The 72089-nt window shown below is 35.7% G+C and overlaps 1 pseudogene; it reads left to right on the top strand.

Annotated features, from left to right (window-relative positions):
- Window positions 1–24570: 24570 nt before the first annotated feature.
- On the top strand, window positions 24571–53196 carry LOC114027601 (annotated as a pseudogene).
- Window positions 53197–72089: the final 18893 nt, after the last annotated feature.

Below are 72089 nucleotides of genomic sequence, written 5' to 3'. Positions count from 1 at the left end.
ATGCTATACACTTTGGTGCATATATGTTTAGTAATGATATTACTTCTTTGTCTATTGTGCCTTTTAGCAAGATGTAGTTTCCTTCTTTATCTCTTTTGATAAGATCTGCTTTTGCTTTGTCTGAGATCAGGATTACCACCCCTGCTCTTTTTTACTTCAGCTGAAGCATAATCTACTCTGCTCCAGCCTTTTACCTTTGCCCTGTGTGTTTCAAATTTGTTTCCTGGAAACAACATATAGCAGTATTATGGTTTTTAATCCATTCTGCTATCCACTTCCATTTTATGGGAAAGTTCATCCCATTCACATTCACAGTTATGATTATTACATGTATCTTTCTCTCCATCCTTTTCCCCTCCTGTTTATGCTTTTCTTTCTCCTTTCTCCTTTTCCCACCTCACAAGTGTTTTGCTTTTGATCACAGCCTCCCTCAGTTCCACCTTGCTTTTATTAACCTCCTCCCTTTTCTTCCCCTTTACCTTTACTACTTCTTCCCTCCTTTCTATCCTCCCTTCATTTTCTTTCCCCCTTTCCCTCCTACTGTCTATAGGGCAAGGTAGATTTCTATACCTAACTGATTACGTTATTCCCTTCTTGAGCCAAATCTATTGAGACTAAGGTTCAAACAATGCTCATCTCCTTCCCTTCTTTCCCTCTGCTGTAATTTTTGTGCCTTTTCCTGTAATGTAATTTATCCTTGTATGTCTCCTCCCTTCCTTTTCTCACAGTACATTTTCTTAGATCAGATTAATCCACTTACTTGGATACAATTAACCCACTTGATTAGATTTTTTTATCATTACATCAAAGTCAAATTATACCCACCCCCTTTACGTATATCCCTTTAACATGGTGTAATAACAATACTGTTCTCAAGAGTTACAAGTGTCATCTTCCCTTGTAGGGATGCAAACAGTTTGCCCTAATTAATAACTGTCTGGTTTACCTTTTTACATCTCTCTTGAGTCTTATATTTGAAGATCAAATTTTCTATTGAACTCTGGTCTTTTTATCAGGAAGGTTTGGAAGTCCCCTATTTCATTGAATATCCATCTCCTCTCCTGAAAAATAATGCTCATTTTCACTGGCTAGTTGTAATTGTAATCCAAGCTCCTTTGCCTTATGGAATATCATATTCCACACCCTATGGTCTTTTAATGTAGAAGCTTCAAAGTCCTGTGTAATACTGACTGTGGTTCCATGATATTTAAATTGTTTCTTTCTGGCTGTTTGCAGTATTGTCTCTTTGATCTGGTAATTTTGGAATGTGGCTACTATATTCCTTGGCATTTTCAATTTGGTACCTCAGGAGGTGATTGGTGGATTCTTTCTATGGCTATTTTACTCTCTGGTTCTGGGACCTCAGGGCAGTTTTCCTTGATGATTTCCTGAAAGATACTGTCCAGGTTCTTTTTTTTTTTATTGTGATTTTCAGATAGACCAACAATTTTTAAATTGTCTCTCCTGAATCTATTTCCAGGTCAGTTGTTTTACCAATGAGGTATTTTGCATTTTCATCTATATCCTCACCCAGGCCTTTCCTTCCTTTTGTTTTCTTCAGCTCCTTTCAGATGGATGTTGCAGATGTTTATCCACCTGGAGGTCCTTGGAACGCTGCTTCCCAGAGTTTTGCTGAGGCACTGGGAGACCCAGTTGCTGTAGAATGCCGAGGCACCTGGTGATTTTCCAACCTGTTTTCCACCAGTTCCCTTGCCCTCACTGAGGCAGTCCTGGTGTTGTTTTTTGCCTGCTACACCACCTGGGTTTCAGGATCTCCACCTGCTATACTGAGCTAGCTTTCCGCTAGCTTGCTGAGATGCCTTCCATTCTGTATTTCTCCCCTTCCTCCAGGGCAAGAGAGGCCTTTCTTATTAATCCCTCTAGCTACCTGGGTTAATGGACTGCTGTACCCCATCTTTCTGCTGGTTTAGATGTTCCAGGGTTTTTTCCTGGGATGATATTTTCTGGGCTTTCAGAAGTTAATAAAGGAGGGTAAGAATGACTTACTTCTTACTCTGCCATCTTGACTCCTTTTTCCTTTGAGACTTAATCTTAAAGGGAAAAAAAAGTTCTACAAGATGAAGATTCGGAATTCTAATATAGCATACTAACCTGGGTGCTAAATCAATCAATTGTATCACTAGGACCTACTTCACCAGGGACTCAGGTACCCTTCCAGGCAGGTAGTGCTAGGACAAACAAAGTCCCTGCTGCACATCACACTGTCTTATATTCCCCCATGTGTCTATATTCCCCTAATCCCCATCCCCATCAGGATATGAATGGTTGGTTTGGTTTTGAGGTGAAGTATTATTATAACTGTTGCCATATTGCCATTGTTGTTATTAAGCTACATCAAGAAATAGTGATTTCTCTCTCCCTTGTTACCATTGAGTTACTATTATTCTTCATTTGTAGGGGTATGAAAGAAGGCACTCAGGTATTCCTAGAGGTATTGATTTGTTGCTGTTTCCTAGTCACAGACACAAAGCCTGCTTTAGAGGAGGCAGTGTCACTTGCATCAAGTTTTTAAAGGTTACTGGATTTGCAGGAGCTCTGAGGATCTACTAATAAGGCCAGACATTTTCAAGCCTTCAAACATGTAATGACAAGCAAATTGCTGGAATAGCAGGGTAGCTCAAGCATTATGATTGTAATCAATGCTTGAACCCTCCTAAAATATTGGATGCAGTGCAATAGATAGACAAGTAAAGCAAGGTGCAGTCAAAGTTTTTGAGGAACAGGTCCTTTAGTGTCCCCCTCCTCTCCCTTACTATGAATGGGATTGTATTCTTGTACATGCATGCACATATATGCATGCGATGCTAAACCAAAATCTATTTTTAGGGTCAGATTGCATAGTGTGTGTGTGTGTGTGTGTGTGTATGTGAGTGTGTATGTGTGTGTGTGTGTGTGTGTGTGTGTGTTCGTGCACGTACACTGGCTGCTTGACTGGGTAGCAAAGAGTTATTTGAACAAAGGGTTGGTGCCCACAGCAAACAGGGGAAATTTCCCTTTTCAACATTTTAGTGCCAAGCCAGATAATTTACTTCTCACCTGGGAACAATTTTCTCCTTGCAGCCATAATATGAATACTACCACAGATGTGAAGCTCAAAGTCAAAGTCAAAATAAAGACTGCTGAGTCATTTGACTGAAAATAACTTTTCCATCTTTCAGTCTCTGCCCTTGGAAATTTCATGGTATGTGTGTGTTTATGTGTGTGTGTGTGTGTGTATTTGTGTTTGTGTATGTGTCAATATGAAGTATGAATAAAGACAGAAAGAGAAAGAATCAGAAGACTGACAGGGAGAGAAAATGGTTGTATCTGTGTGTTTGAGAGAGATTGTGGGGTTAAGAGATAGAAACTGTTGTGTGTAGAGGGCATGTGTGTATGTGTTTGTATGTGTATGAGAGAAACTATGTATGTGCATGCAAGCACGCACATGCATGTGTATGTAAAGATGAGAAGAGGCTATTTGTGTGGGCAGGAGTCATAGACTGGTATCTTTGTGAAAGAGAGAGTCACTGAGAGAGAAAAGGAAGAAAGACAGGCAGAAGAGAACATGTGTATGAATATGTGTGAGGGAGAAATTTTGTCTGAGAGACAGAAAGTGAGAATTTGCCATACACTATTAGGTATACATGGGTGGTTGGATGGTTGTGCGCATCTGTTTCTTAGTATGTATGTGGAATATAAAAGGAAGTCCCCAACATTACTACACAGTTCTGGACTCTTTAGGTGTCCCAGTAGATGTATTTTTACTCCACCCCCACCTCCTAGCCAAGTAGAAGCAGCTGCATATTGATATATAAATTATTTATATCAAGTGAGAGTATTTAATAGTTAACTTGCTTCAGATTCCTTCTTTTTTCTTCTGATATACACCATTCTGAGGTACTTAGACCACTATAGGGCAGTATTTCTGACTTTCCTTTCTTTTCCTTCTCCCCAGAAGCCATTTCAATCATTACTACTATTATTGTGAACACCTCCTCCCCCAAGCCTCTCCACCATCATTCCACTTGGCACTCTTTCTCACTTGTATTGATGTCCAAAGTTACCCAGGTGGTCCCGGGCGTGCTGATTGGTGAGTTAGTATCCTAGCTACAATGACCAGGCCCACAATAGAGGTTTGTTGTAAGGGATAACTGTGGCCCCAGTACTAAGCTAGATGAAAGTCACAACCTCCTCCATCCCCATCCCCTGCCTCGAGGCAATGGAATATAATAAGACTATCAGGTATTTATGTGGGCAGATAAGAGGCTGGAGTGGGGTGGGATGACGACTTTCCTTGACATACATACTTGTTGAATGATCTCTGAGAGCTTATTTATCATAGAAAGAAAGTGTTGTGATTGAAAGTAGGTGGAATAGGCTGCATGGAGTCTGACTTAAAGGGTAAAAGAAAGGGAAGACTGAAATTATAGCATTCAAGATTCATTTCTTTTGGAATTAATGACTTTTCTGTCTCTAAGAGTGCCTCATTTAAAGACAAACACTCCTGGGAGGAGATATCTTATGAAGTTATTAGCTAATAATTTAGTATAGACTAGTTAAAGGCTTTCTGTGAACAAGAAGTAGTGGAAGATTGTCTAAGAGTAGATGTCTAAAGGTTTGAGTGCTCCAGAATGCAAGTGACTCAAGGAACTGAGCATATTTTTTTACCTGGAGAAAATAGATATTGGGCGTAAGGAGTGGGCATATGGGAGCTTAACTTCTGAGGGATAACTTGGTCTAATGTACAGATGCTATAAGGAGTCAAAGTTCAGTTTAATATAAGGAAAAACTTTCTTACAAAGATATGCAAAAAAAGGAATTTATTGTGAGGCAATGATTTCTCACTCACTGGGTGACCACCCACCAATTAAAGATATTATATTGAAGATTCATAGACCCAATATATAGGATCAGATCACTTCAACGGTATCTTCCAACTGAAAATGTATTATTCTCTAAGAAAGCTGATTGGCAGAGCATTGAAGCAAAAATCACAGCTAGTGTTTTTCCAAGTTTAGCTAAGTAATATTCTCTCTCTCTCTCTCTCTCTCTGTGTCTCTCTCTCTCCACACTCACACACACATATACACACACACACACACACACACTTAATCTACTTTATATATCTACAGATATATAGATAATGTGGTTCCATTATAACTTTGAACAAACTGATGAATCCTATAATATGAGAGATGAAAAGAAGTATAGAGATCATGTAGCTCTCTCTTCATTTTTACAGAAGAGGAAAAGTCAGAATCAGAATAGTTATGTGACTCAACCAATAACACAGCAAATTAATTATAGAACTGGGATTAAAATTCACATCTGATTCTCAGCATAGTATAAATAGAATCATCAAATAGAATATATCACATGCAGTAAATAGTATGTGACATCTGGAAGGGGCCTTAGAGATCATCTAATCCAAATAAAGACACACAGCCAAATATACCCTTAAATATACCAGCAGAACTGGAGCAACCAGCATTTCTAGGTCTCTCTCAATTATAACAAACTGGGAAAAACAAAACAAAACAAAACATACTGAAGCACAGTAGACAGATAATCTGGAACAGATCTTAGCTTCAATGGCAAAGACCTGAAGACCTCTAGTCATCTGTAATCACTAGAATAGAACTAAGTTTTCCATGGAGATTAGACTGAGCAAGATTGAGTTGATTTGGCAGCTGCCATGATATTTCTGACTGCTGACGAAATTGGGCAGGGAGCCAAATTGACCCAAACTGTTGTGTTTCTCCCATGTTTTCTCTGATTGCTTGCCAAGTTGATTATGGTTAGTTCCCTACCTACATTATATATTTTTTATTTCTTCATCCATATATACCAGTTGGGAGAAGGCATAGAAAGAAGGGAGTCACTTGATTAAAGCAGTTTCCTTACAATATTACTAAGATACAATTCATTTACAGTTTTTTGTTTTGTTTTGTTTTTGCCGTACTATGTCTTAGTGTGGCCATTTGTAAAGTCTTGTTAAGATCTATAAATTAAATTCGTCAGCCAAGTTTTCTTAATTGCAGGGTAAGAATTCAAAAGCAGGGATGACAGATTTTCTGTTTTGGCCATCTTGGAGTATATTCTTTATTCTGTAGTATGTTATCATTTGGGGTGGGGTGTAACACTATATAGAAAGTTGGTCTTGGAGCCAGGGAGAGTTGATTTAAAATCCTTCCTCTGCCACATGATAATTGTGTGGAAAAGTCATTTAACTTCTCAGTGTTTATAATAATTCTCTAAGCTTGCAAGTGGTAGAGAAGGCAGATGGATACCTGCTTTGGTAGAGGAATTTCCTCACTAGAATTTTCCTACAACATGGAAATAACAGATCCAGTCCCCAAATTCCATCTCATACTTTTAGATCTATGCTGTTCCATGGGGCCAGTTCCATGACACCATGAAAATATGAACTTTGGACAATTAAAGTAAGATTAGCCTAAGATCTTAAGTTCAGACAGGTGCCCTCTGGTTATGAATAAGGATATCCATCCACTGGAAAAATGTGAACTTGTACACTAGATACTATCTGACAAAACCACTTGGCCGCTGGCCTCAGGGTAGTGCCACATAGCAGTGGAAATCTAACACTCCCTACATGGTTAATCAATTAATTAATTGACAAACTACCTTTCTGTGGGTGACACCAAGCTGGGCAATAAGCCAAATGTAATACTTACTGTTTCTGCAACACCAGTGAATGTACACCTCGCTCATGCCACTTGTCACTCTTCAAAGGCATAGAATGGTACTGTAATTTGAAAACTGGAAGGGACCTTAGAGATTATCTAGTTACTCCAATGTCTGTGTGATAGGAACCATTTTTATTTTATATTGGTTGAGATGGTTTCCCTTTAGGAAGGCAAGGAAGCTGTCCTTGATATTTGGTACAAAAAAAATAGGGGATTTAAAAACCCAGCCTACTTTGATGCTCTAGAGGTTTATCAGGATTTATACTGCCTTGAAGGCATAGTGCTACCTTTCTGACCTAGTGCTGATATTGTGATGAATGTGGAGGCAAAGGAAATTATTTTTTCAATCAAGAATCATATCCTTTTTAATCTTGTTCTAAGTACAGTATTTTTAAAATTATATCTTTTTTTTTTTAGGCAATTGGGGGTTAAATGACTTGCCCAGGGTCACAAAGCTAGTAAGTGTCAAATGTTTGGTCTGAGGCCAGATTTGAACTCAGGTCCTCCTGACTTGAGGGTCAGTGCTCTATCCACTGCGCCACCTAGGTGCCCCTACAATTATATCTTAAGGTCTACGAATGTTGCATTGCATTCCGTGACCAAATCTGAATCATTGGATTGGCCCAATCTCATGCTGGCCCAGAGCAATCCTCATTTATAAAGGGAAAAAAAAAAAAAAACAAGCCCAGAGAAAGGAAATGGATTTTTTCTATTCTCCACAGTGAGTTACTACCAGTCAGGACTAGACCCAAGGACTCTTTGAACCCCATCTAACAGAATAGAACACGTAGCATAGACATAAAATGTCAGAGCTAAAAAGAGATTATAGAAACCATCTTGTACAGTCTTCTCATTATTTAGATGAAGAAAATGAGGCATGAAGGTATGACTTAGGTTACAAAGTGAATTAACGGCAGAGCTAGGACTAATGCCAGCGTCCTTCCTTTTTATCCAAAGTGCTCCTTTTGTGTTAAATGTTCCTTTTCCCAACCCCAGGTCATATGCCTTCCAGCAAAGGCTTGCTATTAAAATGATAAATAAACATTTTGATGCGTAGTATACCAAAAGTGCCCACTTGAAGATTTTCCCTTCAGAGTTTTGAAGAAGATGTCTTTTTTGGTAATTTTTCCTTGGCAATATTCTAAAGAATCTGGAAATATGTTTTTGCCCATATTCCTTCAAGGCTCCACTGTGGTCTCTCTGAAGACTTCAAATGGATTTAATTAGATATTCTTTGTTGGTAAACAGCTGCCTTCATCCCACTTTCTTCCCTTGGGTTGGGAGCTTGACAGTGGGTGAAATGATTCCAGTTGGTATCTCAAGCTCTCTAAACTAATTTTAGTCACTTCTTCCCAGGGTAATCAGAAGCCCACAGCTATGGGGCATATGCATTCTGCATGAAAAATATTTTGCTTGACTATGTGTGTGAGTGAGTGAGAGTGTGTGTGTGTGTGTGTGTGTGAGTGTGTATGTATGGAAATTCTTGATTTTAGATTAGTTTTTTAAAGTAGCATTTAAAAATTTAGTAACATAAAAAATATAGCTATCTTTTGATTATTTACCATCTACATTTCCCAGTACATTCCACAAAGAGCCATTCTTTATAACAAAGAATTAAAAAGAGAGGGGATGAAGAGAATAAAACTAATGAACATTTTGGAAATACCTGATATGTCCTGTAGTGTGCCATACCCATAGTCTCCTACCACTGCAAAGAAAGGAGAGCAGTACCTTATCTTATCTCCTCTTTAGGACCATGCTTGATCACTGTAATCTCAAAAAATTCAGGTAAATTGTTGCATTATTGTCATTTTTTTCCACTCAAATCATTGTAGTCATTGTATATATTGTTCTCTTGTCTCTGCTTACTTCATTTTTCATCAGTTCAAGTCTTTCTATAATTCTCATTATTCATTATATGTATTGTTTCTTATGGGACCATAATATTCTATTCATGTACTCTAATTTGTTAATCCATCCTTCAAATGGGCATTTACTTTGTTTCCAATTCTTCCCTACTACAAAAAGTGCTGCTAAAATATGTTGGTGTATAGAGGGCCTTAAAATATATCTGGGGCAAGGATTATATTCATTTTAGTCACTTTCTTTACATAATTTCAAAATCACAAAATCAACTATTACCAGAATTTTCCTGTCTTAAACCTATAAAAGTTCAGGTTTAGGGTTTTGTGTGTGTACAAAAACTTCAAAATGTACACAGATCTCTACTTGGTTCTCTATGGCATCATTCTTGTCCCCATGAAACCTGGATATTGCTAAATTTCTACACCTTCAGAAAACAAGATAACTGGTTTTATTTTAAGGCTCATTATACTCATTATTATTACAATCCAAGGGAGAAACTCCTCAAATTTACTGAGCAGAGTGTTTTTGTCAAGTTAAATAACACAGTATTTTAGAATATCTAAGTTATGTGAACATTATTCCATGGAGAGGCATTAACATGAAACAGGTACAAAGCCCATTATTTTTAAATGCCCAACTGGTTATAAGTCTTAATTAGGTTTTTAAAGTCTCTTTAGTATTTGTCTCTGACATGTGCATTGATTATGAGTGCCAGTTCAAAACTTTAGAGTGCCGGAACTGAAAATGACCTAGGAGATTATTTTACGGATGAGACGACTGAGGCCCAACTAGGAAGATTGACTTGACCTGGCTCACCCAAGTAGTTAACTAATGGAAGAACTGGAAGTAGAAGCCAATTCCTTTCCACTACTCCACAATGAATGTATAAACAATTATCCAAAAATAATGATTTAATGAATAAAACTAGGTGCAAGAGGCCAAGATTAATGAATAACTTGAAGCTTTCTTTTTGGAGAAAAATTGGCTCTTTTTCTTTACTAAGAGAATGATCTATGCAAAAAAGTCAACAATTATCTTTTCCTTATCAAAGATCTAAGTCAAGTTTGCCTCCCCACCCTTTTCAATTGAATTCACCTTTCTCAACTTCATTTTTAATTTGCTAGAACAATAAAGCGGCTGGAAGCTCTGTTTTAACAAGTCTTTGCCATCTGCCTGAATAGCAATGAGCCAGCAATATCATCTTACCTTTCTGACAACTCCTGCAGCTTAGTTTAGGCCATTTAGAAGTTGTTGCCTTGATGAAATAAATACTCAGTTTCTCATGAGCTGTCCACAGAAATGCCTTATATCATCTATAATTTACCTGACAGTGGTGCTGGGGGTGATTTACCACTGTACCACTACACCTATGAAGTCTTTATGACAGGATGGTGGCATATAACAGAGGCAGTCAGCGAAGTGACATTTGAATGAAGAGTTGAGGAGTAGGTTTCAACAATACTTCAACAGCTTAGGAAATGAAGAAAAAGAGAATATTCCCCACCACCCCCACTTCTTAATTTTACAGAGTTTGCATGTCCCCAGTCCTTAGCCACCACTGTCTCCCTCCCTAGTAAAGAATTTGAAAGCACTCATCATTCAAATCAGAGAATCCTATAATGCCAAAGGAGGAAAGGACCTTAAAAATCACTGAATCCAATCAGTTTTTTTTGTTTTTGTTTTTGTTTTTTTACAGAAAAGGAAACTGACTTATTCAAGATCATACAGAACATAAATGTATTGATAGAAGAATCCTTATTGGATAGACAATAATAATAGTAATAATGATGATGATGATGATGATGATGATGATGATGATATTTATATAGTACTTACTATGTGCCAGGCACTGAGTTAAGTGCTTTATAATTACTATCTCATTTGATGGGAAAAGAACAAATCAGGAAAGAAAAAATAAAAAGAAAGAAAAGTAAGGACTTTTAGAGCCAGGCCTTTGGAAGAATCAAATTAATTGCTTTTTAAGAAAGCACATTAATTGGGATAAAAATGGTTGTATATTATTGAGATCCTTTGCTCTGAAAAATTGTTGAGGTAAGAGGAATATTAATTGAGGTCCAGTGGTTCAGGAAGATAGAGGAATATAGAGTAGTATAGGGTTATGGTGGCAAGGTAGGTTGACTACACTAGAGGGGCAGAGGAGAGAGAGAAAACATGACATGTTGCTACTAGGCAACCAACTAGAGAATAAGAAGAAGAGATGATGCCCATAAAATCTTACATGTCAGCTTTGAACTTATCCAACACCATGAACCCTTCCAGGCAGCCCTCCTGCTAATGTAAATGTAAATGAGATTGAAGAATTGGTAACGCAAATTGAGCCGCATCTGAATTAACCCCCTCTTCCCAAGCATGGCATATCCTTCTCAAGCCTGTTGGCCCATTAACTGAGTGTATAAATGGAGTTTCACACTCTCAGAATCTGCTTTAAATGCAGTGCACAGATGCTCATCAAGTCCTTCCCACGTGTCCATACGTGTAAAATACTCCTGGCATTTTGGATCATCATCTCCCTCTAGCTTTCCTGCCAGAAAGAGAATGATCCTAAGTGAGATGCCGTGGATCAATGACTTGGTAAACCAGCTATGGAAACAGGGCGTTACAGCTCATCAGACCTCTGCAAATCTTCCACTTTGGAGACATAAAAAGCAGAAAGATGTGTCAGAATTAGGGCCTAGACAGTCTTGTAAAGTGTGGGAAAGCTCAGCTAAATCATTATTTTCTGATTATGATTATGAACCTATAGTCTGCTTACAAATCAAATCTCCAGATAGAAATTCTGATTTCTTTTGGAGGGTGTGTGTGTGTGTGTGTGTGTGTGTGTGTGTGAATCTGAATGGCATACTGCAGAGAGGAAGCAGTAGGGCTCTAGAGTTCTCTCTTACTGGATGTGATAATTTAACCTGGAAAAGCATTCCTGCCTCCCTCAATTATCTTTTAGTTGTTTTTGATATGCCAAGATGCATCATGGTGTTTTACAGGTGGTAGAGATCCAGCCCTGAAGTCAGAGAGACCTAGGTTCAATTTCTACCTTTGACACATCTAGCTGTTTGACCCTGAGTAAAATCCTTTCATCTCTTTGTATTCTAGGCAGCTCTCTATAGCTATAATGAGTCTTGCATCAAAGGTGCTAATCTGCATTGGTAGAGTTTCCTCATGGGAAGTTCCTTATACCAAAGAAATCAGAAATCTGGCCCTTATTCCTTTCTCTTGAAATGGTTATAGTCCAAGTGAACTATGAAGCTTAATTAACATTGCTAAGGGATTTTGATCTTTGGAAATGAAAGGTACTGAGAGAAATGCACCCCTTTGTTGAGTTACTGAAGAACTTAACAGCTATTAGGAAATATAGATTATTATCTTAGTATAGATGTCAAGCAAAGAGTTGTGAGAAGAAAATGTCCGGACATAATATTAAGTGGAATGATAAAGTGGAAAAGCACTACCTCCTCAACTTCACTACCTCCTATACAAGGCTTATCCTGTTCCCCACATTTGCTAGTGCACTTCATCCAAAAGATTACTTTATACTTACTTTTCATATGTTTTATGTTCACTTCTCTATGTTTTCTTTCTTCCTACATTATAATGGTATATAAGCTCCTTGAGGGCAAGGACTGTTCTAATTTTGTCATTCAATCTGTATCACCTGGTGCAGTGGCTGGTACATATTGGCATTTTAAAAGTGTTTCAAATAAATTAATGAGTTTTTGAATAAATTAAATTAATAGGGAAGTAAATTGGCACATGGTATTCATTCCAGACAATAATGGCTGGGATTCTATACTGTGAAACATGTATGCCTTTGCTTTCTGGTATGATTGCTGTGAGGATATCAATATGCTTTGAGCTATTCACTTATTATCTTTAGTGAAAGCTTGGTGTCATCTACCCATTTACAATGTCAGGGACAAAGAGCTTGTTCTACATGACAAGATTGCATGATGTGCCCATAGGGGGAAATACACACAAACACACACACACACACACACACACAGGGAGAGAGAGGGAGAGAGAGACAGAGAGACAGAGACAGAAAGAGACACAGAGAGAGTTAATCACATGAGTCTCTCTATCCATGGATGAGCTGGGATACAGCTCTGACTTTTCCCCTTGTTCTGTGGTCCTGAAAAGAAGGTCACACCTGCCTACTGGGAGAGGTTGAATGGACAAGAAAAACACTTGGTGAAGAAAAGGGAAAGAGGGAAATTTAAATACTGATTGTTTGAAGAAGTAGGAGGCATCTCTATGATAATATGCTGTTGCAATTAGGCTTTCTGAACATTGCTGTATACAGCATATTTTTAGAAGCCATAATTGACTTTTGAAAAGTGAATTTTATTCTTCAGCATAAAGTCCAGTGACAAGAAAATAGGTTATAAAAACTGATGGTTGGCCTAATCAAGTTTAAATGTTTGAAAAAGTATAATTCATGTGAATGCTTAACCTCCCTACATTGTACAAGGGCAAAACCTACGTTGATATTTACTTTTCTAATTAGGAAAGCATGAGTGATGTGAACAATTAAGATAATAAAATGCCTTTACAAGATAATTAATCTTTTCTTTGTGATTCATTCTGCCCCATCCCAAGCTGATAATGTTATTTACCTCAGAGTTAAGAGTATGCTAGAATGTAATTGGATCCATTTGCCTTGGCTGGCTAAGGAGAAAAGATCATGTAATTTGCATCTCATATATCCAGAAATTAAAAACCAAGGACTGACCACTTGACACCACTGAAGTTCTTGAAATAAAGCCTGCTGAGCTCATTTTGTTGTGGCTGCTAAATGATTCCTCTCTCCAATTTGAATATGTTATGAAACTCGTATTAGAACTTAGCCTTGTAATAATTGACAGCATAATGAAGTTGCCAGAATATGAATGCAAATACCTTTCAACTGCCTGTTCAGAAGTATGCTTGGTACCACAAAAGAAACCACTTGGCCAGATCAAGATCTTTTTCATGATTGAGGATTTTTTTTAAATTTCTGGATTTTTTTTCAATTTACATTTTAAATTATTGCTCCAGAAAGAACAATAAATCTGGAGTCAGAGTGCCTAAGATACAATCCTGACTGCCACTTCTTACCTGTATGACCTAAGAGAATTTACCTCACCTTGCCTCTATTTAGTACCCTGATGAATGACTGAGTTATGTTCGATAACCTCTCAAATCCCTTTTAGCTTTCAATGTGTAGTCCTAAAATGCTACTGATTTTATTATTATTTATAAAATATTCTACTTGCTTGCCAAAATATCACAAGTTGTGCATGAATTGGATCTACAAGGTAATGAGACTGGTTTCCAAGTGGCTATCGAAAGCCATCTTGATTTCTTTATAGTAAAAGATATACTTTTTGTGACTAGTGACCACTCATGTTGTGCAGTTCATCTGTTGGCATAGGTTCTTTGTGAAAATTCCCTTGTTGTTCCCCTACTATAAAAAGTAAATTATTTATATATAGTCAGTTTCCATATCTTCTCAGCAAAAGGTAAAGGCTCACTGAACAAAGATTCAAGTTTGACTACTGATGAACAGTACAAAAATTCATTTGTTCATTCATTCAATAAATATTTATTAAAGGCCTACTGTACAAAGTCCTACTACAAAATGTAAAGGCTCACTGAACAAAGATTCTAGCTTGACTATTGATGAACAGTACAAAAATTCATTTATTAATTTGTTTGATAAATATTTATTAAAGGCCTACTGTGTGCCAGGCATTGAGTTAAGTACTGGGGTACTGTGTTAAATTACTGTATTAAAGCACTTCATAAATCTGTTTGAAATGATCAAATTGTTTCTTTTTTAAATGAGCATATTTCATTAGCATATTGCATTCCCAAAATACTTTCTAGTTATAGGAAGATTATGAATCTGTTTTCACATGCAATCCACTCAGCATTTCATAGATGAGAATCAAAGAGTGGAAGTGACTTGCTCACCTAGCTATTAAAAGAGATGACTGAGACTTGAAGGTTTTCTGCTATTTGCACTATACCACATTGCCTTTATATACTGTTTTAAGATTTTCTTATGTCCTTGGGTAAGATAACTATAGGAAGATGAACAGTAAGTCAAATATTTCAAAAAAAAAATTATAATCTATACTGTGGTGTCATGTAAAATGATTGTCTGGCTGCAGTGAGGGCTCAATTGAGATTATGTGACATAAATTTGTTGTGGATCCAATAAGCATGGTTTCATGAGTTTCTCCAGCTTCCTTCAGTATCACATGACTAGGAGTAAAGGCAGCAGGTGGTGGAAATGAACCAAGACTGAAGCTTAGCAGAGCCAGATAGGTGATAGCATAAGGGTACAAAGGATTCAAGAGACTACTATAGCATAAAATTGAACTGCTTCACTAAGGAGTCAAAATAAGGAAGAGAGGAGAGTACAATCAGTGCTAGGATGATGGCCTGGAAAAGAAATGAAGGGTCAAAGGATTGGAAGTCACAGTGAGGAACAAGAACTGTGTTTTACTTTGCAAGGTAGAGGGAGAGGTGGAATAACAATGGATTGTTATTAGATAAGATGAATTTTAGAGTTCATGAATGTGAAAGTAGAATGTTTGTGGGTGATAGCAACATTAGGAGTATGACCATCACTGTATTTGACCTCATGACTTGGGTTAAAGCAAAGACCTGGGTAATGGAAATTTCAGAAAATTGGTACTGAGGAAGCTGATATAAATAAGAACTTTATTATTGTAAGTCACAACAAGCAGTCAAACAAAAGCATATATACATATACAATGTGTCAATATAAACAGAAGTTCATCCCTAAGGATGCATAAAACTCCCCCAGCATGAGAGAGGAGATGTATTAGGGAAGAAACAGGCTCCAAGTTGGTGTTTAGGTGATAAAATTATATGCCCTGAGAATGATCTAGGTTGAGGACAGGTAATCAGTTCCTGGGAGAGGACATTCCTAATTATATACAGTTATGGGGGACAAGTTTTTAGGGTCACATCAATATCAGGCTTGAATGAGGCTCATGTAGGGTAGTTTCTTTATCAGAACCATAAACCAAGTTAGCTATTTAAGGAATCAGAAAAAAAAATAATGACTCAGGACCACTACTACAGGTCAAGAACTTCATCCAACCAAAAACTCTGAGCATTTTCTGCCTAACAGAGTTAATGTAGATAAGAACAAGGAAGAAGTACAAACTTGTATGTCTGCCTATATGCTTTTATGAGTATTAGGACCACTTAGCCTAAGTGACTCCATATTGTAGTCCTATAATTATAACTATAACATCAAACAATATAAAGTTCATACTTATCCCAACCATCTTTGTGTGTAGCCATGGTGGAATGGAGAAGCAGGTTATTGGAACTGTGTAAGTTGAGGAAGTGGGATGTAGTGAGTGAGATTTTGTCAGAATGTTTGTAGAAGTCCCTTAACATGAGGGCATGAATTGAAGAGAGAAAGATTGTGAGCTAGTCACTGAACTAATTTAGGAAAGAAGGGGATAGTCTGGTAAAGAACAACTACCAGAATTTTGACTGGGTGGTAGTTATGGACTGACTGAAATCCAAAGCACAAGAGATTACTCACTAAAGGAGGGAGAGGGAGATGCTGGAAGTTTCAAGGGAGAGCAAGGATTATTCTAGTTCCCCCTGGCAGGACCAGTGAGGTGGGGGTGGGGAATTAATCAAAGTACACTCAGCATTAGAAAGGACTCCTAAGGAGGCTGTGTTCACAGGAAGGAGCCAGTTCTTGATGACAGAAAATGAAAGGAATGGGAAAGGAAAAGATTGAAGATTAAGACAATTTTTTACTTATGGAAAATGTATTACAAAGAGCACAATGGAATGGGTTCTGGGTGCAATATTTAAGTGTTTGGATTGAGTAGGATGGGAATAAGAAACTAGTAGTGGAGGTGTGGTGGAAAATAAGTTAGTAAAATCACAACAGGGGTACATGTCACTGGCATGGGTAAGGTATGATTACATAGGAGTTTGTTAATCATTGCTTAATCAAGTCAAGAGGATGATTAGCATTATTAAGGGTTTTACTCAGGATATTAGTTCAAGGGAGGGGACCAGTGAAGAGATCCAATAGAATTATATTTATCTTCTATCCCAGCAGCCAGGCTAGGATAGAAGATAGGTAGAAGAAGCAGGAATGTCCTCTGAATGTAACAAGAATCTCTTTTAAGTGGGAAGAAGTCAACCCAGGAGACCAGCACTGGATGGAACAGCATCTCTTTGATCCCTGCCAGTATGAAGGGGCCAAGTTAGGAAACTGCCACTTGATGGTTTCAGGAAGACGTTTTTTCAAGACTATTCTCTGACATACTAGCTTTGTAATCTTTAGAAGGTCACTTACTTTCTAAATGCCCTTAGGCAACTCCTTAAGGTTCAAAGTTATAGAGCAGTTGCTGATCTACATTAATAAAAATATTTTTCTTACCAGGAGTTCCAATGAAATTTAATTTGGCTGAAACAAAACAAAACAAAAAACAACCAACCATTCAACCATTTTTTAAGCCTATATAACACAATCTCCCATTGCTTCCCATCATGAATTTTTATTTTCCACAGAACATTATTTCCCAAAGCATGACTTGCCTACCTCCATACCTTTACTTATGCCTCCTTCTGGCATATTCTCTCCTCTCTGCCCATAGAAATTCTATTCCTTATTCAAATCCTACCTTCTTTACCAAGCTTTAACATTAAAAATGTCTCAGAGTTGGAAGGGACCTTAAATATAATCTAGTTGAATCCTCAACCTGCTATCTGCTTTGCATCACCAGTAATAAAATATTCACAATTTCTTATGAGCAGGATCTGTTTCATTCTTGGCTTTGCATCTTCTTTGTTTATCATGATGTCTAACACACAGTAGGAGTTTAAGAAATGTTTGTTGAATTGGAAATTTCTTCCTGCTTATTGAGCTGAAATCTTTGTGATTCCCATCCATTAGTCCTGTCTCTCCCTCTGTATGTCTGTAGGACAATTCTGTGCCTTCTTCCAAAATAATAGTCAGTTAATAAATATTTTGGTAAGCAGCTGCTATATACCAGGAACTATGCTAAATGCTAGGGACACAAAGAAAGTCAGAAGAAAGATTATGGTGCTTTCATGGGAAGGAATGCTGGATTTGAAAATAAAAGAATGGGATTAAAATCACAGATGTCTTATTTTTTACCTGTAAAACCAGTTCTCATCTTTGGAAGTTAATTTCCTCATCTGAACACTCTAGACTATGGTGATTTCTTTTTGCTCTGTGCAGTAAATATCTCCAGAATCATCTAACCAAGTTTGAGTATAGCAGACACTCAATAAATAGTTTTGTAAATTGTGGAGGAAGTCTAATGCCTCTCCTACTGATGGTAGAGTCTTTTTTGGTTCGGTTGCCCTCTTTCAGCTGGGGTCCAGTGCTGTTAAGAGTTGATGCCCTTTTTGGAAGCCATTCCACAAATATAAAGGTGATAGTTATTCTGACTGTTATATGAGAGCCCTGAATTTTTTGTTCTCACAAAAACAGCACTAAAAAGAGAAAAATGGTACTATTGAAGTGACTGTTTTTCTTTCCCTTGACATCAAAATCCAAATTCTGCTGTTCATCCTGAAGGTTACATGCTGTTTTCTGACCTTTCTGCAGCTTCCTTCTCTCATTCTGATGGGCTGTCTCTCAGGCTGTTTTCTCAGTTGTAGGCTTTTTAATTCTCCAAATTTTTCACTCTGCCCTGAGGGATATTTCAGGTGTCATTGCTGTTGAGGAAAGGAAACTTTTCATTGCCTTGGAGTGACAACAAATGCAAATGAAGAGCACAGTTTAGGCAATCATCTGACAGTCCGATTCATTAGCCACACAAATCACGAGTATTCAGTCTCTCCTCCCCACCAAGTTCTTAAAGGGAAATGCAAGAAAAGGGATCATAAATTCAATGATTTAGAGCTGGAAGGAACTAGAGAGGTTATTTATTCCTGCCCCCCTCATCTTACACTTGAGGACATGGGGGGCAAAGAGTTCTTTTTTTTTTCAGGCAATTGGGGTTAAGTGACCTGACCAGGGTCACACAGCTAGGAAGTGTCAAATGTTTGGTCTGAGGCCGGATTTGAACTCAGGTCCTCCTGACTTCAGGGCTGGTGCTCTATCCACTGTGTCACCTAGCTGCCCCCTACTATTTTTTGTTTTTTGGTTGGTGTTTTTGTTTTTTTGGTTTTTTTTTTTTTTTTTGGTGAGGCAATTGGGGTTAAGTGACTTACCCAAGGTCACACAGCTACTAAGCGTCAAGTGTCTGGTCTGAGACCGGATTTGAACTCAGGTCCTCCTGACTGCAGGCCCAGTGCTCTATCCACTGAACCACCTAGCTGCCCCCACTGCACCACCTAGCTTCCCACAAAGAGTTCTTAAGTGACTTGATCAAAGCCATAGTGGTAGCAAGTGTCTAAGACAAGATGGCTGTAGAATAATGAAAATGAGTGATGGGAGTAAGTTTCCAATCCAACTATTACTCCCTAAGTCAAACCTCAATCAAAAGGTAGATAGCTCACAAACTCCAGAATTTATCTTTCATGCTAGCCCTCCCTATGATTTGACCTTGGGTAACTCCCTTCATTTCTTGGGCCTTTTTATGAAATTGACAGAGGTAGAACAGAAGATCTCTAATGTTTATGGAAACTCTAAACCTATTATACTGTGAATGCTCTACCATGGGCCTTAGTTTCCATATATATAAAATGAGGGGTTCAACTATTTGACCTTTAAGTTCTTTGCCAGTGCTAAATTTTGTGATTTTGTTTTACTCTGACAGTGTGAAAAAAAATTGAACTGGGAGGCAGAAAGTGTATCTTGAAACCCACCTTTAACTCCTATTAGTTGTGTGATCCAACTGTTCTGTCCTTTGTAAAATAGGGACAATAATAGTTTCATTTTCTGCCTTATGTGGTTGTTATGAGAAAATGTTTTATGAGCCTTAGACTCTATAAAAATGTAAGCTACTAAAGTGAGTTTTTTTTTCTCCCTCAATGTTGAATCCTATCCTCTAAAGGGTTTACTTTTGAAGTCTACCTTACTTCATATGATTCTTTTTTTTGGGGGGGAGGAGGGAAACCAAACCTGTGATTTCATTGGAATAGGGAATTTTTAGTGATGAAGTTTCTTGAAATAACTCACAGAATCACTTTCCTAATCTTCTAGTGTAAGAAAGCTGTCCAGGGTCCTGAATTTGTTCAAGGTCACACAGCCAGCCCTTATCAGAAACAGGACTTAAACCTAGGACTTCCTGGTTTGAAGACTGGCCTCCTATTCATTTTATCACATTGACTCTCCTATTTGGCTAACACAGAAATTCATTTGGAATCTTTGGGGAAAAACATTTTCTGTATTATTCAAATAAGGGTTGGATTAGATGACTGCTAAAGTCTCCCCAAATTCTGATTATATGAAAGTTGGTCTTTTGGTTTCTCCCTTCTTCTGGTTTGAAGTATAGATATTTCTGGAAAAGTATAAAGGATATACACACACACACATATATATATATATATAAACATACACGCATGCATATGTACATATATGTATATATGTGTATATGTGCATGCATGCATGTGTATATTCCTGTTTCCCAAGAAAATAACTGGTATGAAAGCATTTTAGTATCTTTGAAAATATAAGACCTTTGAGGTAAGGGATTTTTACTTTACACAGCAAAAGGTTTATATGCTCAGACACAAAATAGATGTTAATTTAGCTTTCTAATGAGAAGGACACAGTCTCCTACATTGGATGGACAGTTTTAGTAGGCAAAATTTTAGTTGAGAAAAACTAGGGATGATTTCCTAAGTTCACTGAATGTTTTGAAGTCACGTCCTGTGGGTTACAGCATTTTGAGTATTTGTGGTTGAACTGTTGAAAATCTTGATTGATTCTGTTCTTTTTAATCTCTTCCCCTTCACTTATTCAGTGATAATGCTATTGTTTTAACTTTCATTTCTCTCAATGAAAAAATTCAGCTGCATTTATGGTATTTTCATATTGACATAACAGTATTTGAAGAATAGAACTTAAATGCTTGCAGAAAACAGCACTGTTCCAGGCTCAGCCTTTTATTTAATTGTGTATGGCTGGCGACAGAGCTGAGAGGTGCTCCACTCTATGTGAGAGGCAGACAGTTTCTCCTCTAGGCAGACACCCCCTGAGGCTCTTGGTGTGGAACCAACCACTAGTAATAAATCAATTTGTCCCCTTCTGAGAAATTGAGAGTAATTTGGAGGCAATGACACTCAGATATTTCACCCACAGGTGAAAATAAAGAAGACTGGACTTCCAGTCACAACTTGTAATCATTTCTTTGAGCTATAAGATAGAGAACCTAAAAAGATGGCTGAAAATTTACGGTTCTGGGTAAAATCATTTGGGGTTAGTGATGGGGCAGTCTGGCATGATGGATCACTGGATCATAGATTTAAAGCTGGAGGGGACCTTAGAGGTTATTGAGCACAAAAACTTTATTTTACACATGAGAAAACCAAGGCCAAAAAAGGTGAAATGACTTGCTCAAGGTCACCAAGTGGCAGAATTTGAATTGGAATCTCGTTTATATGACTCTGAATACAATGCTCTTTACTATATTTAGAATCATATGATGTGGGTTTGATTTCCAACTCTGCCTGTGTGATATTGGGCAAATCACTCCATCTTTCTCAAACTTAATTCATGCACGGTAAAATGAGAGGGTTTTACTACAGGATCTCTAAGGTAGCTTCCATCTTTATGTCATAAATCTTATAATGTTCTCTGATTTGATTTAAGATTTCCTTTTATTCAATAAGGGTAGCTTGTCAAAAGCATGTGAAAATTTTGAATGGAAAGGACAAAAATTTTGTCCAAGATCCTAGATAATGTCAATGTGAAATGTTTTGTAATTAATATGGATAGCATAGATTCAGAATGTTAGAAATAGAAGGACCATAAACACCTTAAAATCTAGTCCTCTGCATTTATGGAGGGAAAAAATAAATCTTGGGACACAGAGAAAAGGGAGACTACTTGTCTATAGTGATACAGTAGCAGTGCCAAACCAAAGACTCAGATCTTCTGGTCATGGCTCTTTCTAGTTCCAATAGTGTTATATTCTCACAACGTCTGGTCACCCGCCCCCCCCCAAAAAAAAATCCTATATTTTTGTTTAGGGAAACAGAACTTATTTTATAACTCCATAAATGACAAACATTTGCATCTTCTTTTCCAGTTGGAGATCTCAGCTTTCTTAGAATATTTACCCATCCCCACTCTAATTTCTCCACTTCCACCCCTTCCCAATAACTTGACTACTTTTCACTCTCCTTTGGTCTTACCATGGAAGTTATTAAGACTCTCTATTATATTGGTTGGTACTGGAAGAGGATAGCTTGAATAAGGATAGCTTGAATGGCATGCCTCCTCAATGAGATTAACATAAACCTTATGACCAAGATCAAACAGCTAGATATTGCACAAAGGACCCAACCTCAACCAATCAGTCTAATGCATTGGCTCTTCCCGTCCAAAGGAGACCAAGTTACTGGAGTGATTTTTAAAAACTCACCTGCTATGTTTGTCGTATCCTATGTGTCCCACAACCTGAAAAAAAATGAAGAGAAAAGTGATAAATGGAGTAGAGCTCTTCCTTTGAATTTTTTCAAATTAAAATGTAGTAAAAGAAGGGGGCAAAGATGAAGAGGTAGAGAGAACCATCAATTACCTCTAGTCCCTTACTCCTCTTCTCCTCCAAGTGTCCTAGGACATTTTAATACTAGTGTCAGAGAATATGACATTTAATGGCTACCATAATCAGAAATGATGAATCCATGTGTGCTGGGAATCTTAAACTCATGAGAGATCCCAAGGTTTGTAAACAATTCTAACCATGCCAACACATTGCCTCCTAGAATGGATCTAATTCACAGCCCTACAGATAAGGCAATAGTGTGGTCATCTTTCTATAATCGCTACCAAAGATTATTCACATTTTTTGTTATCTTTGCCAATGTTCTAAGGGTGAAGTGAAACCTCAGAGTTATGTTGATTTAAATTTTTTATTTATATTTTGGAGTAATCTATCACACAGTTTTTAATAGTTCAAAATTTTTTTGAGAACTATTTGTTCATATCTTTTGATTGTATATCACATCATAATAGTTATACCTTTCATATTTTCATAACCCACTGTCTACTTCCATGAAGAAGAATTCTGACATGCTCTCAGGCAGCCAAAATATCACATTATTCTACCTTTCCCTTTGTTTAAATTCTTCTAAACCTATTCTTTGTCCTAGCTGTGACCTCCAGTTCATCTACCCATTCTGCCAGGCCAATATCCCTGCTCTAGTTCCATTGTGCTCTTTTCCTAAACTTGATTTTGCATTTTATCAATACAAATTGTTATATTGTCTTCTACTCTTAGCATCTTTGTCCCATGCCTGGCCAAACTCCAATCTAAGATTATTCCCACCATCTTATCCCTTCAGTTCAACTTAGGTGCTATGGAATGCTATTGGAGTATCAAGAAATTATATTAACTCATTATACAACAAATCTATGTTAGATAATCTGGGCTCTCTCTAGTAACTTAATACTTTTAATTGCTTCTCTATCATGGATATCACAGAGATCATTCAAAATTTTCTCTTTCAATCTGGGGCCATCTACAACACTTTCACAAAAGGTCTTGCCTTATAGCTTACCAAGAAAATTAGGGCAATTTGACACATAAATTACTCTTCTGTACTGTACATCTGCCACTGGTGATTTTATTTTCCTGCTTTTCATCTTTAAAGGGCTGGCAAAAGATTTAACAGTTCTGTTAATGTTTTCAAAGAAATAACTTTTGCATTTATCAAATTATTTAATTTTTGTTTTCCATTTTATCTATTTCTTTTCTAACTTCAAATATTCCTTCTTTTGTACTTCTTTTGGGTTTGAGCAATATATATATGTATACATATATGTATGTATTTAAAAAGTAGAAAGCAGTTGATTAATCTATTTTTCCATTTTTGCTATTGATTATCTTCAGATATGTAAATCTGAGAAATGCAATATCTGCATTTCAGAAGTTTTAACATATAATCTAATTGCTATTTTTCTTGGGAAATATTTTTTATGATCTTTTTCTAATTGATCATTCAGTACATCATTTTTAAGTGTGCCTTTAATTGTATCTTTTGCTTGAGTGCCATGTTAATTAATATTTTTGGTTGTTATAGTTTGTAAAGGATTACTATTGCTGCTTTTCTATGTGTACTTATAATTTCTCTGCATACATGGTTTATTTCTTTTGTTTTGTTTTGTTTTGTTTTTTAGGTAATTGGGGTTAAGTGACTTTTCCAGGGTCACACAGCTGGTAAGTGTCAAGTGTTTGATCAGAGGCCAGATTTGAACTCAGTTCCTCTTGATTTCAGGGCTGGTGCTCTATCCACTGTGCCACCTACCTGCCCTTATATGGTTTATTTTTGTAAAGACACTATGTTATACTGAGAAATGTGTATATTTTTATTATTCTCATCAGAGATCAGAAGATGTCACATATACATTTTCAAGGTCTAAATTTAACTACTCTTTTTAAAGTTCTACATTTTCCTTTTAAGTTTTCTTTGTGAGACATAACATTAACATTTCAGGCAATTTTGTTACAGTGTATTATTTAAATTCTGTTCATTTTTGTTTTATGAATTGCTTATGCCATTAAGCACATGTATGTTTTGTATTGATAATGGTTCATTGTCTTTGCTTTTTGAAAATAACATACTTTTCTTTCTATTGCTCTTGAAATTGTGAATTTTTATTTTTCTCTTATTTATTATCATGACTTGAATGCTGTGCTTTTTTCCTTTGGTACTAGGATAAAATACTTGCTGATTATATATACACACACATACATACATATATACACCTACATACACACATGCATGCACACACATATATGCATAGATGTATGCATGTAAATATATATTATAAATATATATTGGAGGAGATGATGCTCCTTGGGCTGTCTTCCCTTCCATTGTTGAGCACCCCAGACATCAAGATAAGATGGTGGGTATGTTCCAGAAAGATAGCTATGAGGGGGTTGAGGTCCAGAGCAAAAGAGGTATTCTGACCCTGAAGTACCCCCATTTAACATGGTATTGTTACCAATTGGGATGACATGGATAAGATCTGGCATCATACTTTCTGCAATGAGCTCCATATGGTCTCTGAAGAGCACCCTGTGCTGCTCATAGAAGCCCCCCTGAACCCCAAAGCCAACAGAGAAAATACAACTCAGATTATGTTTGAGACCTTCAACACCCCAGCTCTGTATATTGTCACCCAGGCTGTGCTGTCTGTGTATACCTCTGGTTATACCACTGATATTCTGATGGACTCTGGTGATGGTGTGACCCACACTGTGACCATGTACGAAGTTAGGCCCTATCTTATGCCATCCTCCATCTGGATCTGGTTGATTGTTATCTGATGGGCTACCTCATGAAGATCCTGACCAAAAGAGGGTATAGTTTCACTGCAGTTTGTATATCATACACACACACACACACACACACACACACACGATTTAGTGCTTGTTCAGAAATATGATATTGAATATGTGACTAGGTATACATGGATATGGGACCATATACTTAATCATAAGTATAGTGTCTTGAAAAATATATATGGATGTAAAAATCACATTTATGGTAGAGAATCATAGATTTTAGAGATTAGAGGACTAAATCTTTTATTTCACAATTGAATAAAATGTATTGCAGAGAGGTAGAGTGATTTGCTAAAAACCATATGAATATAAAAGGATTGAATCAGTATTTAAACCAATGATTTCTATTATAAAATGTGTATTACACTCATAGGCTCATAGGATTATAGATCTAAAGCTTCAAGGTCATCACAAACTATTTCATTAAATGCCCTTGTGTAAGTGTATATATAATATTATATATAATTTAGATATAAATACTTATAGAACATATTTGTATATAATACATATATACCTGTGTACATATGTATATATGTGCATGTATATAGATCATAAATAAATAAAATTCACATAGTGCTTTAAGGTTAAAAATACTGTACATATTTTCTCATTTGATACAACAACCTCATTAAGTAGATGCTGTTATAATTCTCATTTGACAGATGAGGAAACTGAGGCAAATGTATTGATTTGATAGTGATTTGCCCAAGGTCACCTAGCTAGTAAGTATCTGAGGTTGGATTTGAACTCAGTTTTCTTCACTTCAAGTCTAGCACTCTTACCTACTACACAATAAATGATTGGCCTAAGATGTCTGGGCAGCAACTTAAAAGATAGAATTTCAGTCTCGGTCCATTGACTCCAGAACTGGTGTTTTTATTTTCCTGCCATTCCACTTTGATGGTATGCACATGATTTGAAGGGTATATGTGAATATAGCTATATCTAAATCTATGTCTATATCAATAACATATCCTTATTGATACTAATACAGCTAGAGGTATATCAGCATATGCATGTAGCTTTTTATGTCTGTAAGTATGTGCACATGTGATATTTTTAATATGTAGGTATATGTGGATAAGAATATACATCCACTTGATTAAATTTTGTGGACATGCATGTTATTGCAGAGGGAGTAAGTAGTAGTTGACCACTTGATTTGATAAGTCCTATGATTTAAAGAAGTTCATTTAAAATCTATTCATGATTAATTGGGTGGCTACTGTATTTGCCACTTGAGACACCAAGACAAAAATGAAAGTCTGATCTCTCCAGGAGCCTACTACATTCCACTCAGGAATACAGCTTCTATATAAACAAATATAGTGCAAAGAAAGCTGAGAAGGAAAGGAACAACTTGTGGGGTTCAAGGAATGCCTCACAGAGGAGGTAACACCTGATGTGTACATTCTGTGTTTACCTTTATTAAGCCTTTATTTGTGCAAAACACTTTTTTAGCTAAGAATTTAAGAGAACATAGTCAAAGTCATAGCAACAAAAAGGTTGAGATTATTCTCCATAATGACATTGCTGTCCTATTAGTAAAATATTAAATTGTACTTAAAAATAATTGCAGACAAATGACATGTAAATCAATAGATGATGAGGTGGCAGGTTGGGCACACTATTGATTTTCATTCATGTTTCTCTCTGGGCTGAAGGCTAAAGAAAATGTGATGCACACTATAATTATAATGTTTCTTATTCTTTGGTTTGTGAAAGATTTTCCATGTGGTTTGTAAAAGTTTTGTATAGGGACAGTTTTTTGCCAACTGGGAAAAAGTGAGTAAATCTACAAATTTGGAGCTAATGGGGAAAAATAAAAGGCAAAAATCACTTGGCATATGAGGAAATATTTATCAATTTATATGAAACATAACATGACTATATTTTAGAAGACAAACCATAAGAGTTATGGATTATTTCATAATGCTTTATAAGTGGTAAAACATTCTCATAAGTATGAAATGACATTATTTGGCTTTCACTATCCTGTGAGTTAAGCAAGGCAAGTCCTGTCATTCCCATTTGGACAGATGAGAAGACTGAGATTCATAAACCTTAAGTGACTTGTCTAAGTTTATGCAATATAAAATCAATATCTTGGCTAAGGCCTTAGGGAGACAATTATAATACTGTTTCTACTACTCCACAGCTGTCTCAATATGAGGGAGACTTCCTTTAACTTCATCAGAACTGAACTTTTTAAATTTTATTTTTGTTGATGAATACCATATTGTACAGAGAAGAAAGAGAAGACCAAATCAGGAGTGGAGAGTAGAAGTATGCATGGTTTGTATTGCCTTATAGCAACTATAGGAACTATAGGAAGCTAGTAATAAGAAAGATCTATAGTAAAGCCTGAAGTTTCTGCAAGAGTTGGAAAATCTGGACTGTTGGAGTGCTGATGGCTAGGAGCATTGAGTTGATGGGAGCTTTAGCTAAGTGATTGTTGATTAGCTGGAGAAAAAAATATTCAATGCCAAGAACTTCAGTGATAGCTGTTGTCCTTTTGGGCCACTTATAATTGGAGAGAGGTAAAATTCCTCATAAATTCCTGTTCTTCCTTACTACCATCTCTAGTTTCAGAATAAAAAGAAAATAAGAGAAGTTTAAGATGCTATATTTCCTGTGAGCTGACTAGCTTTGTTTGACTTGATTAAAGAGAACCTGAACTTTGCTTCTTACTATATAGCACTGTTTCTATTATATCCAGGTAAGTGAACAATAAGCCCAGCTGGTCCATATAGCCTGGAGATAACAGGATTGATAAGATTTGTATTACTCTGGTTTAAAGGGATCTGATATTCACATAAGAGGTAAGACCTCTAAACACCTTCTTAAATATGATTGGATATTGATTACATTGATTACAGTTTGTAATTTCTATGTTAGAGTATAGTAGAGAAGAGAATTTGCCTGGCTGAAGAGTGGTAAGGAACAATTGGGTAGTGGATAAAGAAGCAAGTTTGTGTGGTGCAGGTGTTCTTGAATGGACCAATGACCTCAAAGATTACAGTCCAGAGTTGTGTTGTCCTCAAAACTTGCATTTTCCCCCTTTGTGTGTTGCTATACCAGGTACCTATAAGTGTGTTCCCACTCTAGCTCAGATATACTGAGTGTGCTACTAGGGAAGTAAGTATGATATGGGTTTTTGTGTGGATTGTGATTTATTGTGTTCTTTGTCTTTGGTTGTTCATTTGTTCAGTGAGGTCTAACTTTTTGTGAACCCAGGCCCTTTTATCCTCCCCTACCTCCCAAAGTCTGTCCAAGTTCATATTTATTGTTTCCATGACAATATCTATCTCTCTCATCCTCTGTGCCCCCCTTTACTTTTGCCATTCTTTGCCTACTTGCTTTAATATATGAATATCTAGGATGCTATAGTTTCTTTTGCTTTATTATTGCATACTTGATAATTTAAAAATGATTTTAAAGTATCATTATTGTGACCAGGTTGTTGAATAAATAGAAATGTATTAGTGGGGGCTTAGGAGCTAGAATAGTGAGTATAGGTAGTATACTTCACCTCAACAGGGTAACCCAAAGAATTCTTGAGATAATTTGAGTGGCCTATCTCTCATCCTATCTATATACCTATGTGAGAGCCAGTTAGAGTGAACTAATACAGACAATCTATACATTTCTTTTGTCAAGTGGTGATGATGGAGTGACAGCGTTAAGGTACACACCCCAGACCGTAATATTACTACCCTACTGTAATTCTGTGTTCTAGTATACTTCAGTGAATTCCAGACTACATGAACTATTCCAAAGGTCTTAGTACAGTTTTTAGCTTGAATTACATTAAATTAAAATTAAAATTAAACTTAAAATTAAAATTTAATACTGAAAGCTACACTAAGACTTTCAGGACACTCTCTATTTATAAGATAATTATCTGGCTACTAGATCCAAAGACTATCAACTGCAAAATATTCCCTTTCCCATGAAAAAGCCTTAGAGTGCAGCAACATTTAGTGATTTAGTAGATTAGAAAAAGAAGATGATCCAGAAAAGGAGACTAAATAAAAGGTTAAGCAGGAAGGAAGAATTCCAAAAAGAAGAATGTCATGGAAACCAATGGTAGATACAGTATCCAGGAAGAAGTAATAGTTAAAAGTGTAAAACATTTGCAGAGAGATCAAGTCAAGTCAAAATGAGCCTACCAAAATTGGTGAAAGAACCAACTGACACACAACATTGTAAAGGTATTTAAAGATGTCCACATTAATGATGTTCAGTTCCTCCAGTAGTACATTTTCTTATTGGGTTTGGGACAAAGCTCACATATTGTCATTCTTAACACTGTCTTCTCTTTTTTTCTCATTCACTCTACTACCACCTTCCCTACAGGCTGCATAGTAGTGGAGACTATTGTATATTTTTCTTTATTTTGGAGGCTGCCTTATATTACCATGACCAAATTATTTATCAACTTAGGTAGCCAAACTGCTGGTAATGAACTTCTTTGTATTGAGCTAGACTAAATTTTAGACGGATACCTGGAGCAGTACATCACTGGGCCAAAATGAGATGCCTTTCCAAATTTGTAGAATTTATAAGAGCTCACATTCTACCGGCAAAACTTTAAATAACCCGAGGTTAGTCCGATACCATGTAAAGTCATTCTGATTTGTGTTTCTGGATAAGGAATACATAAATAGAAGCTAAATACATCGTAGTAGAGTCTTCTTCAATATGGCAAGGAGCCACTAATTCATATATTTGCTTACAAATTCATTAATGCTGATGACAACCCCTTTATGACTTGGTCAAGGGTTGCTGTGGCTGAAAATTTGATTACTTTACAGTCAAAATAGTGATGACCACTACAAAGATTTTAGATTGACCTTTGAATAACAAATCTATCATCAGGTAGGTACTCAAAGTCCTCATTAGAATAGGCTTCAAGAGCCAATATAAGAAGAGGCCTTTACATATAGCAAGAATATCAATATACCAAATTATTTACTTATTGTTATTTATCTTAATGCAGTGTGGACCTATGTCATATCTAAATGAATAGAATGGGTTCAACAAAAATAATCTTTTATTTTCTTTATGAAAAAAGCCTTTGGAAATAGATAAACTACCAAAGTTTTTCAGAACATAATATGTGATAAATGCTCATAAATATTCAGGTGAATCCTTTTTATCTACAAAACCACTATCAGTTTATATAAAATTTAGAGAACACACATGGTGCAATGCTTTATAATCACATGGCACAGAATTGAGTCTTCCACTGATCATGGACCTGTAAACTCTTCTAAACTTATTCTCAAAGATAGACATCCCCTTTTTTATTATTTTAGATAAACATTTAAGCCTTTCCCAACTTTTTTCCAGCCTATCCTTCCAGCTTTAATTTACATCTTTCCCCTTTAGATTTTCCACACTCCAGCCAAACTCACTTTCTTCTTGTTCTCACCTAGGACTCACCATGTTACATCTCCATGTCTTTGAATTGGCTGTCCCACATGCCTGGAATGGATTTCATCCTTACCCCCACCTCTTATAATCCCTACTTTCTTTTAAAGATCACCTTTTACGTGAAACTTTTTCTGACTCTTCCCCTGAATCTGCTAAGGACTGTCCCCTCAAATTTCACTGATATATACTTACATATTTGATACATCTTCCCTTGCCCCCACAGAAGGTAAGTCCCTTGAGATCCAGAACTGTTTTCAATTTTTGCTCTGTATCCCAAAATCTAGCATAGTACCTGGCACATAGCACTATGTCTTTGATTGATAGATGGGATATTACTAATTTATTGCTGGAAGGGAAGGCACTTTAGAAGTCATCTAGTTCAACCAGTCCAACTGCCTCATTTTACAACTGAGGAAACTAATTTTCAGGAAACTGAAATACTGAAACTCAAATACTGAAATTCTTGAATGAATCTGTCACTTTATCCATATGGACAAAGACTTCAGTGATAAAGATTACAACCCATCCAGCCCTGCCCATTTGGAGGACTGATTCTAGTTCAATTCCTCCTATCAGTTTCCCATAGGAGATTAACTCATTGTCCTAGGGTCATTCCTTAATTTCTCTTGACATTGGGAATATGCAAGCTCTTCAATCATTTATTTATCCTTTACTGATCATGGACCTGTAAACTCTTCTAAACTTATTCTCAAAGATAGACATCCCCTTTTTTATTATTTTAGATAAACATTTAAACCTTTCCCAACTTTTATCTCCATAAGATCAGCCTCCATAAGATCAGCCTATCTTTGTCAGAGGTCTTTACTCTAGTTTTTATTCATAGTTCCTCTTTTGTTATGTACTATATCCTGTTCACACCCTCTCGGTGTTGATGTCTCACCAAATGTCCTCTGGTGCTCTTCTTTTTCTTTCTTTCTTTCTTTCTTTCTTTCTTTCTTTCTTTCTTTCTTTCTTTCTTTCTTTCCCATAGTGTTCCCTAACTCATTGTTTATACAACAATGACTGTAATAATGTAAATTAAAATGCAACCAGACTCAAATCAATTTCACTGACCAATATTGAAAAAGAAAATGGAAAAAAAGTTACACCTTCTCATTAGAGGTGTGAATTACAGGTGTGGAACTTACAGATGATATATTAAATAAGAACACTTTTCCTTAAGTGTTTTTCTCTGTTATGAGGAAGAATTAAGGATAAGGGTGGGGTTGGGGAAAGAAACTGAGGAAATATGAATTGGGTAAACAAGAACACCAAAAAAGAAAAAAAAAGGGATTAGTGACTAGAACTATTATTTCCTTGATATAGGGAACTAACTACTGAGTGAGAAAACTCCTTCCACTAACATAGGTTGATACTCTCTGCAGTTATAATTTTGGAGATTTGTCTATAACAATAGTGTCAGACTCAAATAGAAATGGAGAGCCAAATATTGAGTTATAAAACCACAAATTAACATTGTCTGTGTTGTATTATATTTTTATTTATTTTGCTAAACATTTCCCAATTTCATTTTAATCTGATTCTGGCCATATTCAGGAGTTTGGGAGGCAAGAGGCTGGGAGGTTGTAATTTCTAGTCTGAAATACAGAGAGACTATTGCCAATTGGTAAAGCAGGTTAGGCTTGAAACTAGATCTTCCTGATTCCAAGGCTAGCTCTATCCACTACACTAAGTCTCTGAAAAAAAAGAAAAAAGAAAAAAGAAAAAAAAAACTAAAACTTTCAAAAAAGACAGAGGGAATTTACTCTTTGTTTTGTTATAAGTAGCTGAATGAGGATTCATACCAGGCCCTCTGATTTCAAACAGTGTTCCTTTCACTATCCCACTTTGCCCTTGTACAATATTGTATTAATTAGTGTTAAATGCAATAAAGCCCCCTTTGAATTAGTGGAAAGATTAAGTTTTAGAGTATTTAAAAAGAAATGCAGTTCTTGTTCTTTCAAATACAATTACTCAAATTAAGTTATCAGAGTTTTGACAGGTATGGCTACTGGGGACCTGTTTTCTGATTAAGAAGAATAATTTGTAATTAGCACAGCAATTATATGTAAATAGGCCCCTGAAGTTTGTTTTCTCTTGTAGGTTAAGCATGTCCTTTAGCACTTCCTCTTGCAAATTTGCTTGCATTTTTACTTGGCACACTCTTTTTTTTTGAACTAGAAACAAGACAAAATTTAGCCCAGACTCTGACTTATCTTAAACTACAAATTAATGCGATATGAATTAATAAAGGTTTCCTTTGTTGAACACATTAACTCTCCAGTTGTTTTCCATGAATTCCCCTCAAATGAATCATATATGTACTGAGCCAAGAGCAAAGCTAACTGCTGAGAAGAAATGCTTCCAATCATCAGTTAAGGATATTTATTAAGTATCTACCTGTTTGTGGTGCTAAGAATGAGGGTATTAAAATTCATAAATCATATTCACTCTCCAAGCCACTCTTTTTCAGAAAAGAAATTCATCCTTACCCATGACTCAGATAAGGTATACTAGACAAAATTTTATCATACTGCTTTCACAACTGCTCACTCTTTAGCCACATATGTTATTTGGTTACATAGAACACAAAGACTGTAGAAGAGGAAGAAACTTCACAGAAAACCCAAAGGCACCTATCCTCAGTACTCTCTTTCTCTCTTGTTCTTTTCTCTCAGGCCACTTCCCAAAACAAATTATCCTAGCATTAACTCCCAGCCTGCATATTAACCTGCACACTCTATAGCTACTCCAATGACAACTTCCTAAACTCATTAACATGAGGCTCTGCATCTATCCATAAATGATTGTCTCTCACAGGAAAACCACACTCAGTACACACATCACAACTCCTGCTTCTTCTTTCTATGTTCCTGCACACACACTACCCTGACTGGCTTCCAACCACTTTAGATCCACAAATACCAAGTATGTAGCTGTTGTGATGCCTGTAAGTACCCCCATAAGCCACAGAATTGCAATTGTGTGTTCCCGTTTCCAATGGCTTCTGCAAAAGTGAGAAGGAAATCTCCTTGTGAAATTGGCAACATCTATATTTCTGTTCAGCTGGCAACCCTATAGTGTTCCAGTCTCCTGACAAGGGGAAGGGGAGGGTTGAATGAGCAGAATAGACATACTGATCTTTACTCTTAATCAATCAATAAAGGAGGATAAAAGCTTTTTAAGAGGCTTTTTCACTTCTCCCCCCACACCCCCTTTTTCATTCAGTGATAAATCTAGGGCAATATCATTCACCAGAAGGCCTCCTGCTAGTGTTAAATTCTTGGAGACAATCTTTAGGTTTTATGATCCATTTTCTTCTTCCTTTTTGACTTACCTGATACCCTGGGATCACCACTATCAACTTTTCTTCTACCCTGGTCACTCTCTACCCAGGTCCCCTGGGAAACTATGCATATTTTAAATTTCTCCACAACTCTCCTCTCTCTTAAATAAGCGCTTCTGTGTCAACTGCTCTTCTACAGTTGCTAGAAATTTTAACTTTAGAGGTATAAACCAAAACTGAAAATTTACAAAATTATGAGAAATATTTAAAAGCCCCTAGAAGGTAAGCATATTCACTAAAATGTAAATGGAAGTAGGCGTTTACTTTCCAAACCACCTTCTCTACTAATCCATTTTTCAGTTCTTATCTCTGGAGTTAGATTAGCTTTTATTTGCATTATATGCTAGACTAAGCTTTCTGTCTACTAGTTGAAAGCAGATTCATGACTATGACTCCTAAGATCCTTAGGATTCTCACTCTATTGTATGCTTCCTGCTCTTATCTCTGAGTATGGGTCCTTTAATTAAGGAAGGCTCTTAGCTTCTTTATTTGTCTATTTGATCCCAATTAGTTATTTTATTTGTCTATTTGACCTCAAATAAAACTCTATTGGGATTCCAGGCTTTCTGTATTGACCTGAATAACCTCTATCCTTGGAAATCCTATCCTTGCCTTTGTACAATTGGTATTGGTTGTTATAACTACTTCTACCCTAGAGCAGCTAGGTGGCACAGTGGATTGAGATAGAGTGCCAGCCCTAGAGTCAGGAAAACTCATCTTCCTGAGTTTTGGTCTCAGACATTTACAGCTGTGTGATCCTGAGCAAGTCAATTAACCCTGTCTGCCTCAGTTTCTTATCATTACCATTGATATAATTCATCATTCTTTTCTCATTGTATTACTATACTGGCAGATCAAAGGAATTATATTGAAAGGGTATACATAGTTTTCATCAAAGCATTCAAGAAAGTTTCTCATGCTATTTTTGTAGATAGGATGAAGGCTAGACAAGAGTTGTACTGTTAAATGAGTTTGGAATTTATATGAATTATTAAACCCATGTTATGAATGTTCAAGTTTCATATGTACTTGGAAAGGGTTCTCTAGGATTATGTCCAAAGGATCTTCTATGTAGTTTAACATTTTTATTCTTGACCTGTTTAAAGAACTGCATATTATGCTTGCCTAATTTGCATGTTACCCAAAACTAAGAATTGCTAAAAACTTATGTGACCGAAACAAAAGCCATAGTATTTTAATAGAATGATGGGCTAGATAAAAAACAATGAAATTGTGTAGGAATAAATGTAAAGACAGACTTTTGTATTATAAAAACCACCTTCACAAATGCTATATGATGAGGTGTTGCTAGACAGAAATTTGTCTGGCGGTTATTGTGGATTGCAAACTCAATATGAGTCAGCAGTATAATTTTGTAGCTTTTGGAGCTAATCTGATCTAGGTCTACATGAATAGAACTAGAGGGCCCAGGAATAGGAAGATGATATAGTTTTATTGTACTCTGTCTTGGTCAGACCACATCTGTAGGATTATGTCAAGTTCTGAGTGTAGCATTTTGGGGAAGTAATTGATAAGCTAGAAAACTTCCAAAGCAGAGTGAGCAGGTTTATGTAAGGTCATGATATCTTTCTATAGGAAGATTAATTAAAAGAATTGGAAATTTTAACTTGAAGAAGAGATGACTTAGTTGGGACATGATAACAGTGTTCAAGAAAATGTAGGATCATCATGTCAGTGAGGTTTTAGATTTATTCTCCCTAGCTCCAGAATGTAGAACCACAACCAATGAGTAAAGTTGCAGAGAGGAAAATTGAGACTTCTTATAAGAAAACCTTCCCAACAATTCAATATTCTGTAAAATGGAATAGATTTCCTTGGAAGGTAGTGGGTTATCTTTCACCTCAGGTCCTCAGTCAAAGATTAGATGGACGCTTGTTGATATTTTAGAATGGATTCTTTTTCAAATATTTCTCAGACAGATGACTATCAGTTACCTTTCCAAATCTATGGATCAATGATTCCTTAAGACAGTTGAATTATATCAGCTTGGTATCTATCTAAAAATAGACATCATGCTCTTTGTTTTCTGGTTTAGAAAGTTTGCATTCCTTTTGGACTTTCCATTTTCTCTTTCAAGTCTGAAAGATGCTCCCAGTTAGTTCATTTATAGTGTAAAGGTGAATGACGTATCCTGAAGCACAATGGAGCTAATTCTGTACATTTGTTCAAATTCATTTTAATGATTCACTTGGTGCATCACCTGATCCATCATCAACATAATGATTTTTCCTGAATCCCATCAATATACTTCTAAAAATGCTTAAATGAATCTACCATCTCACTGAGGGGAGTGTTCCCTTCATCTGAGCTCATTCCAAATGATTCACGCACATGCAAAGCTTCCATAAAGGTCTTGCTCATTATGTTGGTGGTCTTCCTTTCATTATTTTAATATCCAGAAGTGCCACTTTAGCCTCTGAGGTATCTAGATATTGTCTCTCATTCTTGTTACAGGCCCATTTCAACTCTGTTTGCAGTCTTCTGTCCTTAATATCTCCTATACATTTTTATAGACAAGTCATCATGGATATTATGATCAAATTTTAGTTTAATGGCTGTGACATGCTATTACTAGTTTTACAACTAAAATAAATTTTTTTTCATCTGAGGCTAAGAACAGAGAATTTCTTCTAAGAATAATACCTAAAAATAGATAGTTGGGAGCCAAGAAAAAGGCTGCATTTCTAATAATGTACATTGCCCCAAAGGTTTTTTTTTGTTTATTTGTTTGTTTCAGAAATACAATTTAAATGATAGCATATTCCATGACAGATTGAAAGTTTGAAAAGGATGCTAACTTTTTAGGAAGACCCCAGTATCCACATCTCTCATTTCCTTCTCTGCTGAGGAGGCTACTGAACAGCAAAGTGGAGACTTCAAAAACTAATAAATCTGTATTGCAGAGTGAAAGAAAAGGATGCTTAGTTTAAGTATGGACATTCTTCCTATTTATTTAGGTCTCCTGAGACAGAAAATGAGCTCCATAAAGGTTAGCATCGCTCAGGAACATTTTTGAGTGCCCACTTTTCATTGAGGTCTGCACTAGGAGCTTGATTAAGAAAGAGAATGATGGTGGAAAAATGGGATAATTGCCCTCTTCCCTTCCTCCCAGTCTTGTAACAAATCATTTTCCATATTCTTCCCTAGGATTTGTTCAGTTTCTCATTGAGATTAATTGTCAAATATTCCATCTACCCATCACCTGGAGAAAAGTCTAACATTAAGAGCAGTTAGAGCGAAGAAAAAGCTGCAATACCAAAATGACCCTGCAAATTTACAAATAATCTTTACTACCATCAGAGATGCCACACTGTCATTTGATAATATGAGACAAGGTTTTCAGATGTTTTTCAAGGTCACTGGGTAAAGTTAATTAATTACATTCAGCCTGCTGTATCATGGCAATAAAAATGTTAAACTTTTCCAGTCCTCCTTCTAAATAATCATTGAGACCAACCATTTGCTAAGAATATTTAAAGGGATTTAGTCAGGCTATTTTGGGGCACTCTTATCTTAGAGTTCTTTGTGACAGCTGTGATTTAAGATTGCAGTCTTTTCAATTTCTTTGCTTTAGAACGAGTACACCATGATATGGAAAAAGACCTGCCTAACACCAGGGCTATAAATGTCGAGGATCACAATTCAGCCACTTCCCTTCTATATGGAATAATGTTGCAATATTCTGTCTTTCTGGCCAAAGCTGTCTATAAATTTATGAACAGAGTAAGCACTGAGCTTCATGTTTTGTGCTTTCTTGTTTCCACTTGTTTGGGAATTATTTGGGTTTTGTAGATTTTCAGTAAACTCATTACGATCAAGTAATTAGTGGTCTGGGTTCATTGAATTGAGTATAAGATCATAGATTTGGAGTTAGAAGGGGACATGGAAGCCATTTAGTCCAATCCCCCAATCCCAACTACATGATTTTACAGATGAAGAAATGGAGACCCAGAAAGATTAAATGACTTGATCAGAGTAAAAAAGCCAATCAGTATCTGTTGTGAGTTTTGAACCCAGATCTTCCTAACTCTAAGTCTAATGTTCTATCCCATTACACCATGAAGACTCTATAACACAGTACCTCTAATAAAATTATAGATTCAGACTGGCAAAGGGCTTTAGAGGTCAAATAGTTCAATGTCCTCCTTTTATAGATGTGGGAACTGAGGCCCAGAGACATTAGATTATATGCCTAGGACCCCAAGTATAGTAAGTAGCAGAGGCAGAATTGTTATTAAAATAATTATGCTAGGTGGCATTTACATAGCACCTACTAAGTGTGTATATACCTACCATGTTAAGTGCTTCATTTTGCCTTCACAACAACCTGGGACGCAGTTATTATGATCTATTTGCTATTATTATTATTATGTCATGCTATTACTGGTACTACTGTTATTATTATTGTTATGCTATTTTTATTTCCATTTTACAATCCATGAAACTGAAGTAAACAGAAGTTAAGTGATTTGCTCAAGGTCATATAGCTAGTTTATGTCTGCAGCTGGGCTTGACCTCAAGTCTTTCTGAGCATTTAGACCCATGATGTCTCATACCAATCTAGAGGTTTATTCTCTCCCAAGGCTTGATTATGGAAAAAAATAAAATCATGTGTCAGCATATAGAGAAGCTATAGGAGAGACTAGAACATAATTCATGGTACCAGAAAACTGAATCAATTTGGTAGTAGGAAAGATATTATAACAAATATTATTAAATCTACAACAGAGAACTAGACAGGTAATAAATAGAAAGCTAACAGGGTATTATAACATATTATAACACATTTTTAGATTTGTTGATCCAAGTCAAACTATATTTAATGAAAGTTATTTATTTTCTTCAGATTTTGGAAGATATTCCCATAGACTTCAAAGGCTTCTGTTGAAGGTTTATAGGAAAAATTTCTCTCTGCCAATCTCAAATTTGTATATGCTAGTGAGTCATCTGGATGCTACCCAAAGTGGCATGCCCTCCCAGCAAAATGGGCCTTGGCTCTGGCTTATGAAAAACACTGGACTTTGTTACAAGAGTACAGTAAATCATAAGTACCTAAGAATCTATTAGTTCAAATTATCTATCAAACATGTAGCATAGTTTAAGTCTGTGAGGGAATTGGGAGATAAAGCATATTAATGTGAAACTTGGGATTTCAACAAAGGAAAACCGTGGAGACTTGTTTAAGCTTGGAAATATGGAGTAATACCCAAGGAGGTAAAAACAAAACAAAACAAAACAAAACAAAAAATGGCTGGATTTCCATTATGGTGAATCTGGGCAACCATAGGGTAATATGAAAATATCAAGTACTCGGGCAGAAATAGGGAAGGATCAAATTTCCATAATTTGCCTACAATTGGCCCTACCTTTGTTAAATAATTAATTCTTATTTAGAGAAGAGTGTGGCTTAATGGATAAAGAACCGGACTCAGGAAAACCTGGATCCAAGGCTTGCCTTTGCTGCCTACTGGTTTTGTAACTCTGGGCAAGTCACTTAACCTCATACTGCTATCAAAAACTATCTATGTCTATAAGTTGCATCAACAAGGCTGATCTGCATTGCTGGAAAGAGTGAATCATTGGGGAGTTCACATACAGTCACAGGTCAATACCCACCTTTATTATTGATAATAATGCTGTTTTCCTACATATATTCTACAGTAAATTAAAAATAAATCTATAAACTGAATGTTAAAGTTCATGCCTTCCCAAAAAAATAGAAGAGAAATGGATCTTAAACTTTCCACAACTATGGGTAGGAGGTATTCTTAATCAAATAAGAGATAGAAGCAATTTCAAATGATAAAATAGATAATTCAGATATCATGATACTGAAAAGTTTCTGAACAAACAAAATTAATGAATCTTGGATGAGACTAGAAAAGGTCAAATAGATCAAATAGAAAAAATGTCAATATCAAATTTCTCAAATAAGAGTTTGATATCCACAAAATATGGACAAGTGACATATATGCATATCTATATCTCTTAATCATTTTTATATTTATCTCTTTGTGTATATCTGCATATTTACATGCATGCATACATATATACATCCTATACACAGATTGATATATGTATATGTGTATATGGATATATGAATATATATTTGTATATGTGTATATTGGGGAATGTTGACATAGATTTTGATATTGTTGTTTAGACTTTTCAAAATCCCATGGACCATTCTGTCCATAGGGTTTTCTTGGCAAAGATACTGGAGTGATTTACATTTCCTTCTCCAATGGATTAAGGCAAACAAAGGTTAAGTGACTTGCACTAGGTCACATAGCTAGCATTTGTTTGAGGTCACATTTGAACTCAGGTTTTCTTGACTTCAGGGTTAGCACTCTATCCACTGAGCTATCTAGCTTCCTCAGAGATAGATGTAAACCCATCTATATCTCCATTCTCAAATAGAGAAGAGATCAAATGATATGAACAAACAATTCTAAAAAAGAATTTCAAGCTATTCCAAAGTATAAAAAAGAATGTTCTAAATAACTAATAATAAAATACATTAAAATAATTCAGAGGTTTTGTTAGACACCCCTCAAACTGTCAGAGAGAAAATAGGACCCCTAGTGTGTTGCTACTCAAGCTATGGATTAGTATAACCATTTGGGAAAGAAATTTGGAATTAGGCATATAAAGTGGCTAAAATGTCAAAGCAACTATGACTATGATGTATATATCCCAAAGAGGTTATTGATACAAAGAAATTCCCCATACATGCCAAATTTTTACAGCAATTTTTTTTATGATAGTAAAGAACTGGAAACAAAGTAAATACCCACTGATTGGGGAATGGTTAAATGAATTGTAGTATCTAAATGTAATGGACTACTACCATTATAAGAAGTGACAAAATATGAAAAGAATTGGAACACTTATATGAACTGATTCAGAATGAAGCAAGCACAGACAAGAAAATGATACACACAATGACTACTTTAATGGAAATGAAAAGAACAAGAACCACAAAACCATCTAAAGCACTTGTTGCATAACTGCAATGAATAAGCAAAGCCTCAATAAAAGAGACATAAGAACACACTGCTCCCACTTGTTTGCAGAGGTGAAAACTCCAAATTGCATACATTTTCATATATTTCCACATATTGATAGGTTTTGCTGATTTTTCTTTTATTTCTCTTCCTTCTTTTTTTCTGATTTTACAAATATTCTTTGTAATGTAGGATGGATTTCTGGAAGAGGGATAGAGAGGAGTATAGAGGCAAATGTAGGTGATGCAATAAAGATAAAATTATTTGAAAATGAAAAAAGTAGTTATGTTAGCTAACATTAATATAATACTTTAAGAATTACAAAGCACTTTGCATACATTATCTCATTTGATACTTACAGAGACCTTGGATGTTACAAGGAAAACAACAATGTGTAATACACAGAAGAGAACTTTTGTTAAGATGGCAGAAAAAGTGTCAGTAAAATTCAATCTGCCAAAATGAACATTTCAAAAGTAAAAGAAATGATTCAAGTAAAAGAAGATATAGTTGAAATTTTGAGATAAGGTTAAATTGCATCACTTTAATAATTCTCATGAAAGAAAATGAAAGAAAATCTAATATTACACAATGTTGATGATGCCAATGTGCTCCATCCAGTTTTGGACAAAATAACAAAAAGATAAATAAAAAATAAGTAAATATATAAAAAGAATATTAGGAAAATTAGATGTCCTTCTTTCCATTAAATTGTTAAGGTACACATTTCTGATCAGTACTAAATGGGGATTTTAAGGAATATAAATATCTTTAGCTTTACATAAAAAAATCATATATGTTATAAATAACACAAAAATTATAGAAAGGCACAGCTACTAGAGACATCAAACCTTTTCCCCCCCTTTTTTATTAATTAATTTATTTTGAATTATCAACCATCACTTCCATAAGCTTTTGAGTTTTAAATTTTTCTCACCCTCCCTTTCTGCCTCCCTCCCCAAGATGGCACGCAATCTGATATAGGCTATACATATACATTCCTATTAAACACATTTTCACATTAGTGATGTTGTAAGAACCAATAGGAGGAGCCACCATAAAGAAGAAACAAAACAAAACAGAAGAAAAAAAAAACAAATCGTATGCTTCAATCTGCATTCAAATTCCATAGTTCTTTCTTCATATGTGGATAGCTTTTTCCATCTTGAGGCCTTTGTAGATGTCTTAGATCCTTGTATTGCTGAGAAGGGTCAAGTCTATCAATATTAGTCACTGCACAATGTGGCTGTTACTGTGTACAACATTCTCCTGGTTCTGCTCACTTCACTCAACATCAGACCATACAAGTCTTTCCAGGTTTTTCTGAAGTCAGCCTGTTTATCATTTCTTATAGCACAATAGTATTCTAATACATACATATACCAGAATTTGTTCTGCCATTCCCCAATTGATGGGCAACCTCTCAATTTCCAATTCTTTGTCACCACAAAAAGAGCTGCTATAAATATTTTTGTACATGTGAGTCTTTTTTTCTCATTTGTATGATCTCTTTGGGATATAGCCCTAGAAGTGCTATTGCTGGGTATGAACATTTTTATAGCCCTTTGCGTATGGTTCCAAATTGCTCTCCAAAATGGTTGGATCATTTCACAACTCCACCATCAATGCATTAGTGTTCCAATTTTCCCAGATCTTCTCCAACATTTATCATTTTCTTGTTTTGTCATCATGGCCAATCTGATAGGTGTGATGTAGTACCTCAGAGTTGTTTTGATGTGCATTTCTCTAATCAATAGTGATTTAGAGCATTTTTTCATATGACTATAGATGGCTTTAATTTCTTCATCTGAGAACTGCCTGTTCATATCTTTTGACCATTTATCAATTGGGGAATAACTTATATTCTTATAAATTTGACTTAATTCTTTATATTTTTTAGAAATAGGGCCCTTATCAGAGACACTGGTTATAAACATTCTTTCCCAATTTTCTACTTTCCTTCTAATCTTGGATGCATTGGCTTTGTTTGTGGAAAAACTTTTCAATTTAATGTAATCAAAGTCATGCATTTTGCTTTCTGTAATGTTCTCTATCTCCTATTTGGTCATGAATTCTTCTATTCTCCATAAATCTCATAGGTAAACTATTCTTTGCTCTCCCAGTTTGCTTACGGTATCAGCCTTTATATCTAAATCGTGAACACATTTTGACTTTATTTTGTTATAAGGTGTGAGATTTTGATCTATGCCTAGTTTCTGCCATACTCTTTTCCAGTTTTACCAGCAGTTTTTGTCAAAGAGTGAGTTTTTATCCCAGAAGCTGGAGACTTTGGGTTTTCAAATAATAAATTACCATAGTCGTTGACTACTGTGTCTTGCATACTTAAGCTATTCCACTGATCCACCACTCTATGTCTTAGCCAGTACCAAGCAGTTTTGATGATGGGTGCTATATAATACAATTTAAGGTCTGGAATGGCCAGGTCACCTTCCCCTACATTTTTTTTCATTAGTTCTCTTGATATTCTGGGCCTTTTGTTCCTCCAAATGAATCTTGTTATATTATTTCTAACTCTATAAAATAATATTTGGTAGTTTGATTGATATGGCACTGAATAAGTAAATTAGCTTAGGTAGAATTGTCATTTTTATTATATTAGCTCAGCCTACCCATGAGCAACTGACCTTTTCCCACTTATTTAGATCTGACTATTTGTGTGAAAAGTGTATTGTAATTATGTTCATCTAGTTCCTGGGTTTGTTTCAGGAGGTAGACTCTTAAATATTTTATGTCTACCATAACTTTAAATGGAATTAGAGACACTAAACCTTAACACAATAAAAATTACTATGAATCAGGTTTAAATGGAGACTAAATAACATAATTCTGAAAGGATAATTCATAACAAATGGATAAGAAAATTACTATAAATAGTTATGCAATAATATGCCAACAAAACCAAAAATTAAATAAAGTGGATATTTACAAAAGTATAAATTATCCAGTTTAATAGAATGGTAATAGAATATCTGAACAATCAGATCTCAGAAAGTAACAAGTTTTCCAAAATTGTTAATTCTCTTTGTTTCCTTATAGTTTATAAGTGAAGTGATGGCAATGCACTTTAAAAAATTACAAAAAAAAACTTACAGAAAAGCAAGAAAGAATTGTAATGTGGATAATCGGCACCCCCAGGTTTCCTTACTGCCTTAATTCCTTCCCTCTTATCAAAACACTCCCTTCTTTCTGACTTCCCTATTTCTGTTGAGGCCATCACCATCCTTCCATTCTCTCAAGATTTTTAACCTTGAAGTCATCCCCAGCTCTTCTTTCTTCCTCATTCGTCTTGTCCATTTAATTGCCAACTCTGGTAGATTCCACCTTCACAACATACTATCATCCATTACCTTCTCTTCCTGATGTGGGTGGCATGGTAGAGAAGTCAGAGAAAACTAAAATGAGAGCAAATAAAGCAAAAAGGTCCAAAATGAGTGCATTCAAGTCCAAAGTGACCCAAAAAATGTTTAGAAGGGTCAAATTGATGGTGACCCACTCTGAACAAAACTTATCTTCAAGAGGGAAGATATAAAGCCCATCACATTCTTTGTCAGTAAAATCTATAAAATAAGAGACTTGGTATAACTTAGGATCATGGATTTGGAGCTGGAGGGGACTATAGAAACCATCCAATCCTTGGATTTTTAATTTATTTTTATCACAAACCTCTTTGGACAATCAGGTGAAGTTTATGAACCATTTCTGAGAATATTTTTTAATGTATAAAATAAAATACATAGGATTACAAAGGAAACCAATGATACTGAGATAGTTATAAAAATGAAAAAAAAATCAGTGACTTCAGGTTAAGGATTCCTGAACTAATCTCTTATTTTACAGAAGCCAAATTAAACTCCTTAGTTTGTTAAAGTGGCTTATCTAAACTTACATAGGAAAGTAGCAAAAATATGATTCAAAACCATGTCCCTTGACTATGAATCATGCACTTTTATTTGACCAAATAAGATCATTTGCAGAGCCCTTTATTCAGTTCCTGATGCATAGTATGTACTTAATACATTCTTTTTCTCTTGCCTTCCCCTAAGTTGCCTTGATACACTAGGAATCTATGATATCTATGCCAAAGACCAAATATTAAGGATTCCTAACTCATAAATAATTTCTCTAAATAAGAAAACCTGTCTACCCAAACCTTTCCTTACGCTTGCATGAAAATCAAAATGAAGTAAAGGCAGTGAAACATTGATTAATTGAAATTTTTTAATTTGTTAGTTTGATTTGTCATAAAAATGTATTTTCAAATAAAATGACTTCCAATCCATTGTGAGGAAGACCAAAAAGTCCCCACTTACATTTTTTCTCTTACTCTCCCCTCTCTTTGACTCTACCTCCTTTGTACTCTCTTTCCCTTTCTTTTTTGTTCTCCTTCACTACTTGCTCTTATATTTACTTCAATATATTTCTTTTCCTAGGCTTTATTATGTCACAAAAGTGACCCTGGTGTCTCTAGGGCTATGCCAAAGATCTATTTGCTCTGTGTGGTCCTTACCAAGCTGGGAAGGTTTTTAATTCAGGCCTGACAATGTACTATATCTTCTGTTTTCTAAGAACCTATCTGCCTAATTTTTAGAGAAGATAAAGACTAGAAATTTGGCCAGCAGATAATGAATACTTTTGTCATAGAAACTTATGAAAACTATTTATTAAGATATGGTGAGAGGAATCACACTTTTGAAATCATTAAGCTTTTTGGAGTATTAATATATATATGTGTGATTTACATACATATTATATACATATATGCATGAGTATGTATATGTGTATGGTATGTATGTGTGCATATGTGTGTGTATTTGTATGCATGGTATGGTGGATTGAGAGCTTGCCTCAGAACAAAAAGACTTGGTTTCAAATCCCTCCTCTGTGATCCTGAATAATATTGATATCTCACTTGGGAGATATGAGTATCCATAAATCCTAGGTCCAACTCAGCAGAATTTAGGAGTTATTGAATCATTTAGCATCTTCAAAATCAAAGGTATACTCACATTAACACATATACATGCACCAACATACATTCTCATACATGTGTGTATATCCACATGCACATGTTTAGAAAAAAATAATAAAAACAGCTGTTATTAAGGGATTTAAATAAATATTCCTTCTGGGGAGAAGTCGGGTGCCAGAAGAGCATAGTTAGTTACATCTGTATAAATACTGAATGAAGAATGATTTTTCTAAAACTCAAGAAGATGAAGATTTTATTTTCACATAAAAGTGAAAAGGAGAGAGAAGAGGTATGAAAAAAATAACAACAATTCAGCAGCATTGGGAAAATTGTTCGATTACTAAGTAGCTATCAGGCTACTAAGGATCATGCTCAATGTGCTTCCCCAGGGGTTGAGAGAATCAATTTTTCCTCAATTATCATTAATATCAATTTCATTGCAGTGAATATAGGAAAGGAACATTCTGAAAGTAAAGGAGTTACACAGAAAGGTTACATACTCTCTTTAGTGGATGTCACTTAATTCACTATTGGTACTGACATTTCTTTCACAAAGACAAAAACTCTGTTTTGCATGCCGTTGCAAAAATAACCCTGCAATGTTATATCACTTTAGTGCAAACATTATGAGAGAAGTGAATTTAAGTATAATGAGAGAAGTCAAATTAAGTATGATGGAACTGTGGGTAAATTTTCACATGAATAATGTCTTCCAGGAAGCCTTCCTGGGTGGGTGGGACTAGGGATGGTGACTGAGTTGAATAAAAGATAGGAACCTGTGATTTGGTAGATGGAAAAAGAAATGCCATTGAGTTTGAAACAGAGAGGAAAGAGAAATTAAAAAAAAAAGTTAGAAGATAGTTTATGGCCCATCTTCCATGTCAGAGAAAATTTAAAGAGAGGATCTTTTTATATAAATAAGACCTGTCTAGGAAGCTCTGTGTCTCTATTGACTTACTGTCTTCTCTTTTCTGGAATGTCCTTGGAGTTGAATCCTATATTGCTGCCTTCATAACTCTGCTTTCCTTTCTCTTCCCAGTTCTTCAAAGGAATCCATAATTGGACTAATTTAGCTTTACCAAGTTATCACAGAAATTATCATAACATGAACATTACATATTCACTAAAATATTGAAAAAGACATAGCATTTGATATGAGGCAAATATATATTGCTTTCTTTAAAAAAATCTCTTGCTTGGGGAAACTGATATAGAGGAAAAGAGGACTTAAAAAAATAAAAACAAAACAACAAGCAGTTTGAAATCCACATGAATTAAGCATTCAAACATACTGCTAAATGCTTTCTGAATGAGAAATTCCTTCCCTTCATTTAAAATTGTTACTCCTAATTACGTGTATGTGATTCTGTTTGTCTACATCAATATATAGTTAAAACAGTGACAAAAACAAGGTGTTGAAAGGACATCAAAACCTGGGACACATTTTCCTGATTGTTCCAAACAGTGTCTTCTGCTTCATAGTCTGGATTCTAAAGCGGATTATTTTATGGGCACTATACTTTTTGGGGTATTAAAATGCTTACTGTCTGAATGGACAACATTAGTTCAGATTTGAGCTTTTAAACTACCTAAGTTTTCAGAGATTTGGGGGTTTGGCTGCAAACTGATTCTTTGCTTCCAGTTAAACATGTAAGTCATATACAAAAGTGGATATGTTATAACCAGGGAATTAATTTATTCAGATCCTACTGAGTAAGAGCTCCTCTCAGCCAAATCTTATGCTCATGATAACTCTCTTTGGAAATTCAGTTTCTAAAATAGAAAGCCATTTTTAGAGGTAGAGTTGATAACCTATCTGGAGTAGTCAGAATGGGCTGTTTCTTTTAAGCATTTATTATTAAAGGGTTGAATTTGAGGCTTTTTAATGCATTATATGTACTATGGACACAGGGCACTCACTTAATCAATATAATGTGCAGAAAAAAATGAATCCCACACAAAAGATCTCAGAGGGGGACTAGCTGGCATTGTGTATGTATGCATTGATTTTTCTTTGGAGGACATGAAATGAAAGAAACAGAAACTTTTGGTAATGGAATGAAAAAAAAGCATTTTTTTCCTCCCCAAGCAAAAGGTTTGTTGAATGTTACTTTTTTGAAGAATTTAATTACAGTATTATCCACAGAATATTAAACATGGTTACCAAGAATGGACTAAATGAAACAGTAAAATATTGGTTCTATCAAGTTCTTCACATATACACACACATACAAACAAAACATACACAAAGCTGTTCAAAATCTGCTTCACATGTTAAAGGAGAAATAGAAACACAGCAGGAAATAATTTCAAAGTATCTCAAAGGAGATGAGTTTCTAAAGGGATATAACAAATATCCATCTGATTCATCTATGCTATGATTCTAGGTACTTCCTGTACATAAATGATTCTGTTGAAAACTGATTAGTTCCTACCACAGAGGCCTGCAGATAACATTTATTAATTCATAAAACATTTATTAAGTACCTACTATGTTCAAGGCATTTTTGTTAGGTGCTAGGGGAACAAAGACAAAAAAAATCAGTCACAACAAGCATTTATTGTTTACTATATGCTAGGAATTGTTTAAAGTCCTGGGGATGCAAAGACAAAAAAATGAAATAGTGCTTCATCTCAAGAAGGCTACATTCTGCTGAGGCAGAACAACATGAAAAAAATAAGGGAATTTAAAAATATATACACATATATATGTATGTATATATGTATATAGTCACACACACACATATATATACACACATATATGCATATACCATATATGTAAATGTGTATATATATAGTAATATAATATGTGTATATATATGTATATATGTATGTGTGTGTGTATACTATATTAGGGATTGCACCTGTGATTTCATTGGTGTAGGGTACTTCTGGATAAAGAAATTCACATTACCCCTGAATTCAGCACCTTTTTCTGACACTGACTTGCTCAGGGTCATGCAACCCATATGAATCACAGCCTTTCTTCCTGGATCCAAGGCTGAATTGGAGAAAAAAAAATACAGAACTGTAATAGCTTTAAAATCCATTAAAGTGTTGGGACACCCTGTACACACACACACACACACACACACACACACACACACACACAGAGTGATTGGGGAAGTTATTAGCAACTGGAGGGATCAGGACAGGCTCTCATTGGCAGTAAAGGTTCAATTTGAATTGAATCTTGAAGGAACTGCTTTCTCTGATGCAGAAGGAAGCAAGGAGGACAGTCTAGGCATGAGGGACCACTTGATTAGGTTCAAGCCAGATTTTGAAAGACTTTAAATGATGAATAGAATTTTATTCTAGAGGCAACTGGGCATCATAGGAACTTCCTGGGAAGGAGAATAGCATAATCCTACCTATGCTTTAGGAATATCAGTTTAAGCGATGTATAATAGTTTTGTCAAAGAAAGCATTTGGATTGCTTGATATTCTTCTCCAAATCATTAAATAGGCAATGCTGACTACTTTACCTGGACACATATCTCCTATGCTTCCACCCACAGTAACTATAATAAGACGTAACAAAAAAATCCCTCCAATATTGTAGGAGATGTAGCAAGACTCCCTGGATTCTCTACTAGAGCCTGGGGATAGCATAACAAATAGAAACACATAGCCCCCCATATCAAGAAGAAATTTGAGAAGAGTATAACCCCATCTGGTATTGCATTATGGGGAGGAACTTGGGCAGTTCTGTGACTCGTGAGATTAAACATAACACCCACTTCTATCTGGGTCAATTAGCCTTTCTTTGGTTCTAGTCTGGGTAGAGCAGAGACTACTGTTTGATGTTGACTCTTGAATTAATTTGTAAATTATCAATAAATCCCTAAGTTATCATATCCTCCCCATCCCAGTGATTCTGAAGCCCTAGTTATCATTATTCAAACTATTCTCTACCTACTACCCAATCCCTTGTTTCCATCCTCCTTCACTACCCCTATTCCAATGCCTTGCTCTTAAGCTATTCACCCCTTCTACTGTTCTCTCTGGATTGTTTGCTCCACATGTAACAAACTTACTTTCATATTAAATCTTTCCCACTCCCATTTCTTTCATCTCCTGATTCTCAGTGAAACTTGACTCTCTCCTGATGACATAGCCCTGGCCACCATTTCCAGCACTTCTTTCACTTTCATCTAATCCCAACTCACTAGTCAAGGTCTGAAAAGCAGAATAATCCTTGCTCCCCATTATCATTTCCAACTTTGCTCTCTACCACCATGACTAAGTAACCTCTCCTCCTTTGAAGTCCACTCAATTCACATCAACAACCCATCAAAATTCTCATAGCTGTTGTCTACCAACTTCCAAGACACTCCCCTTCTTTCTGCAATGAATTCAATAATTAGCTCATAGTCTTTCTCTCTTCTCCAAATCCAAGCCTTATTCTATGGGCCTTCAATATACATGATATTCCTTAAAATATCCTAACCTAACAATTTCTCAACTTACTCATTTCCCATGATCTACTCCTTCACTCTGCCACAGCTGTACACAGAGATAGTCATACACACTTGATCTTGTCATCACCCACAAGAATTCCACAACCATGTTCATGAACTCACAGTTTATCTGTTCATAACTGTTGTCATTCCACCCCTCCCTTTGCCTTAAAACTCCAACCCCTTCTCTTTATCCTTACCATGAGCTCCAATCCTTCTCTTCCTTTCCATATATGTGTATATGGCTGAGTCATAGCCCCTCCACTGGTTATCCTGTCTTTCCTTCCCATCTTGACCTCTTGGTGAATCAGTTCAACTCTAGGCAATCATCTTCTCTCTAGCTGTTTGCCTCTTTACCACCTTGAAGTTCTTGCCTTTTAAAACCCAGCCTTAGATTACTCTTACAATCTGTTGCCTTCCTTCCTAACACATGCCATGAAAGAAACAGGAGAAAACTAGAAAATCATGTTAACTGTATCCACTAAAAATTTATGCATATAATCTCAAATGGACCTTCCTTGCAGCAAGGCAATCCTTTTACATCACCTTCCTTCTATCCCACTCACCACAGCAGCTTTTCTAAACCACTTAATCCATCCTCAAACTCTCTCTCATTACTCTCTTATCCCTCTCCCTATTTCAACAGATAACCTTGCCTCATATTTCTTTTTTTTCTGAAAAACTAAGTATATTTCCCTTAATCCTACCCCCTCCACATTTATCCTACTCTCTCTTTTGACCCTGTCCCTCTTTAGAAAGGTTTGCTTCTGATTACCCCCTCCCCCAATCTGCCTTCTCCTCTGTCATCCCCTTGCTCTCTTGTCCCTTTCCCCTCCTATTTTCTTGTAGGGTAAGATAGATTTCCATACTCAATTGAGTTTGTATGTTATTCCCTCCTTAAACCAAATCCAATTAGAATAAGATTCACTTATTCCCTCTCACCTTCCCCCATTTCCCCTCCAAAGTTAAAGATTTTTCTTGTCTGTTTTATGTGAGATAATTTACCCCATTCTACCTCTCCCTTTCTCCTTCTCCCAGTATAATACTCTCACCCCTTAATTTTATTCTCCAGATACCACACCTTCATCTTCCACACCCTGTTCCATCTCTCTCTCTCTCTCTCTCTCTCTCTCTCTCTCTCTCTATCTATCTACATATAATTGTTTCCCTCCAACTACCCTAATACTGACAAAGGTCTCACAAGTTACAAATATCATCTTTCCATGCAGGAATGTAAACAGTTCAACCTTAATAAGTCCCTTATGATTTCTCTTTCCTGTTTACCTCTTCATGTTCTCTTGAGTCTATTTGAAAGTCCAATTTTCTATTCAGCTCTGGTCTTTTCATCAAGAATGCTTGAAAGTCCTCTATTTCATTGAATTTCCATTTTTCCCCTGAAGGCTTATACTCAGTTTTGATGGGTAAGTGATTCTTGGTTGTAATCCTATCTCCTTTGCCCTCCGGAATATTATGTTCTATGCCCTGTGGTCCCTTAATGTAGAAGATGCTAAATCTTGTGTTATCCTGATTGTGTTTCCACAATACTGAATTGTTTCTTTCTGGCTGCTTGCAATATTTCTCCTTGGCCTGGAAATTCTGAAATTTGGCTACAATATTCCTAGGAGTTTTCCTTTTTGATCTCTTTCAGGAGGTGATTGGTGGATTCTTTCAATATCTATTTTGCTCTCTGGTTCTAAAATATCAGGGCAGTTTTCATTAATAATTTCTTGAAAGATGATGTCTAGGCCCTTTTTTTTTTGATCATGGCTTTCAGATAGTCCAATAATTTTTAAATTCTCTCTCCTGGATCTATTTTCCAGGTCAGTTGTTTTTCCAAGGATATATTTCACATTATTTTCTAGTTTTTCATTCTTTTGAATTTGTTTTACAGTGTCTTGATTTCTCATAAAGTCACTAGCTTCCAATTGCTCCATTCTAATTTTTAAGGAAGTATTTTCTTCAATAAGCTTTTGGACTTCCTTTTCCGTTTGGCCAATTTTGCTTTTTATGGCATTCTTCTCCTCATTGGCTTTTTAGACCTCTTTTGCCATTTGGGTTAAGCTATTTTTTAAGGTGTTATTTTCTTCAGTATTTTTTTGGGTCTCCTTTAGCAAGCTGTTGACTTGTTTTTCATGATTTTCTTACATCATTCTCATTTCTCTTCCCAGTTTTTCCTCTACTTCTCTTACTTACTTCTCAAAATCCTTTTTGAGCTCTTCCATGGCCTGGGACCAATTCATAATTTTCTTGGAGGCATTGGATGTAAGACCTTTGACTTTGTTGTCTTCTTCTAGTTGTATGTTTCTATCTTCTTTGTCACCAAAGAAAGATTCTATGGTCTGACTTTTTTTATTTACAAAGTTTGCTCATGATCCCAGTCAGTTACTTGAGTTATAAACTTTTTATTAAGGTAGGGGTCTGCTTGTAGTGTGGAGAATTCCAAGCACTGGGGGCTTTGTGCAGCTGTTTTCAGAGATGCTTCTAGGGACGTGTAAATTTTTAGTTCTTCCAAGGTGGCATGATAAGGGGCAGTGTTTATTCCTTTCCTGACCTGTGCTCTGTTCTATGAGTTACCACAAGCACTCTTTTCTGCCTTGGAACTGTGAGGAGGATTTCCTCTCCACCACCACTACAAGCTCCACCATGCCAACACTCCTCCTTGCCCCTGGACCACCACCCAGAACTGTGACCCAGATCCAAGCACAGACAAACCAAGAGAATCCTGCCTCAGTGGCTGATGCTTGTAATCCCCCTCTTATCAGCCACTCAATTCCCCCTCAGTCTGTGGCCTGGAAATTCTGGAAGTAGCCACCATCCCAGAGCCATGCAAGGACTGGGGCTGGGACACAGCTTCACTCTAACCACAGTCACAGGCTTTTCCTATTGACCTTTAAAGGTGTCTTTGGCATTTGTTGTTTGAGAAGTCTGGAAACCACCACAGCTACCTGTGATTCAGTCCTTTGAGGGCTGCTCCAAGTTTGCTGAGGACTGTTTTTCCTGTGTGCCCACACTGAACTATGTTCCTCTCCCCACCTGGTGCAATATATCTTTCTGATCAACCATCCAGGTTTTCTTGGGTGGGAAATTTGTTTTGCTCTGTCTTTTTGTGGTTTCTGCTGCTTTAGAATTTGTTTAGAGCCATTTTATACAGGTATTTGGAGGGGTTTGGGGAAGAGCTCAAGCAAATCACTGCTTTTACTCTGCCATCTTGGCTCTGCCCCTCATATTTCATCGAAAAAAATAAGGCCAGCCATTTGCAGACAGTGCCATCTTCTCCCATCCTCCTCACTTCACATCACCCTGATGCCTTTTACTACTGTCTTTGCTTTCAACTCTATCTGAAATGAAGAGGTAGCCTTTCTCCTTGTCAAGGAAAACCCCTTTATATTCACAAGTTATCTCACTCTATTTGGTCTTCTCCAATAGACTGGCCCCTCCATTATTCCCACACACTTATCTTCAATCTCTCCCACCTTACTTGCTACTTCATTTATTATTGTTCAGTTGTGCTTAGCTTTTTGTGACCCTGTGGACAATGCTGACCATGGGGCTTTCTTGCCAAAGACACTGGAATGATTTGCTGTTTCCTTCTCCAGTGTATTCAGGCAAATAGAAGTTAACTTACTTGCCCAGAGTCACACAGCTGATAAGTGTCTGAGGCTGAATTTGAATTCCAGGTCCAACACTCTATCCACTAAACCATCTAGCTACCTCCTGGATATTTCCCTAACACCTCCAAAATACCTATGTGAAAATCATCCTCAATAAATGTTCCCTTGATCTAACTGTCAATGCTAGCTATCATTCCATGTTTCTCCTCACTTTTTAGGCAGCTTGGTAGCATAGTCAATACAGTGCCAGGTCTAGAATAAAGAAGACCCAATTTTAAATCTAGCCTCAGACACTTTCTAGGTATGTCATCTAGGGTAAGACACTTAACCTCTGTTTCCTTCAGTGTCCTTATCTAACAAATGGAGATAATAATAGCACCTGCCTCCCAGGGTTAGAAAGTCATTTCAGGGTGAGGGCCAAATGAGATAATGATTATAACTTAGCTTAGTGCCAGGCATATCATAAGTGCTGTATAAATGTGATCTATTAATAATATTAGCTATTATTCTATGGCCAAACTTCTTGAGAATGTGGTCTACCATAAATGCCTCACCTTCCTCTCCTCTCATTCCCTTCTTAGCTCTCTACAGTCTGGCTTCTGATTGATGACCTCAAAATTCAATTAAAACTGCTTTCACCCAATTTGCCAATGATCTCTTATTTTCCAAATCTCTTGTTTTTTTTTTTTCCTCAATCCTCATTTTTCTTGATCTCTCTGCAGCAACTGATACCTAAGCTTACAATGTAGGTGTCTTCCTTGACTTTTCATTCTCTCTCACCTTTCTACTATATCCAATTTGTTGCCAAGTCCTGCTGATTTTACCTTCATAACATCTTTATATATATATATATATATATATCCCTTTCTCTCTGACACTCACATTAGCCTGGTGTAGGTCCTCATCTCCCATGCCTGAGGACTACTGCAATTGCTTACTCATTGTTCTACCTTACAAACATTTTTCTCCATTAAAGTCCATTTTCCACTGTGCTGTCAAAGTGATCTTCCTAAAGTATAGGGCTGACCATATCAATGATCTATCCAATAAAATCCAGTGAAACTGGACTGCCTTGCTATTCCTTGAATAAGATACTCCATCTCCAAATTTCATGCATTTTCATTGGCCCTCCTCCATTATCCCCATTTCAGGAATTCTCTCCCTCCTCATCTTCCCTGATTTTCTTCAGTCCCTGCTAAAATCCCATCTTTTACAAGATGGCTTTCCTGCTTCTCTTTAATTCTAGTGTCTTCCCTCTGTGGAATTTCCAACTGATCCTCTGTCTAGCTTATTTGTATGTAGTGGTTTGGATGTTGTCTCTGTGAATAGATAGTGTGCTTTTCATGGGCAGGAACTGTCTTTTGCCTTTCCTTGTATCTCCAGTGTTTAGCATAGTGCCTTGTGCATAGTAGGGCTTTAACGTTTGTTGAGTGTCTTTGCTAACTACCCAGTGATTCATTTATATAATAATTGCATCCTACATTCCAAACTGGAAGATAAGACCATCAGCTTTGTCATGGAAAAGCCTTAGACTTAAAGCCAGTATTGTGTTGTTGTACAGTACACACCTTGCACTAATTTACTGAAGTTACAAAATAAATGATAATAATATAATGAAGTTATAAAACAATTGTATTGTTTTCCTCTCAAATCATAGTGATTTCTTTTTTTATCTTATCAAAAATCTGGTTCATTTAAAAAATAAACCTGATGGAGATGTGTGTATTTAAAAACAGAAAGGAATATCAATTTAGCAGTTTTATGGAAGATAGATTTGAAAGGGGGAGTGACTATTAAAAAATCCCAGGTAAGATGTGGAAGGACTGACTTAGTGCACAACCTTGTGAATAGAGAGAAAAGGAATGTATGTGAGAAAAATTTTAGAGGTAGAATAAGGGAGATATGCAATTAATTGGGTATGGGGATATGGGGAGTGACAAGGATGACTTTGCAGTTGTAAACCTGCATAAATAGAAGCATAGTGATGTTCCCAAAAGGCATAGGGAAGTTAAGAAAAGAGTTTCCAGGGATAGTCAAACGTATTCAGCAAGCACATATGAAACACTTATGTGCCATGTACTGTACTAAATGCTGAGGACATAAAAGAAGCCAAAAAAAAACTTTGTTTTTGAGGATCTCATAACCTAAGGGAAGCAACAACTTGCAAACAACTATGTACAAGCAAGATACACACACACACACACACACACACACACACACACGATAATCTCAGAGGGAATGCACTAAGATTAAGGAGGACCATGAAAGGCTTCTGGAAGATGGGACTTTAGCTGGTACTTCAAAGAATTAAGAAGTCAGGGAGTAGAAATGAGAAGGGACAGAATTCCAGGCATGAGGGATACCTTGTGAAAAAGCCTTGACATAGTAGTGTCATTTATGAAGAACAGCAAGGAGGTCAGTGTCACTGGATTACAGATATGTGGAAGAGAGCAAGATGTTAAGGAGATTTCTAATTTTTAGGAAGTTGTTTCTTATATAAAGCCCAGATCTTCCAGCAATGTAATAATTTTCCTTCTGAGACACTGAGGTTTTTTGTTTTCTTGTTTTTTGGTTTTTTTTGGTTTTGTTTTTTTTTGTTTGTTTGTTTGTTTTTAATTTCTGGAAGTATTTAAGTAGAGTCTTGGTGACCACTTATCAGGGATATTTTCAAGTGGATTATTACTTGGGCTATGAAGTCAGAATAGAATTCTGCAACCCCTTCTAAGTTCCCTTGGTTCTAAATCACAGGTTCTACTTCACAAACAAAAGTGTTTTAAGCAAATTTTGGGTTTTCATGTTGTTGACTGAAGTGAAGGCCCTATTGAGATTAGGCTATGAATCTCCTCCAAGAAATAGACCATGATCCCTAATGGCATACCAACATTTTGAAAGAACATGACATTGTAGTAAAATGTAATGTAATGATAACCGACTCCTTGCTAAATGAATTATAATTAAAGCCTTTTATGTCCCAGTGTATGTTATATTAACAATTATTCCACAGAGAAGCACAAAAATATAATTAACCTTATTTCTGACACAGAGGAGTTTCACCTTCTCTAGTCTATAAAGTAGAGCACATTTGGGTGTTTAGTTGCACAGGGTTCTATCCCCACTGAACATGACTTTGTAATGGAACTTTAGTTTTATGTCATTCAGTTTTCTGTCCTCTTTCTCATTGCTTGCTCAATTCTTTCCTATGGGCCACAACTTACGTAGCGAAAATGTTCTCTTTTCCCCATCATTAACTCTCTCTTGTGTCATGTACCCCAAGATTATAATGCTTGTCATTTCTGGAAATATATACATTTTTAATAGTAGCTGATAAAATTCCTCTATTTTCAATGGGACATAATTTTATCTGTAATTACCACTGCATACTTGTCATTAAGGGAAGCCACCTGTTGCTAACTTATTGCTAGGTATCTCTCCCTGTAGTTCATTTTTCTCAAGAATATTCTGGATAGCTTGACATTCCTCTTTCTTCTGCCCTTCGTGATTATTTCCCCACTAGTAGTAAAAATATTTATAGATGCATCTTTCTGCAAATCATGATTTGATCAGGGTTATAAGTAGATACTAACCTTGAAGACCTGAGATAAGGGTGGGTAAACTCCTTTCATTCATGCACATTGATAACCTTTCTAAAGCTTTCAAAATTGTCTAGAGCTCTAAGAGGTTACATGACTTGTTCAGAATTACATAACCAGTATGTGTATGAGGAGGAACTTGCGTATGAGGCCAGCTTTCTGTACACAATGCTTCACTGTGAAGAATGGAGACCTTTTTTTTTCCCCTATCTGACAGGAAGTCTGCATGACTGGGAGAGAGAAAAATAGGGTATGTATTAATTTCTAAATATCCATTCATAGAAAACATAATCAGTCAGTCAAATAGTATTTATTAGGTGTCTGCTATGTACCAGGAAATGTGCTAAGCTGTGAGAATACAAAGAAAGACCAAGAGCAACTCCTACTCTTAAAGGATTTAAATGAGATAGCAAGAAGTCAACCTTCCTGATATCCTTGTGTCAACTAACATTTATTTAGTGTTTACTATGTGCCATGGAATTGAAGAGTATGAGGTAGGGAGTAAGGTGGAAAGGTAGGAGGTGATTAGGTTATGAAGGGCTTTGAATGCCAAACAGAGCATTTTGTATTTGATCCTGGAGACAATAGGGAGACATTGGAGTTTATTGAGTAAGAAGATGACATAGTTGGATCTGTACTTTAGGAAAACTACTTTGGTGGTTGAATGGAGTAGGGATTGGAGTTGGGAGAGCTTTGAGGAAAGCAAACCCAGCAGTAGGCTGTTGGAATGAGGGTTAGAGTCAGAGTGTAGGCTTGAGGTGATGAGGGTACAAACAATATGTAACATAGAAGATAAATAAGGGACAATCTCAGAACAAAGGCACTAAGATTAAGGAGGACTGGGGAAGTTTTGTTATACAAGGTTGCACTTTAACTCAGACTTGAAATGAACCCAGGGAAACCAGAAGTCAGAAGTGAAGGAGAACATCATAGGAAGTCATATAAAACAATGAGTACAAATGCGTGGAGACTGTGGAGTCAAGGTGGGGGAATGGAAAGAAGCTTTATAACTGAGTTCCTCTTAACAACACTACTCCAGACAGATCTAGAAAATACATCAGAATGAATTCTGCTGGCAAATACAGAAAAAGTCAGTGAATCATTTGTCCAGACAAGTTAGAAATAGAGACATCAGGAGATCTGAGGACACAGAGGAACCCCATAAGCAGAGTACCCCAGTGTCCAAGGAGAGGCTGTGTACCAGGTTAAGAGGACCTAGATTCATACTAGAAAGCAACAGACCCATACAGGGGTACTATGATAAACTGTCAGCTCTGTGGCTTACTATTTAGTCCCTAGTCACAAATCCAGTGTGGAGAGGAGACTTGTAGTCTTGAAACAGCTGTGGAGTTCCCAGGTAGGGAGGCCCTTGGCTGTATAAAAAAAAGATGTTCAGAAGTTAGCAGCATCAGCAGCACTGCTGGGTCTCAATAACCAAAGTAGGAATCCCAGACCAAAGGGAATTCTTGCAGCAGTCTATTCTTCCTTACACCTAAACCCAAGTCAGGAACTTGCAGAGCTCAAAATAAAGAGGCAACAGTCAGACTTTAACTTGTATCAGACTACTTTGGGAGTTCTGCAAGCTTTTGCATTCCCAGTCTGTCCCTTGGATCCTAGAACAACACAATACACAAAACTGTAAGAAAGCAGCAAGAGAACCAGTTCAGACTTTGTCCGTAGTAGTGTCATAAAACTTAGCCCCTGATGTCAAGTCTGAAGTCAAGAAGTGGACTGGAAAAATGAGCAAATGAAAAAAGAAAAGAATCCCACCATAAAGAACTATTACATGGAAGGAACAAGGGAAAAGGAGGAAGGGAAAATTAGATGAAGGAAAGATTACAGGAGGGATAATTCCTAAACAAAACAAACTCTAGGAATATAGAACAATGCTTTTAGCTCTTTATGTAGTGGCAAAAATGTGAATTTGAGAGGCTACCCATAAATTGGAGAATAACTACACAAGTTATGGTATATAAATGCAATTGTTATTTATTCTTAATTTTTGAAGAAGACAAATGAAACTGTGGTCTTTGGTAGTCAAAGATTTGATTTTCATTTACTTGTAGCAGGAGTGCTTAGTATCACACCATACTTACTATTTTACCCCAAACCAACTGTTCAACTGAAAGCAAAGATTCTGGTGGGCTAAAGCATTTGTTGAAAGATATCCATACCTATGTACCTCAAGAATGAGGAATCTTTGCTCTCCCCAATTATAGGAGCAGGGAATCTTCGCCAATAGTTGAAACATTGTCTAGTCATTGTTGAACAGTAAGTCAGCAGACAGTCAATTAGTCAACAAGCATTTATCACATACCTACTATTTTCCAGGCTGAGACATGGAGAAAGGCAAGAACAGTCACTACCTTCAAGGAACTTGCATCCTAATAGGGAAAACAACATGTAAATATCTAAGAACTTACTAGATATAGTAGATTGAAAACTACCTCAGAGAGGAAGGCATTAGCAGCTGATGGTTGTAAGGGGGATTTGGGCAGAAGGGAAAAGATTACTGCAGAAGGTGGAATTAGAACTGAGTCTTGAAGAAAGCCAGAGAAGCAATAAAATAAAGGTGTTGGGCCAAAGAACTCCATGTATGGGGGAAATTCAATGGAGAAGGGAAATGTAACATCATATTAGAGGAACAGCAGATAAGCCGGTGTAGCTGGATCATAGAATTGGAGTGGGTGTGGGGAGTAAATTATCATAAAAGTAGAAAAGTAGGAAATTTTAAATGCTGAACAAAAATTTATATATGATCCTATAGGGATAAGGTGGGGGTGGAGGTGGTATGGTCAGATAGAAACTAGAACTAAATGAATGAATTAATCTGTTGTACTAATGAAGGTTCAGGAAGGCTAATAGGAGTGTTGACATTTCTGTCTACTGGGTTCTTAGCCATGCAAAAAAGCATGACCTTTTAGGTTTGGAATCATCTCATCTGGAGTGTGTATATCTAGCCAATGTTGCTGTTTATCTTTTGTTTTTGAAGTGGACCAATTATAAGCTGTTGTTGAATTAATATGTCTACCCAATGTATGTGAAGAGTTCTCCCGGTGGAATGCGTGGATGAGAACAATTTTCTCTAACAGCCATGAAGGCAGCTAATGTAGGCACTCTGGAGTATTTAGAGCTCGGTCAGACATCCAGGTCATCCACTGCATCCCAGGGCATCACCAGTCATCTTGACTTTCGTCTTGCCACTGGACTTCAACAATTCTAGAAAAGAGAGTAAGGCTGATGACTTTCTGCAACTCCACTTCATTTAAATCCAATTCATGGACTAGTCCAGACATCACTTCGTGATGGACTTATGTAACTAAAAACCCATGAGAAATTCTTCTTTTAACTTGCTGCTTGTTATATATCAGTAATTACAAATATATATCATTACATGTCACAGACACTGCAAAGAATGGACCTTTTCAAAAAAGTAAATTCAGTTGGCATATCTAAATTGATGCTTTGCTATTAATCTATTTTATTACTATTCATAAGTTCTGCTTTAGAAATTACAGTTGGGGAAATTTAACATCAAGAAATATGAAAGAAAGGATGATTATTAGCAATTTAGTTCCTTCAGACTCCAGATTTCTATCTTCAAACAGTGTTAAGCACTATCATGTCTATTTTTTTAAATTCACATTTCCTCCCATTTTATAATATAAGAATATAAGAATTTAAGAATTTCTAGACTGATTCAGACCAATGATCTATCTAGCCCAGTATTCTGCCCCAGACAATGATACCAACATATATTATGTGGAAGAAAGTCCTAGCTGTTCTTCGACATTAATTACTAAAGTTTAGGGATGTACTTAACTTCCCCCTTAATATATGAACCATATAATGATTACTAATATTAAAGTAAAATATGATAAAATGTACTAACTTACACAGAAGATAATTTAATCTTTAAAAAATAATTTCTTAGGTACTTTGTGTCCTTTAGATAAGATGTAAAGCAGAGACCTAGGAGGGCTATCTAGTAATCCATTCATATAGCACCCCAGAAAAGTGTTCATCCAGTTTCTTCACGCATATCTAGAAGATTTCTAATGATAGGGAACTCACTACTTGATGAGGTTCATTATTATGAATCTTGATTATCACTGATATAGCTTTAGCAAATAATAGAGTGGGTTGAAAACAAAATACAGCTTTTTTATTAGAAAATGACACTCTTCAAGGTCAGAAAAAACTATGGTATTTTTTGAAGAAGGAAATCATAAGTTTAAGTAAGAAAGGTGAAATAAAAATTGATATCATCTTTTTAAAATTGGTACTATCCCCCTCCTCTCCAAATCCCAGAGAAGTCTTCCACAAATTTCTTATCAGGTGCTTCATTTTGGTATAAAGGTGGCCCCAGATTCTCAAAGGTTATGCAAATAAAGTGAGAGTCCTGTCAAGTCCTATCATACTATACAGTGTTAAATCAAGGTGCCAGGAACAGACCATGTCTACTTTCTGTGGACCAGCCTAGCCAAGTAGAGAGAGTCTCATTACCAATAGGTGGGACACTTGGTGATGAGTTCTTTGGCTTTGGTAACCCAAACACTATCTAGAGAAATACAAGTTGAGTATTTAACAGGGATGTTGTATGAATTTCCCCAAGTAGCTGTTTTTGACCCTTCTTTGTGGGATTTTTCAATCTTAGAGATAATGAAATCTTGTAATACTGTCTCCATTTGCATGGGACACTTATTCCCATATAACATACTAAAACATTTCCCATTCTGTTTAACTAGCATGAGAAACAATTATTCACTTCTTTTTTTTTGCCTGTTTCTTGTGTCTTTGAAGTTACACAGTTGAGAGCAGAAAGTCTATGTTTTCAAAAAGGAATGACTTCAGGATTATGGACTAATTGATGAGTTGTAATATTAAAGTGGATTCTCTATAGTTAAGAATATTTGCTTGGTGATCAAAAGGGCACAAGGAATTTTATCATAATTGATAAAATAGATCAGTGATATTGTGAGGTATTAAATGGTGCTATGTTAGATTTCAAATATATTTAACTGTCCTTATTCAAGAAATAATTTCCTGTGGGAATTTTACATAATTTGCCATTCAGAAACATTTGTTGTGTCACACCAATTGACTTATGCCCTCATTTTATGACTGGCAGTATTTAAAAAAATACACTTTCATTTAGTTGAACTGTACTCTCATGGATACAAAACAATTAATTATAATTAAATGTGCTCTAACACTCTATTGTTTATTAAGCCCCTGTGCTAGGTATTGGAGAAAATAAAGTTGAGTAAAAAACAATGCCTGCTTTCAAACAGTTTACAAATATATTAGGAGATAAGACATCAACAGAGATGACCTGATCAGTAAATTGAAGAATTAAAACAAAAAGTGTGATTTGAGTCCAGAGGGGAAGGTCATCACCAACTAGGGGGTTAAGGGAAATTCTTCAAATTAGGTGGCATTTAAGCTGTCTTTTAAATGACAGGTAGGTATTGAACAAACAGATGGGACGATGGGATTAATAAAAGGCTAACACCAATTTTAAGAAGTGATTGAACATCAAACATGATAGTTTGAATACCTTGCCTTAGAAAGCAATAAGGGGGGCAGCTAGGTGGCACAGTGGATACAGCACAAGCCCTGAAGTCAGGAGGACCTGAGTTCAAATCTGGCCTCAGACCAAACACTTGACACTTATTAGCTGTGTGACCCTGGGCAAGTCACTTTACCCCAATTGTCTTAAAAAAAAAGCAATAAGGGAGCCAATGAAGATTTTTTGAACAAAAGAGTGACATAACCATATATTTATATAATAAAGGTTATTATGGCAGCAATATGAAAATTACATTGGAGGAGGTGAGATGTGTTTACACTTTGCACTGGGATTGATTGCAATCCAAGCCTTCTGTGAAGTCCATCTATGTCTTTTAACATTTCAAAAATACCAGTGAAACATTTATGATAATGTTTATGATATTTCTGGTTCTGTTTATGGGACCATCCACCCACCTTTAATCATACATGAACTTGGCAATGTCCTTTGTGGTGCATGCCATGTGCAAGTGATGACTGATAATGTGTTGTAGCCTGCTTATACCCGTCATGGTTTTCTTCCTCATTATGCTTACTGAAATTTTGATTTTGTTGGGATCATAGCATTTTTTTAATGACACCAATAGAAGAATATTGATGTTGGGGGGAGGGAATGGTCTTTTGTGATAATTAATAGTATAGGATTACTGAAAGTGATATACAAATTTCCAGTTGCAATCAAGACAATATCCTTCCTTTTAGTCAATTCCAGAGCAAGTTCATTACCCCACTGCCATGACTGTGGAAGTTATGTTTTGAAGGACTAAATAAAATGGGCTCTCCATCAAATGCAGGTCTAATGAATATGTTTTTCATTCTTTTAAACTGCTAAGATAGCAAAATTATTGTGTTTTCTCTGCAAAGTGGATGCAGGAATTTGGGTCAGTTTCCAAAAACAATGTCATTGCATTTCTTGAATCAAAGGCCGCAGATAAAGGCAAAATTGAATTAAGGATCTACTATATCAAAAAATATATAGATTTTGATTCATCAATGATTCATAACATATTAAATATATTCTTATATAAATCAAATTGTGACAAATCATGGAGCTATAAATGATGCTTACTAAATTGGGTTTATATATTTAAATAAACATATACACAGTAACATTTTTTATTTAAAAAAAATAGCCTGTACTTAGGGATGATAAAGCAAAATGACAACTTACATAAAACTTATCCCAAAGAGGCATGACATAAGCTATTGATTTATTACCTAGAAAGTCTGCTTTCTCAAGATAGAAAGCTGACCACTAAAATAATACATTTGTTGTGTTTTATTAGTTCAAAATGAGAATAAATGTGATTCTAAGAGTAATGATTTTTATAAATCCTTTTTATTTGAATAGTTACTTAGTTTGACTGTTTCAAGGCAAGGGTTTTAGGAGGCTAATTTTTAGGATGAGTTGAAATAGTGAGCCAGAGAATGGAACTGTATTTGATATTTTAAAATGAAAGTAGAGAATTGTGGAAATTCTCATTTTTCAATTACATTAATATTTTACTTTTATTTCTTTTTAATTTTGTACTTTCCTTTATAATGTCTTTTATTATCTCTTGACTACTGTGAGGATATTGTGTAAATAAAATGAAAATCTCCTTAGAAAATACAAAAGGTATAACAAAAAGTGTTTGCTTGGGTTTTTCTAATTACATCCACAAATTAAGAAAATATATTTAATTTTTTTTTACATTTCTAGATTTACTCCTATATACCTCCACCTCCCCCAACCTGAGAGTCATCTCTTATTAACAAAGTATTTTTAAAATCCAAGAAAAAAAGGTAGAAAAGAAAGAAATCATTAAGACCATTCAACAAAGAAAAAATATGATTTTACCTATAATATTTCATATCTATAGACTGGAAATTTTTGGAAAGGAAATAATTAAAATTCTATGAATTTTGAAGTGAAAAAAAGAGTAACATGAATTTAATCAATCTATGCCCTTAGTATAAACCCTCAGACAACTGAGACTTGTTTTATGTAGGGACAGGGAGAGTGTGAAAGTAGTGAAAAGAATTTTAAAAATGAAAAAGACAATACACAATATTAATTATACATGGTCATCCAAGCACCATCTTTTCCAGTTGTACTAATTTACTCACAAGTCAGTCTTGGTCTTTCTTCTGACCCTTGCTCTTGCCATTCCGCCCTGAAAAGTTCTGTTTCTTCTCAGCTATTTATGTTGGACAATAAGTAGGGATGATCCAAAGATCATGTCTTGTTCTACCTCCCCCATGAAACTTCCTCGGATTCTTCCAGTGCATATTGAATACCTATTGTCACATTAATTTATATCATATAGTTAAGTCATTGACCTGATGACCAATAAACCAGTTGGGCGACACTGTAGACAGAGCACTGGAGTCAAGAAAACCTGAGTTTGAATGTTATCTCAGACACTTAACAACTGTGGGACCCTGGGCAAGACATTTAACTGTTATTTGTCTTAATTTCTTTAATTGTAATATGGGAAAATAAATAAAAACACAAACATATCACCTACTTCCCAGAGTTATTGTGAGATGATATTTGTATGGTGCTATGAAAATCTTAAAATGCCATAAGCTAGCTATTATAACTAGTAGTAGTATCCTTAAATGTAAGTGTCCCTCAGAGTTCAATACTGGACCCTCTTTTCTTCTTCTTCTATACTACTTAATTTGGTGATCTCATCACTCTTATGGACTTAATTACCATTTCTGTGCTAATAATTTTCAAATCTATCCTGCCCCAAACTGTCTGTTGTCTTTTGATCTTATATTTCCAACTGCCTTTCAGACATCTCAAATTAGGTGTTTGGTGTGTACCTTAAACTCAACATGTACAAAACAGAACTAATTATCTTTCTACCTAATGATGCCTCATTCCCTATTATTGAAAAGGACAATGCCATCCTCCCAGTGCCTCAGGCTCACAAACTAGGAGTCATCCTATTCTCCTCAGTAAATCTCACCCACCATATTCAATCTGTTATAAAAGCCTGTCAATTTCACCTTTCCAACAACTTTTGAATATGTCCCCTTTTCTGCTCTAAAACAGTCACCATTCTAGTACTGGCCCTCATCTCCTCAAACCTAGATTATTGTAATAGCTGCTGGTAGGTCTGCTTGCCCCAAGTTTTTCCTCACTCAAATCCATCTTCCATTCACCCACTAAAGTAATTTTCTTAAATTGTGGCTCTGAACATGTGACTTTCAACTCAATTAATTCCAGTGGCTCCATATGCCTCCAGGATCAAATACAATATACTTTGTTTGACATTTCAAGCCCTTTATAATCTAGCCCCTTCTTACCTTTGCAGTCTTCTTATATCTTATTCTCTGTCATGTACTCTTCAATCCAGTGACACTGGCCTCCTGGCTGTTTGATGAACAAGACACTCCATCTCTCAATCATAAGCATTTTCTCTGGCTGTCTTGTTTGCCTGGAATGGTTTACTACCTCATCTCTATTTCCATCTCCTCTCTAACTTTCTTTTAAGTCCTAAATAAATTCCTTTTTTTAGTTGGCAGCCTTCTTCAACCCCTCTGAATTCTAGTGCCTTTCCTCTGTTAATTATTTCCCATTTAACTTGTATATAATTTGAATGTGTATGTATTTGTTTGTATGTTTTCTCCCATTTGATTGTAAGCTCCTTGAGAGTAGAAACTATTTTTTGCCTCTTTTTGTGTTCCAAGTGCTTAGCACAGTGATCGGCATATAGTGGGAGGATAATAAATGTTTACTGATTGATTGAAACATATGAATATTACCACTCTTTGTAAATGGAACCAAATGATATAAGAAAATTGGAAGCTAATAGAAAAAAGTTTCTTGGCTTTCCTTGGAGATGCAAATAAAGAAACTAATTTGACTAAATGTAAAAAAATCTAAAAAGATAATTTCATGGGACACTCGGTTATTTGGCATTGCTATGTTCATGATGAGCATAAGCACAAAGACCACCAACAAGATAATTTCTACTGATGCATCAACATTTGTTGCAGAGGAAAAGGAAATACATTCTATGAACAACTTGGTAAGAACTTCAAAATAAATCCACATATACTCTTATACTCGATGACTTCAATGCAAAAGTGAATAAAGAGGAAGATGGCAAAAAAGAAGTATTGGAAAATATTGCTCAGAATCAATAAATGAAATATACCAAAGTCCTACAAACCACACAGAAGTCTCATACCTCTACAGTAGTATTTCTTTATTCAAGAAAGGAGTCTGAAGCTAAAAGCTATAAACCCAGAATAACACCCCCCCCAATGAAATTGATTATATCTTAACTAACAGTAAATGACTAATTACCAATGGTACAGTTATCATGAAAACTCTATATTCAGGCAATTAAATTGTTAGTGCCAAGACTAAAACCAACAGCAAATGGGAAAGAAAAATAATGAGAAGATATGATATGCAATTAAACAGTTTCAATGTGCTGTTTTGATAATTATTAATGCTAATAAAAAGTTAGAAATATTGTCAAGTACTATCATTATTTCCTATAAAAATTAAACTGATATCAAGAAATTGCCACAGTGAGAAGACCAAAACATCCTAAGTTAACTCAGTTCTCAGAAAGATGTTTACCAGTAGAAATACTTTTTTTTTTTTAGAAAATAAACACATTTGTATAACCCTACAAGGGAGGAGAGTATAGAAGATAGGGTATGTTGTTGAAATGTTTATTTATATAAAGAAAGGTTAAACAAAAAGTATCTTTCTGGTTTTATATATGTAGTTAGTTGATTGGTCATTGTCCTTCATGACATCTACTTGAAACTAGAAATCAGAATCCCCTTACCTGTATTTATATGTTGTAAAGTGCTAAAGCATTAAGTTCAAAATCCAGTTGGTGAACTAGTTCCCACACAAATAATTCAATTTCATATTAAAAAGTACTATTTTGATATGACCCAGTAAGGCCTCCACCCAAATGAAATAATTTACCCTAGGAACTCTGCACCAGTCAGCTTGCTCCACAGAGATATTACTGGGGCCATCTTCTTGATTTCAAATGCATCAACTTTCCTTCACTTATCTTTTCTATGGCTTTAATAAAATTCTGTTGAAAGTTATTTTTCCTAATACTTTATGGCTCACACTGGCATTACATTTTATATGATCCTTGAACTCAGGTTCTCTGTGGTCATCAGCTGGAGGAAGAAAAGTAGTATTATCATCTTTTTATCAATGAGAAATAGGAAAAAGGAAAACATGCAAAGAACACTTGATGTAAGATTCCAAGATGCCAGATAATCTCAATAACATTTAAAGATGAATCTGGAAGTGGAATAATAAAATTATGAATAATAAAAATTAAAGAACTTTCAAAATTGCTACAACAAAGTATTTTCTTTCTCAATGGTAGGGTAGTCACTGAATTTATTCTTTCACAGTACAATCCTGTATGTATTATGTAAGGAAATAGAAATGATGCTAAATAAATAGATAATATGGGAAGAACAACTGTACTAAACCAGGGATATATAAAAGAAGTATATTTTAGGAAGCAACACATGCAAAATTGAATCTTAATATATCTGAAAGGGGAAAATACTTCACAATTGAAAAAAGTTATACTTCATTACTATTAAAAATGGATACTTTAAAGTTTAAAACACAATTCCTGAGGGCTGAAGGCAGGCTGCAAAACTCCTAAGCATGACTGGAACTAGATTAAAATGTAATTGAGAGATGTTTAACAAATTAAATAAAAATACAATACAACATAGATACCATTAATTTGTGGTTTTGAGTCAATATGCTAGCTGTAATCTGTATCTATTTGATGGTAATATCACTGAATACTAATATCTGTTGGTAATTGGTAACCCACATATCATCTTTTCTAAGCTATATAAACTCTTCATGAAAGGAAACATAACCTTGAATATGGAGAGTAAGCTATGGGTATTGGAAGCCAGATTCTTTCACTTCCACTTATTATCTGTATCACCATGGGCAAATAAATTAACCTTGCTGAGCTTCAGAGTTTTTTTTGGTGAGTTTTTGTGGTTTTTTTTGTTTGTTTTTATGAGGCTCCCATGACATAATGCACATGAAGTGTTTTGCAAACTTTATAGCATTATATATTTTTATTCTTATCAGTGGGAATAATTTGTTAACATATCAGTGCATCTTTTCTGAAAATATGAGAATGGAAAGAGGAAAGCTTTAAGTTCTATTCTAAAGCAGACTACACACACACACACACATACACACACATGCATGCACATTATATATGTGTAGAAATATGTGTATCTATATATGTATGCATATATATATATATACACACACACACACACACACACACAGAGACAGACAGACAGACAGGCAGACAGAGTCACAAATTGCCTAAAGGTTAAGAAAATATATAAATAAACTGTTTTGCTTATTGACTTCCAAAAAAGCAGTAATTTGACATAGCAAGATCTAGCCTTAAAATCTATTCTTTAACACATACACACATACATATAAACAGATACATATACATATATGTACACATACATATATACATATATGTATATATACATATATGTGTATATATACATATATGTGTATATATACATATATGTGTATATATATATATATATACATATGAAACAGGATGATTTAAAAAGGTTTGAGAGATAGTTACATAATTTCTGGATTATTTAATCATTTTATTAATAAGGGCAGCAGGTTATTAATAAAAGAATGGTCATTTGGCCCTGTCAGAACAAAGACAATCATAGCCCCAGACTCACAGTTTATATACCCTTCAAAACAGTAGTTGGTCCATCAAACTGCAATCAAATCTAATTGGTTAATGTGATTGGAGGCAGCTATATTAAAATGAAAGGCTAAGTGTCTCTTGGATAAGGCAAGTATCTCTATACTAGACCACCTATAGCTTTAGGTTTTCAATTCAAAGAATGTGTACTTCATCCAAGACTGAGCCTAATGCAATATGCTTCCCCACCCTAGATTAAATTATTGTAAGGTTGGGTGGGGTCTGACTTAGATCCAAATAGTCAAGGCAATCTCATTATCAGTATTGTCCTTCTGAAGGAGAACTGAACTCAAAGTCTGGACATTGCAAGAAGCAGGGAACTCTGAATCTCCCTAAAGTATTGATTTGATAGATACAACAGAAGTAACTTTGCTGAAGCTTGAAAAATCTCTGATCACTAATATCAAGTGAAGAAAAAAAATACAAGGAGACATGTTTGCCAGTATCATGGATGATGACAAGATGAAAATCCAAGGAGGAAAAAAAAAGAAATCCATCTTATTCAGGGGTTCTTAGCCCAGAGCCTATAAATTTTTAAAATATACATGTAAGACAGACAGATAGATGATAGATAGATATATTTAAATATACAGTAATTAGTTTCATTTATAAACCTATGTTTTGTATCCTTTATTTATTTATATATTTGTTGTAATTATTATTCTGAGAAGGTGTTCATTTACTTCCAAGGGTTCTACAACATTAAAGAAGATTAAAAAACTCTTGCTATAGTTATAGAAGCTATTCAAGTAATTATATTTTGCTGGTGACCTTGTGCTCATTGCATTAAGCCCTTGGATGTTGAAGTTTCTTAAATGAAATAATTGCTCAAAATAGTTCAGACTAACTCTCTACACTGTAAAAAACAAACAAACAGAAGAAAACAAGTGAATGAAGAGTTTCTATTTTCTAGACCATAACCCATAACAGGCAGTTGGACTGGCAGCCCATAGAGTTGGTTCATTGTGTGTGTTTGTATGTGTATGTATATAAAGGTGTCTGTGTCTGTGTGTATACAAAAACACATACATACATTCATACATATGCATGTATAATACACACACACACACACACATATATACATAATCTCAGTAGAGGAAAAATAAGCTATCCCTATAGTGGAATCAAAGGAGGACTGTCTAGGTTGCCTTTGGGAAATTGCACAGTTCTAATGACTTGAGCATACTTAGGAAACATCCTTGGAATATGAATATTCTTCCATTTATACTGCCTGACTATTGATTATAATCTTTAAGGAAATCAAGATTAAAATCCAAAGGGCAATGAAAATATACATTATGGGTCTAAATAGGCTACATCATATCACCAATAATAAATTATGTAGTAAAAGCAGCACAAAAGCCATCATCAAGGAGATTTATAGTTACTAAAGAAGTTAGATACAGTGAGATAGATAGTGTGATATTGTGATAGTGAGATACAGTGTGATAGATACATATACAATTATTCAGGCTTGTAGCAAATGAGGCATAACAGATAGACAATCACGTACTATCTTGGAAGTTCTACAATTCCAGGTGAAGGCCCTTATACACAATGAGTGGATTAGTATGGAAAATTTAGTGGAGTATATGAAAAAGAGTTACAAAGGCACAATTTTAAGGTTTATGGATGGGTTGTAATCCGTACTATACCTATATCAATGACTCAGAAATCCTTTGAAGTATTGGAATATACCCCTTAATTATTCTTCAATATCTGCTAGTTGAGTCTCCCCATATTGTAAGCTACTTTAGGACAGAGTCCATGTTATATCTTGAACTAGAAAGAATATATAATCTATGTTTTAAATTTATTTTGTGTCTTCAATAATGTCTATGACAGTACTGGGTACCCAGTTTGACTCAACAAATATTTGTTGACTGGATTTTCAGATGGAAGCATTCAGGCACCAAAAAATAAATGGTCTGTCAAAGGTCACAAAGTGGATCAGTAGAAGATTCTGAATGTGATTCCATATCTCCTAACTTCCAGAAGTATATGCATTCTGCAAAATTCTCCTCCCTGGAGCCCACATAGTAAACTGTAAAACTAGGGGTGAAGAATAAACCACTAGTTAAAGTGGTAAACTTGGCTCTAAGGCAGGAAGTCAATGGCAATAACAAATTGCCAATACATGACAATTTAAAATCCAACAAATGGAGTTTAAAAAGCTGCTTTATACCTCAGTAGACCTGTGGTTATGACT

Source organism: Vombatus ursinus, unplaced genomic scaffold (assembly GCF_900497805.2).
Source record: "Vombatus ursinus unplaced genomic scaffold, bare-nosed wombat genome assembly UNPS02014863.1, whole genome shotgun sequence".
Classification (NCBI taxonomy): domain Eukaryota; kingdom Metazoa; phylum Chordata; class Mammalia; order Diprotodontia; family Vombatidae; genus Vombatus; species Vombatus ursinus.
The sequence above is the reverse complement of the archived record's forward strand: the minus strand, read 5'-3'. Positions and strand labels throughout refer to the sequence as shown.